At 37.5% G+C, this 72,089-nt stretch overlaps 2 protein-coding genes across 2 annotated transcripts; one reads left to right on the top strand and one right to left on the bottom strand.

Annotated features, from left to right (window-relative positions):
• The first annotated feature begins 24,022 nt into the window (after positions 1-24,022).
• Positions 24,023-47,614, top strand: LOC132543176 (uncharacterized). The gene is made up of 10 exons (XM_060206646.1): positions 24,023-24,074; positions 27,623-27,799; positions 31,240-31,346; positions 35,806-35,917; positions 36,136-36,276; positions 36,544-36,714; positions 38,844-38,933; positions 39,472-39,591; positions 43,572-43,590; positions 46,150-47,614. Exons 1-10 carry the CDS (start codon positions 24,023-24,025, stop codon positions 46,799-46,801), a joined length of 1,641 nt encoding a protein of 546 aa, XP_060062629.1. The 3' UTR covers positions 46,802-47,614.
• A 2,293-nt stretch (positions 47,615-49,907) lies between these two features.
• LOC132543144 (ankyrin-1-like) lies at positions 49,908-53,859 on the bottom strand. The gene is made up of 2 exons (XM_060206611.1): positions 53,773-53,859; positions 49,908-51,950 (listed from the first exon to the last, which is right to left on the bottom strand). Exons 1-2 carry the CDS (start codon positions 53,803-53,805, stop codon positions 50,481-50,483), a joined length of 1,503 nt encoding a protein of 500 aa, XP_060062594.1. The 5' UTR covers positions 53,806-53,859; the 3' UTR covers positions 49,908-50,480.
• Between the last annotated feature and the right edge of the window lie 18,230 nt (positions 53,860-72,089).

Genomic DNA, 72,089 nt, shown 5'->3' with positions numbered 1-72,089 from the left:
CCTGGTTTTATTTTTTTATTATCATTGTTTTTTAACTGCTTTGGTTTCTTTGTTTTTGTTTTGTTCTTTTTTACATATAACCATATGGTATCAGTGTAATACTAGTCAAAAATACCAGACAGAAAACTTCTAACATAACGCTACCCAAATTTATACCTTTTACGGAAAAAATTGTCCGTCAACCCTTGCGAATGCTACATGCAGAAATTCACACTGCATATGTTAAAATAACAACATCTTAAGTATTTATTCAATACTGATTTTATTGCACAAAGCATCTAAGTTTCTCTGCAAGGCACTTTCGAAATGGGCAAAAATGTCATAAATATTCCTATCACAAATAATACAGTCGTGCGACGGGTATTTTTCCATTCCATCTGGGCATTTTTAAACATGACCAACATAATTCACTAAAAAATCCCAAACATTCACTGGTTGAACGTTTAAATGTGTAGATGTATGCAGGTACCTTCTTCTAGGCAAGACGCTGACCAGAATAAAGATACTGTGTTTTAGCGTGTAACGCATATCAGATTCTCTGACAGCTTAGACTATTCGCCAGTATATGTGGAATACACGTAAATGTCGAAATATTGTGGGAATATGTCATGAACATTACATAACATAATCACGATTGGTTGATAAACTAGACTTAACCAAGCAAGACTTGTCAATACGTCAGACAATGATAAAACTGGGTCATGTAACAAACCCGAATTACAGCTGTCAAGTATAAACAGTCTACAGTTGGTAAATAAATTCAGATACAACTTGAACGTGCCCGGAAGCACATGGTCCGTTCACCTAACCGCTACGAGCATAAATACGATGTGGAGTAACTTATTTTCTAAGAAAATACGACAAATATACATACACTGGGATCTTATCGGAACATTCGTACAGAATTTACCTTGTTATGAGAGTTGCCGACAGTTGCTTTTATTTTTTTCCAATGACGACGGACGACTGGCAAGAACTCTTCTGTGCGTGAAAACAGATATGGGCGGCACGTGCGTTGCCGCGATACAAGTACAAATTAAGATTGTCTCCCTTCATTCAGCTTTCCCATATTTGAGCTTAAGCCCGTGATTAGAATCCTGCATGAACTATCATGGTACTGAAATGGTACTGAAATATGAAACGAATCTTATTTCCAAATCTGGTAACAAGTCAACTCATGGTTGCTATATGCATTACAAAATAACCAAATGAAGTGGCTGGAACTAATCAGTAATGGTAACACAGGTGAACCGGTATCGGGTACCAATAGAACCAGTATTGGTTCTATAAACATAAATTGAAACTCTTTGTAGTAACAATGGTGTTTAACCCAATGACCAAAAATACTCAATTTATTGCATTGTGGAAACTAATTTACAAAGTAAATTACATTTTTAAATATTAATAATTTTGGAAACCGGTATCGGTTACTGACAGCACCGGTGTTAGATACCAGCTGAACCGGTATCGGTAACCGGAAAACTAAAGGGAACAAAGTTACAATTTTATATGGTTCTAAACCCAATAACTTGCACCATAGTGGTGATAATCTGTTTCAGAAATAAATTCAGCTGGAGTTTCCAAGAAAACAGCAACCATGGTCTGATTTTTACCATGATTTGAAATCTTATAGAAGAGAGATTCTATGTTGCAATTGTAGCAGACAATGAAAGTCTTCAATAACTAATTAATAATTGAAACTTTATTAGGTTACTGGAAAACCATTGCTGGATTCATCATTGTTATAATATATTTGGAATGATAAATAATTTTGAAAGAAATATATGAAGCCTGGTTTTGCTTTTCGTCAAAACGCTTAGTTTGGGGCGAACCTTATGTCTTTTTCACAACCATCATTGATATTAAAAAATCAAGTGAACTTTAGAACACACACTTAGGAATAGAAATACGTTACATGAGCTATAGGCATACCGCGGCGTCCGTCGTCTGTCTACTTTCACAACACATTGCAACTATTCTTGAACGACAGAGTGGATTTTAATCAAATTTGGCATGAAGCATCCATAAAGAAAGGGGAAGCAATTTTGAGTAAATGGTGGATCTGTCCTATCCTCGGGTCTCTGCTCCCTGGGGCCCAATAGGGAAAAATCTTCTCTTTTTTTCCAATTCTATCTTGCTCCCCAGGAGAAATCTAACCCCTAAGTAGATTAAGTTCATTTTCATATCATTGCTGTACACCATCAACAATTCATTTGGATCTTTGGTTTTTTGAAAAAGTTATTATCTCCACTGAATACATATAGCATTGCTGAGCATCAGGAGATAAACGCAATCATAACTTATAATTTGTCCCAGGGCCTGGTCCCACCCCAGGACAGATTATATCTTTGAAATCATTTAGATTATCATCTTATAACTTGAAAGCATTGCTGGACATGAAGAGATTAACAATTGATCTCTGTCCCCGCCCCTAGGGAATTTGAAGCAGAATCTGTTGGGCGAGGCTCATCAGGGGAAATGTTTCCCTTCTAAAGAAATGTAGTTTTGCATTATTTGCTTAAATAGGTGAGCGATACAAATGCTCTGGGCCTCTTGTTTTTATTGGCAGCAGAGATGAAGTCATTTTAAGAAAACAAAAGAAAATATTGTTTTGTTGTATATAAAGAACATGACTCATAAGTCCTGAAGAGCTATTAGGTATTAAAACATTTCCATGTAGTTATTAACTACAGTGAAATCATGTGCTATTAATCATCAGATAAAAATAGGCCGACAAATAAAAGCTTTGCAGGATTAAGATTAAAGGTTGCTTCATATTCTGTTGATTTTGGATTATTGTTTATTTCCATGTGAAACATTTTTTTTTTGAATTTTTGAAATGGATACTTCAATGGAATAATGTACATACGTGTATATTTAAGCGGTACCTATATATAGCTTGATGTCAGCTTAACAAAATTTAGTGAATGTTTCAAGTTTTGATACACAATGGTAGGCGCCCATGAACTTTGACATTGACTAGTAACAGAAAACTCAAAACAAACATATTTACATTATTCATATTCTATCATATTTCTATTTTATTTCAAATTGAATGTGCAATTCGGTCATTTGAATCCAAACAGCAGTTTGCAGAAAACAAGTCTATTAAACGACAAACTAAAAAAAAAAAATAAAAAATAAAAACTTTAAATGAAAATGCGCTGAACCATATGATTGCTGATTTTCATCTTAAAGTAAATCCAGTCACATTGTAACCAGCTGAGGATGAGCTCCATACTTCGATACACGTGTCACATTCATATTGTAGCCAGCTGAGGATGAGCTCCATACTTAGATACACGTGTCAAAGTCACATTGTAACAAGCTGAGGATGAGCTCCATACTTAGATACACGTGTCACAGTCACATTGTAGCCACCTGAGGATGAGCTCCATACTTAGATACATGTGTCACAGTCACATTGTAACCAGCTGAGGATGAGCTCCATACTTAGATACACGTGTCCACATTGCACAGTGTAACCAGCTGAGGATGAGCTCCTTACATAGATACACGTGTCACAGTCACAGTGTAACCAGCTGAGGATGAGCTCCATACTTAGATACACATGTCACAGTCACAGTGTAACCAGCTGAGGATGATCTCCATACTTAAATACACGTGTCACAGTCACATTGTAACCAGCTGAGGATGAGCCCCATACTTAGATACACGTGTCCACAGTGCACAGTGTAACCAGCTGAGGATGAGCTCCTTACATAGATACACGTGTCACAGTCACAGTGTAACCAGCTGAGGATGAGCTCCATACTTAGATACACGTGTCACAGTGTAACCAGCTGAAGATGAGCTGCATACTTAGATACACGTATTACAGTCAGGAGACATCTCTACTCTGAAGATGGCCAAAGTAAAAATAAATTCTCGAAGGAGGTAGAATTAGTGCCATTGATAAAAGCCAGCCATCCAATAAATTCTTGAATGTTTTGAAATGCCATCCAAGATGGATAAAGAGAAATTCATAAACACTTGTTTGTATGTCCAATGAAACAAATCTGAAAGAAACAATGCGATTTCTTGGTAAGACAATGTAGTTATTAACTTTCATCTTTAAATCATATTGATACATGTATTAGTAATTTAAAAACTTTTTCAATGTAAGTCATTCTTTCATATTACAGATTATAGCCATACCAGATGTTGACGCTAACTGATTATCTCCCTTTTATCGTCTTCTCTCCACTTCGTGCCCGAAAAGAAAACTCAAACCCGCAAATACTCATTTGCCGTACTAGCCCGTCACGAATTAGTGCAGTAGGCGTTTAATAATACATGGTGTAGAAAATACATTGTACGTACGAATCTCACTCCGACAGACGTGACGCAAACGTCCCTGACGCACACACTCCTCACCCACGAGAGCGTCCTAGACACTCCATACTCACCTCCCATCACAGAATGTATCGCGCGCCCAGGAAAAACCGGAGATAATCCCCGGAAACCTGTGTCCAACGGGGCTGGAATCGATTACCTCCAATTGCAATACGTTCTCCGGGCCGACACAAGGACCGGTGTCGAAAAAAAAAAAATAATAAAAACAATCGTTCTACCGGAGCGCCACTAACACAATATCAGCCAATCACACTCCCACTAAGCATACCCAGACTTCCAGATTTCCTCGCCAGGAATGCAAGCATAAAATAGCAAGACTAGAAAACGGAGCAAACCAACTACATATAATAATACTGATAGGCACACTAACTAACTAAATTAACTGGACTGCACTGCTAGACGGAGAGCTAGAGAATGACTATTCACCCGCGCACCCACCCTTACCTGGGCATACGCACGTGCTCTACGTGCCTGAGAAGACGAACTATTCCCGCTATACTACCGAAACGCGGGAATATTTAAGTCTTCTCTCCACTTCGTGCCCGAAAAGAAAACTCAAACCCGCAAATACTCATTTGCCGTACTAGCCCGTCACGAATTAGAGAATTAACAAAGAAAGGGCAAGGGGGTTGTGGTTGGGGAATACCTAACCGCCTTTGAATAATTGATCAAATAACCATATTAATTACAAACCTAACTTCTGTGTTACCAGTAAACGAGACTCCAAAGAGTCAGCGACATAACCATCCTTGCTAGATTCGCCTTTCCAGCGGCCATGCCTCCTGAAACATCGATCGTTCACTCCGTTGTTGGCGGCCACTGTGGCGCCCCCTGCTCTGAGCGAGTGTAAACCAAAATTTGTATCATTGGAAACTAGTTTCAACCTTTTCATGACAGCTTGCCTAGCCCCTGTGTAACTAAGTGGCTTATTTTTGTTAATAAGCTTACAACCCTGACCGGAACGATAAACTTGCTTAAACAAAAAATGATCCGAACTTAAGTCAATTTTTGATAACTCAACATACCTTGATAACATGGTGTACGGACAAGCTACAGTCGAACCTTTACTGATGACCACTTGACTACCAAAGCGATATTTGTCTGTTTTACTTTTCCTGATATTGAGCGTTAAATGCCCCTCGAAAAACTGAACATCAGAGCAACGCAAACTACTGAGCTCGTTAAAACGTAAAAAACCGGAAAACCCTAACAAAATCATGGCAAGATCTCTCACTACCAACAAGTCATTCTCATTCAAAAACATTCCACACAAATTGATCAAAATGTCAGTCGTGACCGGTTCCTTTTTGCAAACAGGATTTTTAGCCTCTCGTTTGGAAAATTCAATTAAGTTCTGTACGAATGAGTTTGTTGTAGGGTCGATGTGTCCGTTAAGATTGTGCACCCATTTGATAGCATATACTGCAGACGACACCACTGCGTAAGTCCCTCCCTTTTCCAATAAAGAATTTAAATATAATGCCACGTGTATGGGATTTGCCGGGATAGACGAAAAACCATGTCCGGAAATGAAATGTTCCCATTTCGCGAAAGCTCCATAGTACTTGGTGCCTGTGTTGACACTCCTGCTTAGTAAAAGTCTGCCAGCCATACCCTCGGTCAGAGCGTGCAGATCGGAACCCTCCGTTACCCCAGAAGCTTTGACGGCATCGCTGATCGACTTCCTCAGTCCTATGCCTGTAACAATAAACACAGTAAAACAATGCTCAGTATGGTATGAACATGTGTAAGTTTTCAATGTCTAAAGTCTAACCGGAGGGCCAACATGTCGAAACCCAAAATACTGGCTCCGAAACATCCATTGTTCCCCCTCCCCCTCAGTGTGACTTTTCTACTGGGCAGTATACGATAATCTACTATGAAAGAATCGAAAGCCCCATCCTTAGGACACAATAAGTGCCAGTATGCCGCGCTCCTCCAATGGGGGACAATTATGGTCCCATAAGCTCCTTCGTCCCTCATTTTGCTAACCACACCGCAAACGAGTCTAGGGGGAGGTACTAACCAGTTGTTGACTCCCTGCCATCTTACCGTGAAAGCATCGACTGCCTCTGTACCCGGGCACCACCACTTGGAATTAAAACGCACACATTTGCTGTTATAATCTGTCGCGAACCGGTCGATTTGATGTGGACCCCATAATAACTGACACTCCTCAAAAACCCATGACTGCACCGACCAATCGTCACAGTCTTTACATCTACTCAAGTAATCGGCGGTACTGTTACTAATCCTTGGTAGCCACTGTGTACTAACGCCCGTGTTATTATAATCCAACACCTCGTTAATCTCACGTGCGACCCTCTGTAGGTCTGGCTTCCTGCTACCAGTTTTCACTATGGAACAAACGTTTCTGTTATCTGTTAACAGTTTTACCTGCTTACCTTTGACCATATCGACCTTAGCCAACAACACCCTTTTGACTGCTTCTAACTCTCTCCAAGTTGAGCTATACCTTTTCTCCCGTTCATCCCATGTTCCCAACGCGACATGTTTATCCATGTGGTAAAGATCCCTTACTGTAGGAAGAGAGCGATCCAAAACGCTTACCTCGCTGCCCTGCAGACCAATCACGTCACTCACTGGGCCACCTACTAGTCCTCCCGTGGGACTAATACTGCTACCGTAGCAAAACCCGGGTCTCGGAGACCCCCTAACACCCTGGGTGCTGTTGCATTGACCAAGAAACTCGAACGTTTGACCCCATTTTGTTCCATCATGATCATGGCCTAAATATATCCGGGGTCGGACCTCACAAGCCCCCTGGGGGTGTTGAAAAACATCAGTACCATGTACCGTTACAAAGTCCCCCTGGGGGATTACACCTTGGTAACATTTGCTTGCACCTGTCTCGATACTGTTTGTATCGTGTATGTATGTGCACCCGTTGACACCTTGCGTCACTCCAACATGCTCACACCTGCCTGATGTGTCCACATATTGAACATAACCCCCGTATCCCTCACCGGATGCATCAGTACAAAGTATGGCGTCACAGACTAGGTGTTGCTTTAACTGTGAACCCTTATCGTTCAGTGCCTTTACGTTAGACAACCAAAATTGGATCTCGTCTAGAGCTCCCGACGTGAGCAAAACACGCGCATTCCAACTGGCTCTAGCCAATACACACCTGTACAACTCCCGTGTACGTAGTCTAGCCACGTGACCGACAACACCTTGCATTGATATGACCTGACCTACTATGCCCGCTATGTACCTGGCCGAGAGCAAAGGCAGGTCTTTCTGTTTGACATGTGTCATCGTATTGGTCAGCCAATACAAAAGCCGCTCGACACGACCCGACGTGACCCTGACCACGCCTTCTCCCATCGACCACGTGTAACCTAACCACGTGACATGCTGGGAAGCTACCCAATTAGACTTCTCCTCGGCTATGAGAAAACCGTAATCGATCAATGCCTGTCTGACATACCTACTGGACTCGTTAGCCCCGCCCTCTGTCTCGTGACCTCCAATACCGTCGTCCAAATACATGACCAATTTGTGACCTAATAAACGGATAGATTTGACCACCTCCCTTAGAACCTTGGTAAACACGTAACCAGCAGTAGAGATACCAAACGGTAACACATTGAAAACAAACTGGCGTGTTTTGCCTTCCACTTCAAACTCAAAACCGAGAAATTGCCTGTGCTCTTCAAAAATTTCGATATGGTGGTAAGCAGACTTCAAATCAAAAGTGAACAAAAAATCTCCTGGCTGGAAAACATCCCGTGCTACCCTTGCATCGTCGTATTTAAACTTGAATTTATGCAAAAAAGGGTTTATGTGCCTGCAATCCAAAACTAGGCGGGGCTTACCTGATTGATTGAAAGCTACAGTGAGCGGATTTATGACCGCGGGCTCTGACGAAACTTCCGACACACAACCTAACCGTAAAAGCTTAGTTATCTCCCCCACAACAAAATCGGGGTTATCTTTTGCGGTTTTGTTATTTGACAAAGACACCCTTGGTGGAATTTCGTGAAAAGGAATTTTATAACCTCTCTCGATGATAGATTGTACTACTTCAATGGTACCTTGGTCTGCCCAATACTGGCTCTTACCCTTCAAGCGCCCCACTGGCGAAGTATCACATGTGACACGTGGAGCGTCCTGTGTCGCCCCTACCTTACCTGCGTCCTGCTTCGCCGATACTTTTTCATGCATATCAAATAAAGAACCACTTATCTTATATCCGGATACAGCCGAGGCGACTCCTTTGATTTCCGGACACTCTTGTCGCCAATGTCCGGCCTTTCCACACCCAAAGCATGTACCGGGCTTGGTCCCGCCCCGTGGGAAAGGACCTGTTCTGTCGGTCGTAGTAGCGGCGTTTGTCTGGCTCCTGGACACAAAAGTCTCTCTTTGATAAGGGTTGAAACGCTGTCTTCCCCTGCTGGACTTTAACTTTTCCGCCTTTGCCTTTTTAACTGCCTTGGAGCTGGCCCTGTCGATTTTCCTTTCATCGTCGGAGTCCGACGCTATAGGATTTGCTACATACTCATCGACGGTTCTCCAGCCTGCTTCAGAACTGTCCGCCAACTTAATTAGCTTGTTGCGATAGTCTATAAGCGACATACCCTCCTGTATCTTAAGCCTGGCGGTGTCCATGTCCGTACTGACGGCCTGCGCGGCGTCCAATAATTTCCCGCGCACTTTGGTATTGAACTTGTACTGTTCCTCGCAACTTCTCTTTTTGAATTTGTAGGTATCCGTACACTGAATTGTTTCTTGTATCTTGTTTAAAGATGCCTCAGAATTTTCACACATTTTTCTCTCAAACGAGCTCAACTTTTGTGAAATTAATGTATCCAAATGCCCGAGTATTTCGTTTTGTGACTTTCCAACCGCAGCCTGTATCTGGTCCGACAGTGTGCATAATGAATCGTTCTGCATGGTAGAAACTATGATACTATATATATGATAGAGACATTAACTGGACTGCACTGCTAGACGGAGAGCTAGAGAATGACTATTCACCCGCGCACCCACCCTTACCTGGGCATACGCACGTGCTCTACGTGCCTGAGAAGACGAACTATTCCCGCTATACTACCGAAACGCGGGAATATTTAATTCCATTCTACATGTACCAGGTAATAGGATACATGATATATGGAAGTAGACTTTCTACCTCTATATCTAAAATATCATATCTAAATTATCTTATACACATTACAGTACATGTTTATTATGAATTTAATCCATATGATATGTTGTATATGCCAATATAGGACGAAATATCTGGTACAAACTATGCCTAGGTCTATGAGGTTGGCACATTGATATCCATGTACATTAACAGATATCAAAATGAAATTGTAAAAGGGTCATCTTATTCAATTATGTATAAAAGTTAAATATATGTACAAGAAGCTTTGGTGTAGAGGTACAATATCAGTATCAGGTTACTCATCCCTCTGAGACTGATTAATTGATATTTACAACATATCTATGATTTACTAATAACGTTCGATGATTGGATATAAACAAACTGCTGATAAATGAATGGTTTTAAGTTGCTTTCAATTTTACTTTGATGGATTTTCAAAGAACATAGACAATGCCAATGCCGCATTCGCACTAAAGATGTCGAAAAGCATACTCTATATTTCAGATAATTATAAAACACAAGGATGTTTTGTTGTACATGTGTACATTTACGCTTACATGCCGTGAACAATATGTGACGTAACGTCGATCGATGTACAACTATTACGGTGCACGGCGGCACCTAACTTCGTTTCCATATTTACACTAAAACTATAAGTTAATCAATTTGATATTGTTCAAAATATATACTTACATCTCATTTGTGCTGGAAAATCGCGACTTTCGACAGAATAAGCTGTTGTGGGGTCTGTTACATTCCATTTTCCCACAGGGTATCAGTTCGGGTACACGTTTGATACCGGAAGTGACGACATCTCATATTCGCCGTTCTATTAAAACACACGCGCCCTTAAAGCCCAACCAACACATGGAGAGGAAGTTCTTGATTACTCTTTGTCAAAACAAACAGTTGGAAATATAGCCATGGCAAACGAAATATGAAGGTAGGCCATTAAAAATTGGTATCATTTTGGGTGGCGTCATGTTGGGATATTTTGTCATTAAAGATATCACGTGATCCAAATGTGACTTACTTCATGTATTCACCATCAACAGGTTAGAACTACAGTACAATGAGCTTATACCTACACAACAAGTCTATATATTTAATATAGTAACATAAGCAGTCAACATATTGTAATATTAACAGTCAATTAACTTAGCAACATAAACAGTCAGCAAATAGTAACATAAATAGTCTGCAAATAGTAACACCAACAGTCTGCAAATAGTATCATTAACAGTCTGCAAATAGTAACATAAACAGTCAGCAAATATTATCATAAACAGTCAGCAAATAGTAACATAAACAGTCAGCAAATAGTAACATAAAAAATCAGCAAATAGTATCATAAACAGTCAATATATAGTAACATAAACAGTCTGCAAACAGTATCAGAAACATTCAATATATACTAACATAAAAAGTCTGCAAATAGTATCATAAACAGTCAATATATAGTAACATAAACAGTGTGCAAATAGTATCATAAACAGTCAATATATAGTAACATAAACAGTCTGCAAATAGTATCATAAAGGGTCAGTATATAGTAACATAAACAGTCTGCAAATAGAAGCATTAACAGTCAATATATAGTAACATAAACAGCCTGCAAATAGTATCATAAACAGTCAATATATAGTATCATAAACAGTCTGCAAATAGAAGCATTAACAGTCAATATATAGTAACATAACAGTCTGCAAATAGTATCATAAACAGTCTGCAAATAGTATCATAAACAGTCAATATATAGTAACATAACAGTCTGCAAATAGTATCATTAACAGTCAATATATAGTAACATAAACAGTCTGCAAATAGTATCATTAACAGTCAATATATAGTAACATAACAGTCTGCAAATAGTATCATAAACAGTCTGCAAATAGTATCATAAACAGTCAATATATAGTAACATAACAGTCTGCAAATAGTATCATAAACAGTCTGCAAATAGTATCATAAACAGTCAATATATAGTAACATAACAGTCTGCAAATAGTATCATTAACAGTCAATATATAGTAACATAAACAGTCTGCAAATAGTATCATTAACAGTCTGCAAATAGTAACATAAACAGTCAGCAAATATTATCATAAACAGTCAGCAAATAGTAACATAAACAGTCAGCAAATAGTAACATAAAAAATCAGCAAATAGTATCATAAACAGTCAATATATAGTAACATAAACAGTCTGCAAACAGTATCAGAAACATTCAATATATACTAACATAAAAAGTCTGCAAATAGTATCATAAACAGTCAATATATAGTAACATAAACAGTGTGCAAATAGTATCATAAACAGTCAATATATAGTAACATAAACAGTCTGCAAATAGTATCATAAACAGTCAATATATAGTAACATAAACAGTGTGCAAATAGTATCATAAAGGGTCAGTATATAGTAACATAAACAGTCTGCAAATAGAAGCATTAACAGTCAATATATAGTAACATAAACAGTGTGCAAATAGTATCATAAAGGGTCAGTATATAGTAACATAAACAGTCTGCAAATAGAAGCATTAACAGTCAATATATAGTAACATAAACAGTCTGCAAATAGTATCATAAAGGGTCAGTATATAGTAACATAAACAGTCTGCAAATAGAAGCATTAACAGTCAATATATAGTAACATAAACAGTCTGCAAATAGTATCATAAACAGTCAATATATAGTATCATAAACAGTCTGCAAATAGAAGCATTAACAGTCAATATATAGTAACATAACAGTCTGCAAATAGTATCATAAACAGTCTGCAAATAGTATCATAAACAGTCAATATATAGTAACATAACAGTCTGCAAATAGTATCATTAACAGTCAATATATAGTAACATAAACAGTCTGCAAATAGTATCATTAACAGTCTGCAAATAGTATCATAAACAGTCTGCAAATAGTATCATAAACAGTCAATATATAGTAACATAAACAGTCAATATATAGTAACATAAATAGTCTGCAAATAGTATCATAAACAGGCAATATATAGTATCATAAACAGTCTGCAAATAGTATCATTAACAGTCAATATATAGTAACATAAACAGTCTGCAAATAGAAGCATTAACAGTCAATATATAGTAACATAAACAGTGTGCAAATAGTATCATAAACAGTCAATATATAGTAACATAAACAGTCTGCAAATAGTAACATAACAGTCTGCAAATAGTATCATAAACAGTCAACATATAGTAACATAAACAGTCTGCAAATAGTATCATAAACAGTCTGCAAATAGTATCATAAACAGTCAATATATAGTAACATAACAGTCTGCAAATAGTATCATTAACAGTCAATATATAGTAACATAAACAGTCTGCAAATAGTATCATTAACAGTCTGCAAATAGTATCATAAACAGTCTGCAAATAGTATCATAAACAGTCAATATATAGTAACATAAACAGTCAATATATAGTAACATAAACAGTCTGCAAATAGTATCATAAACAGTCAATATATAGTATCATAAACAGTCTGCAAATAGTATCATTAACAGTCAATATATAGTAACATAAACAGTCTGCAAATAGAAGCATTAACAGTCAATATATAGTAACATAAACAGTGTGCAAATAGTATCATAAACAGTCAATATATAGTAACATAAACAGTCTGCAAATAGTAACATAACAGTCTGCAAATAGTATCATAAACAGTCAACATATAGTAACATAAACAGTCTGCAAATAGTATCATAAACAGTCAACATATAGTAACATAAACAGTCTGCAAATAGTATCATAAACAGTCAATATATAGTAACATAAACAGTGTTCAAATAGTATCATAAACAGTCAATATATAGTAACATAAACAGTCTGCAAATAGTATCATAAACAGTCAACATATAGTAACATAAACAGTCTGCAAATAGTATCATAAACAGTCAATATATAGTAACATAAACAGTGTGCAAATAGTATCATAAACAGTCAATATATAGTAACATAAACAGTCTGCAAATAGTATCATAAACAGTCAATAAATGTAACGAGTACGACTAGCATCGCTGATATAAGAATGGAACAAACACCAAATATACAATATCTACAAGACTTATTACACTATGTATACCCGTCTATGTATATATTAACACATACCCCAGGTACACATCACTCACCATACCTCTCCCATAACCAAGCACACTCTTACCATATTATTATTTACATTCACCTATGTAATTTGCTTAATCACTGAGAAGTCAATTAAACAATGTGCAACACAGAAATGTCCACGGATGTTCTAAAGTCTTGCCATTGATGATGGCTGCTACGATCACAACACTTCATCATAAAGAAATGTTGTAATCTGCTCACAAACTGACAGTATACAGTTGCCCAAATAGGGTCATCTATGTAACGGCTAGCTTACAACGGACATCCATTACATCTATTATCCCTCAGGACAATCAAAAGAACATCTGTCCACACAGGACATCTGGAGCTACATGGTTGCCCTCTCCAGATTATAAAAAATACAGTTGTCCACATACAGCAGTAGAACTGCTCACACAGGACTGCGTTCAATAACTACCTAGCTCACACAGGACTGTATAAATGGCCATCTTGCCCAAAAAAGGGACCCGATATATAAATTTGGTTTAATTGTCCGCACAGGACTACATATATGGTACATCTATGGTACTACTGCCCTCACGCTATCATAGGCTGGAACTGAACGACACAAATATGTCTATAACTAACCATTGTGTCCTGTTAAATCACATATTTGTACATACAGCTAAATGACAGTGCTAGTACATATTAGCCGTTTGCATAATAATAACTACTTCTAAATATAAACATACTGTACTAATTACATAGCTAAGATTATTTATGTATTAGCAAAATGTATATTATGTTCTCTGGTATGGACTGTCTAGACTTTATATGTATGTACATTAACATATATATATATATAAAGATTTTGGGCATATAAATCAATGCTGGTACATTTAGAACCTTATTAAACTTACCGCAAACTGTATATTACGTTGGTGTACCTCATTTCAACATAAACAAGCTCAAGCAAACATTCCATCGCTACGCTTGAGTAACTCGTTATATGATTCCGGAACCTGTGCATCCGTATTGATATTATAATAAGTTAAGGTAAGAAAACATCGGAATTATGAAATAAAATAGGTGTAGTTAGTCACCATGACAATATATACTGGTCTGTTTCTATATATATGTATAAATGGTTAGGACTGTGGCAACAAATAGTAACATTTACCGACAACAAAGAGTTATACAAACAATGAACGAATAATTACATACACAGTCAATATATCATACTAGGAACAGTCAGCATATATTAACATTAACAGACAACACATAGTAACATTAACAGGCAACAAATAGTAATATTTACAGACAACAGATAGTTACATTAACAGACAACAAATAGTTATATAAACAGACAACAAATAGTAATATTTACAGACAACAAATAGTTACATTAACAGGCAACAAATAGTAATATAAACAGACAACAAATAGTAAAATTAACAGACAACAAATAGTAATATCAACAGACAACAAATAGTAACATTAACAGACAGCAAATAGTAATATCAACATACAACAAATAGTAATATTTACAGTCATCAAATAGTTACATTAACAGACAACAAACAGTAATATTTACAGTCAGCAAATAGTAACATTAACAGACAACAAACAGTAACATTTACAGACAACAAACAGTAACATTAACAGACAACAAATAGTAACATTAACAGACAACAAACAGTAACATTGACAGACAACAAAAAGTAACATTAACAGACAACAAACAGTAACATTAACAGACAACAAACAGTAACATTAACAGACAACAAACAGTAACATTAACAGACAACAAAAAGTAACCGAGGACGAAAAGCTATATGATCACGACTGGGTATTAACGGGATTTCCGGCTGGCCGCTGCCCTCTCTGGACTGTGCGCATACGTGGTGTGTGAGTTGCCGGAGGTGAACCGGAACGCGTGACGCCCCCATCCCTCCCCCCTATTACAAAGGAAAGATCACCATTGGTTTAAAGAAAACTGACTTTGGTGGTGAAATATGAGTTTCCATTTAAATCAATACATCGATACAATTCGTGTTAACTCTAATATGCCTATTCGGAATACATTTGGTGTAATCCTTTGACATACTTATGGTGTAATCCCATACCTATTCGGAATACATTCGATGTAAGCCTTTGACTTACCTGTTCGGAACACAATTGCTTTCATCAACACTGTTTTATCTAGACTCGATATACGCATATACCTCGGAAATAATAATGATGATAATAATAAGATTAACTGTAATAGTTTTATACACATTTCAAAATATTTTGTCAAGTTTTCCATCGCTTGTACCAACCGAATGGTCTGAACTTTGGATGATAATTCAGAGATGCTATCTTGTTTGTTTACACAGCTGTTTTGGCTGAATTATATTTATATTTTACTACTTAAGATATCTCACTGAGTTCGTCAAAATCATTTTAAACGGGAACTTTGCCCATTCCATGTCAGATTTCTTGTGGATGTGTCGGGGTGATTGTTTACATTTTTGTGGTATCGGTACAGAGACACCTTATCTATATAGTGTGACGAGGTAAGACCATTTGGAAGCGGTTGACTCTATTTGCCTGAGAAGCACACGTCAACGTGTGTTGGGCAGATATTATTTTTTGCTTAATTTGCCAGTAAGGTGAATTATATGTCTATTGGTCTTGCTTCACGGGGTGTATTTAAGAGGGAGGCTGTTGGTGAAATTATCGACTTATTGTAAAGTAAATCGAACTCACCTTCGATCAATGCAAAATACTTCGGTTGCTATAAAATTATTTCAATAAATACAAATGTATTGTAAAATCATGTATGGTCAAAAGTCTGATTTTGGTCAATTCTAAAGATTAACTTACCTTTTGAGGTTGGCTATCCTGTATATGTGTCCGAACTACGTGCTGGTTCAAGTATGCGTATAGTTTTAAACAAACCTAGGATATCGTTATCTCCTTCTACCCGACTCCATTCGACCGGCGTTACCACCGTCACGTTATCTGTTCCTTAATCTCAAGTATGAGTAGGGCGTGAAACCTTGATCAGATTTTAATCATGACATATGCCATGTCCACTATTATATCGGGTGTTGGTAGAAATAAACAGCCACGCTTACCATATTCTAGTTTATCAATTTATTTTCCAGTAAATTTATCATAATTTCAAAGTTTAAGCAATTGTGGCGGTCATGTTTGTTATTCGATGAGAAGGAAAAAAATCATTGTACCACTGTACTAGACAACATATATTTCCATCAAAATTGGACAACAGTTGTCAAATACCGGGAATATTCACGTGGTCAGGCAGGTGACCCCCATATACCTTTTCACGTTCGTACCGGGAATCGAACCCCGGACGGCCAGGTGAAAGGCGAGTGCGTTAACACTGAGCCAACCGACCATCCAATTAAGATATATTTAAGGTGCAAATTGCGTTTATGGTAAGTCTATTGAACACCAAATCCCAATACTTTTATAACAGGGAATGATTCACTTATATTCCTTTAAAAATGTCGTCAGTCAGTAAAACAGCAACCGACAATGAAGTAAATTTCGACGAAAGAAGCGGATAGATCAAACGGAAAAACTGTGAGAAAGACACTAAAGAAAAATCCAGTTCTAAAATCAAACAATGTGAGGAAGAAAAATCAGACAGAGGAAATCGGAATTGTACATCTTGTAAGTTTTGTCGATTCTAACGATAAGGTGATGGCCTGAAAAAAGTGCAGGGATCACTTCTTCGTAATATTTCTAAATAAATCAGAAAGTTATGATTGATAGAATTAAAGGGCCATCTAGTGTCGGAACTTGTGTAACAGAAAACATGGAAGCTCTCGAAAATCTCGATGAATATGAAGAAAGCGTTGCAAGGAGGAAGAACATAATTATCTTTTAAGTTCCAGATTCAGTCTGATAATCTCGATAGGAGAGATGATGAAACCAAAATTGTAGGGGAGTTATGTGAAGTTATGGACACAAATTTCACATCAGTTCAAAATGTCACAAGACTCGGGAAAAGATCACATGACTAAACAAACCCCGAATTGTGAAGGTCATTTTTAAGGGTGGTAAATCAAATGGAAATTTCATGTAAAACTTGAGAAACTTAAGGCTAGCCGGACAAACTTAAGGCTAGCCGTACAAACTCAAGGCTAGCCGGTCACACTTAAGGCTAGTCGTACAAACTTAAGGCTAGCCGGACACACTTAAGGCTAGCCGTACAAACTCAAGGCTAGCCGGACACACTTAAGGCTAGCCTTACAAACTCAAGGCTAGCCGGTCACACTTAAGGCTAGTCGTACAAACTTAAGGCTAGCCGGATAAACTTAAGGCTAGTCGTACAAACTTAAGGCTAGCCGGACACACTTAAGGCTAGCCGGACAAACTTAAGGCTAGCCGGACACACTTAAGGCTAGCCGTACAAACTCAAGGCTAGCCGGATAAACTTAAGGCTAGCCGTACAAACTTAAGGCTAGCCGGACACACTTAAGACTAGCCGTACAAACTTAAGGCTAGCCGTACAAAATAAAGGCTAGTCGTACAAACTTAAGGCTAGCCGGACACACTTAAGGCTAGCCGTACAAACTTAAGGCTAGCCGGACACACTTAATGCTAGCCGGACAAACTTAAGGCTAGCCGGACACACTTAAGACTAGTCGTAAAAACTTTATGCTAGCCGGACACACTTAAGGCTAGCCGGACACACTTAAGGCTAGCCGGACAAGCTTAAGGCTAGCCGGACACACTCAAGGCTAGCCGGATAAACATAAGGCTAGCCGGACACACTCAAGGCTAGCCGGATAAACTTAAGGCTAGTCGGACACACTTAAGGCTAGCCGGACACATTCAAGGCTAGCCGGATAAACTTAAGGCTAGCCGTACACACTTAAGGCTAGTCGTAAAAACTTTATGCTAGCCGGACACACTTAAGGCTAGCCGGACACACTTAAGGCTAGCCGGATAAACTTAAGGCTAGTCGTACAAACTTAAGGCTAGCCGGACACACTTAAGGCTAGCCGGACACACTTAAGGCTAGCCGTACAAACTCAAGGCTAGCCGGACAAACTTAAGGCTAGCCGGACACACTTTAGGCTAGCCGTACAAACTTAAGGCTAGTCGTACAAACTTAAGGCTAGCCGGACACACTTAAGGCTAGCCGGACAAACTTAAGGCTAGCCGGACACACTTAAGGCTAGTAGTAAAAACTTAAGGCTAGCCGGACACACTTAAGGCTAGCCGGATAAACTTAAGGCTAGCCGTACAAACTCAAGGCTAGCCGGACACACTTAAGGCTAGCCGGACAAGCTTAAGGCTAGCCGGACACACTCAAGGCTAGCCGGATAAACTTAAGGCTAGCCGGACACACTCAAGGCTAGCCGGATAAACTTAAGGCTAGTCGGACACACTTAAGGCTAGCCGGACACATTCAAGGCTAGCCGGATAAACTTAAGGCTAGTCTTACAAACTTAAGGCTAGCCGGACAAACTAAAGGCTAGCCGGACACACTTAAGGCTAGCCGGACAAACTTAAGGCTAGCCGGACACACTTTAGGCTAGCCGTACAAACTTAAGGCTAGTCGTACAAACTTAAGGCTAGCCGGACACACTTAAGGCTAGCCGGATAAACTTAAGGCTAGCCGTACAAACTCAAGGCTAGCCGGACACACTTAAGGCTAGCCGGACAAGCTTAAGGCTAGCCGGACACACTCAAGGCTAGCCGGATAAACTTAAGGCTAGTCGGACACACTTAAGGCTAGCCGGACACATTCAAGGCTAGCCGGATAAACTTAAGGCTAGCCGTACAAAATAAAGGCTAGTCGTACAAACTTAAGGCTAGCCGGACACACTTAAGGCTAGCCGTACAAAATAAAGGCTAGTCGTACAAACTTAAGGCTAGCCGGACACACTTAAGGCTAGCCGTACAAACTTAAGGCTAGCCGGACACACTTAAGGCTAGCCGGACAAACGTAAGGCTAGCCGGACACACTGTAGGCTAGTCGTACAAACTCAAGGCTAGCCGGACACACTTAAGGCTAGCCGGACAAGCTTAAGGCTAGCCGGACACACTCAAGGCTAGCCGGACAAGCTTAAGGCTAGCCGGACACACTCAAGGCTAGCCGGATAAACTTAAGGCTAGCCGGACACACTCAAGGCTAGCCGGATAAACTTAAGGCTAGTCGGACACACTTAAGGCTAGCCGGACACATTCAAGGCTAGCCGGATAAACTTAAGGCTAGCTGTGCAATCTTAAGGCTAGTCTTACAAACTTAAGGCTAGCCGGACAAACTTAAGGCTAGCCGGATAAACTTAAGGCTAGCCGGACACACTCAATGTTAGCCGGATAAACTAAAGGCTAGTCGGACACACTTAAGGCTAGCCGGACACATTCAAGGCTATCCGGACACACTTAAGGCTAGCCGGATACACTTAAGGCTAGCCGGACACACTGTAGGCTAACCGGACACACTGAAGGCTGGCCGGAGAACCTCTCCATAATCTTAGAATTATACACGACAAGACACAAAAAGAGAGGCAGATAAATTAAGAGAAATGGGAAGAAACCAAGGCAAAAAACATGGAGTAAGCCCTGGGGGAATTCAAATTCATGGTGAGGGGTCCACTCTGGGACAGAAAGGTCATGAAAGTGAATAAAGATTAAAAACAAAAAGGCAAAACTTTTAATTTTGATTTTAATTAAGCAAACAGCTTGCCTAATGAAATGAATTAGCTAAAATCTAGAACCCAGAATGTAGTAAAAGCATCAGACATATCAGGCATTACTGAGGTTCACCTCAATATCTGTAGATATAAGCCACAAAAATCAGATCTCGATTTAGATGGCCCTCAGCTATTGGTGAAAGACCGAGTTAGCAACATCACAGGAAAAAAGTTATTCATCGGAAGATTTTGACTTTTCACAAGAGTAGATCCAAATACCGGATTATTTGTAGGTTACCTGATTTTGTACTGTAAGTAGAGCAAACGGTTGATAGATTAACAAGGAACTTAGTTATGACTGAATGTTCGAAGCACAGCTGGAACACTTAATTAATTATTTTTATTTTGTTTCATCTAATATTTTTTTTCGATAAAACTAGTGAATACTAAACATTTCCAAAAACAGTTTCCCAGCGCACGTTTTCCCCCGACTTCTGCATCACGTGTAACCCGATCCCTAGGCAAATATCAGAATACATATAATTTCTTCGACACCGCTGCATTTTGAATCGTTAATGTTTACATATTATCAGTTGTTAAGTTGTAATAATAACAAAAATAATCACAATAATGTGAAGAAGAAACGGAGTAAAAACGATACGTCCTTTACTTCGTTTGGGGCACTTTTATCTTAAACAATTACTGATCTGCTTACATCTTGACTAAATAATATGATCTAACAACATTGAGACATTGTACAAGGTTTACTAGACCATACGCTATCAAATTCTTATCCAAGTTGTCTGGAGTTACCTCCCTTTAACCGTAATGACTACAACAAAATATTTATGATGAACTAAGTTTGATCATATTCAAAATTACCGGAATATTCTATAAATAAATAAAAGTTGACAAAAATTAGAAATGAATAAGTTAATTACATGTAATAACCTGAACATTTGTCAAGTGTTAACAATAGTGGACTTCAAATTATGCCTCTGCCACCCATGTTGTCTTAATACTATGGACTCAGTTCAAGACGGCAGACTTAGATCCAGTCACTGTTACTTCCACTAGATGTATCCCGTCACTGTTACTTCCACAAGATGTATCCCGTCACTGTTACTTCCACTAGATGTATCCAGTCACTGTTACTTCCACTAGATGTATCCCGTCACTGTTACTTCCACTAGATGTATCCCGTCACTGTTACTTCCACTAGATGTATCCAGTCACTGTTACTTCCACTAGATGTATCCCGTCACTGTTACTTCCACTAGATGTATCCCGTCACTGTTACTTCCACTAGATGTATCCAGTCACTGTATCCCGTCACTGTTACTTCCACAAGATGTATCCCGTCACTGTTACTTCCACTAGATGTATCCAGTCACTGTTACTTCCACTAGATGTATCCCGTCACTGTTACTTCCACTAGATGTATCCCGTCACTGTTACTTCCACTAGATGTATCCAGTCACTGTTACTTCCACTAGATGTATCCCGTCACTGTTACTTCCACTAGATGTATCCCGTCACTGTTACTTCCACTAGATGTATCCAGTCACTGTTACTTCCACTAGATGTATCCCGTCACTGTTACTTCCACTAGATGTATCCCGTCACTGTTACTTCCACTAAATGTATCCAGTCACTGTATCCCGTCACTGTTACTTCCACTAGATGTATCCCGTCACTGTTACTTCCACTAGATGTATCCAGTCACTGTTACTTCCACTAGATGTATCCCGTCACTGTTAATTCCACTAGATGTATCCCGTCACTGTTACTTCCACTAGATGTATCCAGTCACTGTATCCCGTCACTGTTACTTCCACTAGATGTATCCCGTCACTGTTACTTCCACTAGATGTATCCCGTCACTGTTACTTCCACTAGATGTATCCAGTCACTGTTACTTCCACTAGATGTATCCCGTCACTGTTACTTCCACTAGATGTATCCCGTCACTGTTACTTCCACTAGATGTATCCCGTCACTGTTACTTCCACTAGATGTATCCCGTCACTGTTACTTCCACTAGATGTATCCAGTCACTGTTACTTCCACTAGATGTATCCAATCACTGTTACTTCCACTAGATGTATCCAGTCACTGTTACTTTCACTAGATGTATCCAGTCACTGTATCCCGTCACTGTTACTTCCACAAGATGTATCCCGTCACTGTTACTTCCACTAGATGTATCCAGTCACTGTTACTTTCACTAGATGTATCCCGTCACTGTTACTTCCACTAGATGTATCCCGTCACTGTTACTTCCACTAGATGTATCCCGTCACCGTTACTTCCACTAGATGTATCCCGTCACCGTTACTTCCACTAGATGTATCCCGTCACCGTTACTTCCACTAGATGTATCCCGTCACTGTTACTTCCACTAGATGTATCCAGTCACTGTTACTTCCACTAGATGTATCCAGTCACTGTATCCCGTCACTGTTACTTCCACAAGATGTATCCCGTCACTGTTACTTCCACAAGATGTATCCAGTCACTGTTACTGCCACTAGATGTATCCCGTCACTGTTACTTCCACTAGATGTATCCCGTCACTGTTACTTCCACTAGATGTATCCAGTCACTGTTACTTCCACTAGATGTATCCCGTCACTGTTACTTCCACTAGATGTATCCAGTCACTGTTACTTCCACTAGATGTATCCAGTCACTGTTACTTCCACTAGACGTATCCAGTCACTGTTACTTCCACTAGATGTATCCCGTCACTGTTACTTCCACTAGACGTATCCCGTCACTGTTACTTCCACTAGATGTATCCCGTCACTGTTACTGCCACTAGATGTATCCCGTCACTGTTACTTCCACTAGATGTATCCCGTCACTGTTACTTCCACTAGATGTATCCAGTCACTGTTACTTCCACTAGATGTATCCAGTCTGACAGCTTGTCAAGGTACGGTCAGGTTAAAGTCTTCGATAAATGTATTAGTTTTAATACAAAAAATGGATTCATAAATCTACCATATACACTTGCATTATTGCGCTAATTTGTCAAAAAGTGCCAAAGCACCGAAATTCCATCGCGCCAAAACAGTACGTTTCCAAAAAAATATCTGATCTAGTTGAACATGAACTATAATTTGGTGTTTTTTGTATTAGAAGAAATTACGGTCTTCTAGTATTAATAATTACTTATGTGAATATGTACAATTTTAAGCATGAAATTCTGAGATAGGAAGTATGCCAAATTGTATAGTACGCCTTGTATCATCAATGAATGAAAAGAGGATAATCAAATTGTGCCTGCAATACATTAGACTTTCTCAGCTCTATTGATCATCGATGTTCTCCACAAACCACAGTGCTATATATATTCTATGTTGAAATGGACAATTTAGCACAGTATGTCGGAGAAAATTCACGAATAAAAAAAAACAAAAAAAAAACGACATTATGAAGCGAAAGCGCTAGGTTTTCTCTCGTATATAACTTTCAGTAAATAACAGAACAACGCTTTTACTAACTAATTTTCATCAGATGGATGTCCTCCCATAATTTTTTATGTAAAATACTTTGTTTATAGCATGACATATCTAGTGAGATTTCATCCTTTGCATGTCAATATTTCCGTGTATTTGAAGTGATTTTGTATTTGTCATTTCCCGTTTTCATGGGGTTAAAACTACGATGAACTATGTTGCTCTTTTATATGATTAAATGGTTTTAGAACAGACATGTGCATATATAGATGTCTTGTATGTGTTGTATGGTATCATTAATACTTTGGGCATGAACGTGCCTTATATAATCGTACCGGCCTTATACCTCGTCTTCCTCTTTGGTAAGTTATATACCTTGTCTTACAAGTAATAGTGTTTTTGTTTTATTCTATTTTACTTTTATTCCTTGTCTTTTTATTTTCCTACGCATTATTTTGTGAATTGAACATAGTATACTATAGCCTGTCTCAATTGTCCTATGTCCTGTCTTCATTGTCCTATGTCCTGTCGATGTCCTGTCTTCATTGTCAGATGTCCTGTCGATGTCCTGTCTTCATTGTCAGATGTCCTGTCTTCATTGTCCTATGTCCTGTCTTCATTGTCCGATGTCCTGTCTTCATTGGCCGATGTCCTGTAAATGTCCTGTCTTCATTGTCCTATGTCCTGTCGATGTCCTGTCTTCATTGTCCGATGTCCTGTCTTCATTGTCCGATGTCCTGTCGATGTCCTGTCTTCATTGTCCGATGTCCTGTCTTCATTGTCCTATGTCCTGTCTTCATTGTCCTATGTCCTGTCGATGTCCTGTCTTCATTGTCCTATGTCCTGTAAATGTCCTGTCTTCATTGTCCTATGTCCTGTAAATGTCCTGTCTTCATTGTCCTATGTCCTGTAAATGTCCTGTCTTCATTGTCCGATGTCCTGTCTTCATTGTCCGATGTCCTGTCGCTGTACGTTACTCTGTTTGTTATGTACTTTGATTTGATTGTTATTATTTTGCTTTCTTTTTGTCATGAAGTGTTGACACGAGCTACAATGTTGTGCCAAATCCAAATCATTTAATGTTGACTCTTTAAATTGTTGTTCTTCCTGTATAAAAGCGATTGTAATTCATTCTCATTATTGTACATTACTAACGTTGTGTTAATGATTAGAACTATTATTTACTCGCGCGTTGATGCTGTGGAATAATTACACAATATTACATATTGGCTGTAGAATATTACACTAAACACTTGACAAAAATATCCTTGTTCGCCAGAGAACACGCGCAAAACCGGAAGTACACACTACAATCGTTTGTCAAGCCTTAGATTTACTGTTTGCGTCCTTCGGTAATTTATAAGTCAATGTAAACAATTTGCACATTTTTGAAAGTGTTAATCTGTTAATCTGTTGATTTGTTGATTTGTTGTACTGTATATTGTTACTTTCTTTTCCAAATGACATGAGTGAAGTATTTAAAAACCGAAATGAAGCGATGGTTAAAAAAGAGTCGAAAAGTATTTCTGATATTTCGTAACATCTCAGGGTGGTAATGTCAATAGAATAAAAAAATGTCATATAACACAACCAGTTGAAAACTTGATGCGCGAGAGTCTGTGGCCCCCTTCATCCGTGTTAAGTACCGGCCGTCCACTGTAGAGTATCCAAATTGCCTCCTTGACCAGCCGCCTGACGTCATGTACATAGTGTGCTATAACCTGCCATCCTTGTACGATGTCCTGTCTCCATTGTATGATGTCCTGTCTTCATTGTATGATGTGCTGTCTTCATTGTAAGATGTCCTGTTTTCATTGTCCGATGTCCTGTATTCAGTGTCCGATGTCCTGTATTCAGTGTTCGATGTCCTGTCTTCATTGTACGATGTCCTGTCTTCCTTGTTGTACGATGTTCTGTCGCTGTTTGGTACCCTTTTTGTTGAAGGTTTTACGGTCAATCTGATCTTTCTCCCAATATTTAAGGCCCTTAGCAATACACGCCAAACCAGTCAAATCAATCAGTGAGTACAGAACAAGTCAATCAATGGGTACAGAATAAGTCAATCTGTGGGCACAGAACAAGTCAATCTGTGGGCACAGAACAAGTCAATCTGTGGGTACAGAACAAGTCAATCTGTGTGTACAGAACAAGTCAATCTGTGTGTACAGAACAAGTCAATCTGTGGGTACAGAACAAGTCAAGCTGTGGGTACAGAACAAGTCAATCTGTGTGTACAGAACAAGTCAATCTGTGGGCACAGAACAAGTCAATCTGTGGGCACAGAACAAGTCAATCAGTGGGCACAGAACAAGTCAATCTGTGGGCACAGAACAAGTCAATCTGTGGGTACAGAACAAGTCAATCTGTGGGTACAGAACAAGTCAATCAGTGGGTACAGAACAAGTCAATCAGTGGGTACAGAACAAGTCAATCAGTGGGTACAGAACAAGTCAATCAGTGGGTACAGAACAAGTCAATCAGTGGGTACAGAACAAGTCAATCAGTGGGTACAGAACAAGTCAATCTGTGGGTACAGAACAAGTCAATCTGTGTGTACAGAACAAGTCAAGCTGTGGGCACAGAACAAGTCAATCTGTGGGCACAGAACAAGTCAATCTGTGGGTACAGAACAAGTCAATCTGTGTGTACAGAACAAGTCAATCTGTGGGTACAGAACAAGTCAATCTGTGTGTACAGAACAAGTCAATCTGTGGGCACAGAACAAGTCAATCAGTGGGTACAGAACAAGTCAATCAATGGGTACAGAACAAGTCAATCAATGGGTACAGAACAAGTCAATCAATGGGTACAGAACAAGTCAATCAGTGGGTACAGAACAAGTCAATCAATGGGCACAGAACAAGTCAATCTGTGGGCACAGAACAAGTCAATCTGTGGGTACAGAACAAGTCAATCAATGGGTACAGAACAAGTCAATCAGTGGGTATGTTTCAAACATAACTAAAGTCAATCTTACGGGAAATTATTTACACGAGTGAAGGAAACATGATTTAAACAACTACACGTTTTGTAACCTTTAGTTAATTAATTTGACTTAACTGTATAAAATTATAAATTTGCAACAAAGAGGATGTTCATTGTGTATAATGTGTAAACTCATTTGAAATCGAAGGAGTAGACACTGCTGTTGGTTACAGGTCCCCGAGGTTTGCCAAAATAATCATTTATTAGTTTGTAAGTTCAAGTTAAGTATACCATACCAAGATTTTCCACAATAATATATGTGGATATTTGATTCCGATAGGGTACACGTGCAAGGTTTGCCTTCTCACAAGTTTGTCTCGGTATCGGAAATCAGAGTGTAACAATAGAGTGGTCAATGTTTTTATCGTTGTTACATGTAAAACAGCAATGTGTCAAGCAGGCTTCATTCTGGACTTGGTCTGGAGATGAAGACTTATATATTTCCCTTACCTTGTCAGTGTGACGGTGTATAAACAAATTTCACACGTGGCACTAACACGTCTTAAGCATATCTTAACCTCCAGAAGTCAATTAAAGGGTATCAATATTGTCCTATCGTCTACGCGAAGTCAATATGATTCAAACATCGTTATTAAACACCATGCTGAAAAGGTGTACAATCCAAATCAAATATGGCCAGGTTTACTCCGATGCTTTAGTGGGGGTATATATGGTACTGTATCATTTAGGTTTGACATTTGTATAGTCCACAAGTGGTCATGTCAATAGTTTGGAGAGTTTAGTCACCATATACTCCTAGATGGCAGAAATTTTGTTTCTATAAATTAGCTTTTCAAAAAGATTTTGTTCATTAAAAATGAAACAACATTGTTATCATTTTGTATGAGTGCAACTGCATTTGTTAAAATTCGAAAATACATCCATAGAGAGTGTTTTACAAACGTATTATTACTGTTGATCCTAGACTGTGTTATTACCAATGACACGTACAGGAAGACCTGGAATGAAGCTGTGGATTATTGCAAAACTAAACATGATGGAACACTGTCGACTATCTCTGAGATCAAACAGTCTACTTTCGATATTTGGAACAACGTTTGGATTCGGTCTATCCAAATCACGAAGTGGCTTTCATATGAAGGTAAGGGAACTATTGTATATTTGCAGAGTGAAAAAGATAGAGGACTGAACACAAAATATGCCAACTTTTGTGTCTTAGAAACCACACCACTTTTGTGTCCTATAAACCACACCACTATTATGTCCTATAAACCACACCACTATTGTGTCCTAGAAACCACAACACTATTGTGTCCTATAAACCACACCACTATTGTGTCTTAGAAACCACACCACTCTTGTGTCTTAGAAACCATACCACTATCGTGTCTTAGAAACCACACCACTCTTGTGTCTTAGAAACCACACCACTATTGTGTCCTATAAACCACACCACTATTGTGTCCTATAAACCACACCACTATTGTGTCTTAGAAACCACACCACTTTTGTGTCTTAGAAACCACACAACTCTTGTGTCTTAGAAACCACACCATTTTTGTGTCCTATTAACCACACCATTATTGTGTCCTATAAACCACACCACTTTTGTGTCTTAGAAACCACACAACTCTTGTGTCTTAGAAACCATCCCACTATTGTGTCTTAGAAACCACGCCACTCTTGTGTCCTATAAACCACACCACTATTGTGTCCTATAAACCACACCACTATTGTGTCTTAAAAAACACACCACTCTTGTGTCTTAGAAACCATCCCACTATTGTGTCTTAGAAACCACAGCACTATTGTGTCTTAAAAACCACACCACTATTGTGTCCTATAAACCACCCCACTATTGTGTCTTAGAAACCACACCATTATTGTGTCCTATAAACCACACCACTATTGTGTCCTATAAACCACACAAATATTGTGTCCTATAAACCACACCACTATTGTGTCTTAGAAACCACACCACTATTGTGTCTTAGAAACCACGCCACTCTTGTGTTTTAGAAACCACACCACTCTTGTGTCTTATAAATAAGACCACTATTGTGTCTTAGAAACCACAGCACTATTGTGTCTTAGAAACCACCCACTCTTGTGTCTTATAAACCACAGCACTCTTGTGTCTTAGAAACCACCCACCCTTGTGTCTTATAAACCACACCACTATTGTGTCTTAGAAACCACAACACTCTTGTGTCTTAGAAACCACACCACTCTTGTGTCCTAGAAACCACACCACTCTTGTGTCTTAGAAACCACACCACTCATTTGACTTAGAAACCACACTTCTCTTGTGTCTTAGAAACCACACAACCCTTGTGTCTTTGAAACCACACCACTCTTGTGTCTTAGAAACCAAACAACCCTTGTGTCTTAGAAACCACCCCACTCTTGTGTCCTAGAAACCACACCGCTCTTTTGTCCTAGAAACCACACAATCCCGGTGTCTTAGAAACCACACCAATCTTGTTTCTAAGGAACCACACCACTCTTGTGTCTTAGAAAACAAACAACCCTTGTGTCTTAGAAACCACACCACTCTTGTGTCTTAGAACCACACCACTCGTGTGTCTTAGAAACAACGGCACTCTTATGTCTTAGAAACCACCGACTCTTGTGTCTTAGAAACCACACCACTCTTGTGCATTATAAGCAACACCACTATTGTGTCTTAGAAACCACAGCACTCTTTTGTCTTAGAAACCACCCACTCTTGTGTCTTATAAACCACACCACTATTGTGTCCTAGAAACCACACCAATCTTGTGTCCAATAAAAACCACACCACTCTTGTGTCTTAGAAACCACAACACTCTTGTGTCTTAGAAACCATACCACTCTTGTGTCCTAGAAACCACACCAATCTTGTGTCCAATAAAAACCACACCACTCTTGTGTCTTAGAAACCATACCACTCTTGTGTCTTAGAAACCACACCACTATTGTGTCCTAGAAACCACACCAATCTTGTGTCCAATAAAAACCACACCACTCTTGTGTCTTAGAAACCACACCAATCTTGTGTCCAATAAAAACCACACCACTCTTGTGTCTAAGGAACCACACCACTCTTGTGTCCAAGAAATCACATCACTCTTGTGTCTTAGAAACCACACCACTCTTGTGTCCAAGAAACCACACCACTCTTGTGTCCTAGAAACCATACCTCTCTTGTGTCAAGGAACCATACCAATTTTATGTCTTAGAACCATACCACTATTGTGTCCTAGAACCATAGCACTCCTGTGTCTTAGAAACCAAACAATCCTTGTGTCTTAGAAACGACACCACTCTTGTGTCCAAGAAACCACACCACTCTTGTGTCTTAGAAACCACACCACTCTTGTGTCCTAGAAACCATACCACTCTTGTGTCATGGAACCATACCACTTTTATGTCTTAGAACCATACCACTATTGTGTCCTAGAACCATAGCACTCCTGTGTCTTAGAAACCAAACAATCCTTGTGTCTTAGAAACGACACCACTCTTGTGTCCAAGAAACCACACCACTCTTGTGTCTTAGAAACCACACCATTCTTGTGTCCTAGAAACCATACCATTCTTGTGTCATAAAACCATACCACTTTTATGTCTTAGAATCATACCACTATTGTGTCTTAGAACCATTGCACTCTTGTGTCTTAGAAACCACACCAATCTTGTGTCTTAGAATCCACACCACTTTTGTGTCTTTATAACTACACCACTTTTGTATCCTAGAAACCACACCACTCTTGTGTCTTCGAAACCACACCATTCTTGTGTCCTAGAAGCCACACCACTATTGTGTCTTCGAAACCACACCACTATTGTGTCGTAGAAACCACACCACTCTTGTGTCTTCGAAACTACACTACTCTTATGTCTTTGAAACCATATCACTCTTGTGTCTTAGAAACTACACCACTATTCTGTCTTAGAAACCACACAACTATTGTGTCTTAGAAACAACACCACTCCTGTGTCTTATAACATTACCACCCTTGTGTCTTCATAATTACTCCACCCTTGTGTCTTTATAACCACACCACTCTTGTGTTTGTATAACTACTCCACCCTTGTTTCTTTATAACTACATTACTCCTGGGTCTTTATAACTACATCACTCTTGTGTCTTTATAACCACATCACTCTTGTGTCTTTATAACCATACCACTCTTATGTCTTTTTAACCACATCACTCTTGTGTCTTTATAACCATATCACTCTTGTGTCTTTATAACCATACCACTCTTGTGTCTTTATAACCATACCACTCTTGTGTCTTTGTAACCACACCACTCTTGTAATACAAGAGTAACACGTAGCATCCCACACAGCCACGAGGTTGTTCCGAAGATTTGAATTGCCTGTCGTAATTGTACCCGAGTTTGACATTTGTTATTTTCACAATTTTCCTCCGTGTATATCACATAATAGGCGCATGTCACTTCGATCATTTCGATAATTTCTAACTCTCCATCACTTCTTTTTTGCCGTGCTGCTGTGATGATAAGGCAGTTCTACAAATACTTGGCAAAGCGATTTCGATGTTTGTGACACGTGTGTGTTTTGTTATCCTAGGATGTTACAGTATCGACATCATGGAAACAAGCATAACCTTTGATCAAGATTTCGATGGTAGAAAGCGATGCAGTGAAAGCTGCAATACAGAAAGAATCGCCATACAAGTATGTAACTTTTAATGTCATTCTAATACTTTACTGCAATGCTACCCCTTTACGCTAAATTCGAGAATTAAAACAGCAATGAGCAATAGAGACCTTGAATAAAGGGTCTACAGAGAAAAGTAATAGTGCCACAATAGCTTACGTGATAGATAAATTTTCTTTGATTCAAACATTTTTTAACCAACGGAATTTTGCGCTATTGAAAATATTGTTCTATTGGTTAAACTGAACACAAGACAAACTGTCATCTTATTACATATGCGGACATGTTGAAGAACGTTATTTAGGTAAAATGAGGGCGTTTGGTCAGTATCATGTTTCCTCTTCACTGGTGCTCATAGTATTTTATGTTTTAAGAATGTTTTAAGATTAAAGCGGGAAAAATGTTTTACAATTTGTTTTTACATAATTACTCCGTTTGTTAGGTTCTGCCAGTATGGTTGAAAACGTGATAATTACCTCACAAGGACTTGATTTTACTTTAGATATTACGAAGTCAGAAAATAAAAATCAACGTAGATGGAGAGAAATGACCACAGCATGCATTTTTTTTTCTGTATTTCTGTCGGTTAAGTTAATGGTCTCCAAAGGTACTCGTCAGGGATGGTGAATTTAAGAAAAGACGAAAAATTTGTACACTTTTATTTAATCCTCGGAGGGCGAAATGAGCATAGGGCGAATTCGTGTATTGAAATTCGACGTAAGTTATATGCACTTTTGTTTGTCTGCTCTGGTTTATCGTCTCTGCCGACACAGAAACTTCAATATCGCGGGTATTGGGCAATAGTCATACCGGTAACTTTATCACTAATAATTATGCGCTTTGATATTGTAAATATCTGTATTTAGATTGTATTTGTATTGCTACGCACGAAGATGGGATATGTTCCGGTTTTATGGGAATCCATTTAATAAGTAACAATAAGTAAAATTAGTGTTTTTCATTTATGTTACAAAATACACGAAACAATATAAAAGCCATACCCAAACATTTTGATCAACGACAAAACCAATATCATTTTGTAAAATTCAATTATTGCCCCAGAATATTTTCACAAAATTTCTACTAATTTGTCACATTTGGGTGTTTTGTTTTGCTCATTAAAACACCAAAGTGTGACAAAATCTACCCTTTAGTTATGACATTTCTTGGTGTATGCACGATAGGCAAACTAGGCGAAGTAAGCTATCCCACATTATTGCGCTATCGTGATTGATATAAATTTAGAAATGATTCGTGTGGGATAGGAGTTATTCGTTTTCCAAATACGCCGTATGTAATAGTACAACAAAGTACATGTATATTTGCTAACTAAGTCATCAATATAAAGTTTGGACCACGGACTCAGAATCCGTGGTTGGACATATGTGGATCCATCAAATACAGACTGAACAGTTATATATACAAAGTGCCTCACGTGATCAGCCTTTTTGTACGGACAATCATTACATAAACATTAACACATAAATGGCGTCTCTTTTTGTCTCGGCAATGTATCATCTAAAAACTCATCCTTTCGGTAGGGAAATTTCATTTTCATTAATTCTGTATAACTCTCATTTTTATACTATTTAGTAAACAATATTTAATATATATATATATTTCTCCTGCAACTGGCAGCGCTGTTGTCAGAATACAACTGCCCAGATTGTTTTGCTGTATTCGGTAGTGACGGAAAACAGCTGAATTTTAGCACGTACGATAATTCGAAAAAATACTCTCTGGATTTACTTAAATATTACTTTTAGAATTATAAACAGTTTTTGAAATAAGCGATTTTACATGTTGTAATGAAAAAGTTGATAAGAAATTCATAAAAGCGCTGTTATATCGGATGAAATTGGGAACTATGTTTCCGCGCGGAGCAATCATTTTGGCATCCGCATCAGGTAAAATTCAGCGCAACGTCAATATCAGGTAAACAAAGATTAGACACCAAAACTATTTAAGTTTCAATAGTTTACATGTAATTATCAATCATTGGTGCAGGATAGATAGAATACATTGTCAGTGTCTTAATATATAAACTGCATTTTGGCTCGGGACAGAAGGACAAAAGCTGCTCGCCAAAGGCTCGCCACTTTTGTCTTTCTTCACCCTCACCAAAATACAGCTTATATTTTAAAGACACCGACCATGCATTATTTCTCTCTATATATATGTTATGTGTTGTATGTATTGCGCGAGCATTGTTTGTTGTCTGAGCTACACCACTCGTCACTCTTTAGGGTGTGAAACTATACGATAAGATAGATTGATCCAGTGTTATTTCGGAAACCGTCAAATTGAAAATGACTTTGATAAACACAGATCGAATTTTCCGTTTAATTTTCAACATAAGCCAACTTTCTTTACAAAATTGCACAAAATGTGTGATCCTATCGCACAATTGTGCGCGCGATGTATGCATGATGTGCACACGAAGTTGTCCGTGCGTTTTGCAATACCACACCTGTACACGTAGGTTTGAAAGGTGATTTCTCTATTTTATTATCCAATAGGATAAACAACACAAAATACTAAAATGTATTTCACGGCGACAGAGGCATCGCGACTGATTTATTAAGCAAACATGTAAATCATACACTAATCTGTTACAAATACACAATATACAATGTATGTATATATATGTCACTCGTTTCATTAATAACTATTACATTTTACCGCAACGGAAACCCCACACAGATGAACTTTTATTACATTTTACCGCAAAAAAAAATAAAAAAACAAATCTCCACCTCCGTGCGTCCCTACCTGTGCCACCTGAATGACACGTACAGGTAACACGCTACAGTACGGCCCTAGTCTTGATTTGCACGTGCAAATCATACACATAGCGCCCCCTATTGGCGACTCATACCACAGAGAAAATACTTTCATCCTTATTCCAACTCGTCAAACGGTTGAAATTATATGAACTGCCAGTCATGTCTCGATATGTAACAAACCCGAAATGTGTAACATATACACACGGATTCAAATCAACATATATGACTGACTATTTAGTTACCATCACACTTTTGTTATATTGTATATTACAAAAACTCCTCTAAGTTTACAACAATTGCGATACAAGTTTTCTAACATAATCAAACACTCACACAGACGGTTCCGTCCATCTGAGTGGGGTGCATGTTGCCTTCTCACATCGCTAGAACACTGACGGAGACGGAAAACCTGCGACCAACCAACCAAACAAATGTCACGCAATATCCATTGTAGTACGCCCAGTGGTAACAAAGGGAACTTGACGCGCAATGGCCTGTATGTTCCCATGATGTGTTCTTTAGTACACAAAAGTTAATTCAATACATTCCAAGAATGTTTGTCTTCCACGAGTTAAACCTATTGCTACTGATATACAGACCGGCGAACGGACAAACCAAGTATAATGTTTCCGGACTTTTGCGAAAGCAGGTAATCAAGGTGTAGAAACTGAGATATAACGATCAATCTGTTATAAATATTGTTCATAGGAACCAGCGGAGTATCGTTTCGGAAACCATTGTTCCACATTTGAACTAAAGTGGCCCCACAACATCTCTCGGCCAATCACAGGATATGTTATTGTAGCAAACTGACGCGCTGTAACAAACTGGCACGCTATATCCCGTCAAATACATTCTAATTTGTTGCAAATGTTATTATAACAACTTAACACGCTGCAACAAGCTGACACATTACAGTCACTACTTTTATCATGGAGCCGACAGTGAAAATAGGGAATTACGCTTTTGTAAACTGTTTACAACGTGTAAGTGTGTTTCAACGCGACATACATCTGGCCTTTACATAAGGACTGCGCTTTCGGAAGTAGTTTATTATAAGTTATCACACTTACACACACACACACACACACACACACACACACACACACACACACACACACACACACACACACACACACACACACACACACACACACACACACACACACACACACACACACACACACACACACACACACACACAGATACATCGGCACATTTTCAATAAAATTTCTATCCTGAGTAATTGCCAGGAAAAAAGGGGGGAAAAGACAAAAAACAACTCCCCAATCTTTTGTGTGTTTGTATCTTAGACTCAACACACACAGATACATCGGCACATTTTCAATAATATTTTAATCCTGAGTAATTGCCAGAGATTTCATACATTAATCAAAATGTGCATATTATTGCTGAAAATTTTATATTTCTAAAATGTGCATATTATTGCTGAAAATTTTATATTTCTAAAATGTGCATATTATTGCTGAAAATTTTATATTTCTAAAAAGTGCATATTATTGCTGAAAATTTTATATTTCTAAAATGTATCAGTGGTGAGGCCCGTATTTGTGAAGTTGTGTGAATTATGCTGCTTTCCATTGAAATTGTTGGTCCCTTTCAGTATGTTAGATATAGCCACAGGAGATTGGACAGTATTTCCATTACATTGTGAATTCATCTTTTGAAGGAGAACAGACGGTGTGTTTGTTTATCTGCGGATGCTTCACATAAGGTCGAATGGAGGCACTGTGATACATTTGGAAATGAATCAAATTTTGTTGTTTACAGAAAATATCGCAGTAAGTTCTTCCCTATATTTATACTGTAACAACGTTTTTACTCGTACAACGTCTTTAAATTCGATATAAAACTACCAATGTCACATCCTGATGGAGTTGTACGTTATACATTTTAACTTGTTGAAATATGATACGTATTGCTGGTGGTTTTGAAGATCGTATTTTACGTATGATTCTAGTGTATGTAATATATGAGAGATAAAATCGGTTTGCTACAGACGAAGATGTGTTGAAGAAAAGTCCATCACGTGGGAAAAATGCCCGTTCATCAGATTCGGAAAGGAACTGTGTCGCTTTTAATTGTAAGAAGAAAACTTCTCATTTGAAGGCTTGCAAACAAAAAATCAGAATTTTATGTTGTAAGTACTATCAAACTTATTCAAAACTTTCTAGCAAAACTGGGGCTATGATATAGCTTAATTCTCTTAACCTGCTTTCAAATAACTTCTATCAATCCTATTCTTTTCCTTCCAATTATTACAGGGTCATTTGATAACGTACAACTTATCGACTACATGATTTAAACGACCAGTTTGATATCTACTTGTAAAAGCATGAATTCTACGATAAAAGACGCGAAATATATGTAATAACAGTTATGTGACTAAATCCAAACTTCATTGCAGCTGATTCAAAAAGATCAAATGAAAAGCTGAATTGGAAAGAAGGAGTACAATACTGTTCAAACAAGGGATTTTTACCTCAGTCTTTCGAGAAGAATTGCCAGAATGACGACGGTACGTTTAGGACTGACAACGGACTATTATGGATCGGAATGTATCGTCCAGTGGCTCTTGGTAGGATATCATATGATAATTCAGATAAATAGCATTCAAAACTTTATGATCTTTCAATCAGTGAAACCATCCTTCCTCTGTCAACTAAAAATTGGGAATAAAGCACACAGGTAATCTGTTAACGATCCTCAACACATTATGTATATAGCGAAATATATTGGAAATTCAAGACGTACTTTATCAACGATTAGATAGCCTGTTATGCATTTCGATCTTAAAAACTGTACAAAAACCATGCTATCGACTAGTGCTTTAGTACAGCCCAGTCACGAAATCGCATCAGTGGGCTGTTTCATTTTTTCCAATATTCGCCAGCGATGATGAGAGCCTGGATTTTTATAGCCAGGAGGCGATAGAGGAAAATAAAAAAAATAATGGACAGAATCATCAAAAACTCTACGGGAAAGCCATGTTATTCAATGAATGTAGTCATTTTCATATTTCGAATGATTTCATCAAAGTCTCAACATCATATATTCTCAACAAAAAAAAGAAACGCACAAACTTCCCCCTTGCAGCACACCTTAGCTGTAAGGAAAAAATGGGATATTTGGTCAGGTATTACAATAAGATTGATCTCCCTTCTCGACAATCGACGATGTCATTGTCTGACTTTGTGAATATCATTAGTCCAAATCACGCGCCGTGATCAAGCCATGCCGGATGTTTTCAAACGAATATATATTTCAACGGATACTCTCAATTGAGCCACATTAATTTTACACATTGGAATTTTGATTTCGCTGGTTTCAATGCGAGTGGGTTAGTTTCTGATCGTCCCAGGATCAGGCGTCCGCGAGTAACGACCGCACGACATATTTAAGACTGCGTTGCATACCTTAGGTATTCATGGAAGACCCATTAGAGCTCAAACTTGCGTGCCGAGAGAAGCATTGCGCGCTGACCTTATCCCAGGCCACAGAGGCGGTAAATGTTTAAACAGGTTTGGGATGCGTCGGTGGAGTCGTGTGATGTTCACCTACAAGTCAAGATTCTGTCTGTATCGCTCAGACGGAAGAAAAAGGGTATATCGCAGTGAGGGTTTCGCCGACGCATACATGGTTGAACGCGATAGACTCGGTGAAGCTTCTGTAATGGTTTGGGGAGACATTTCCCATGGAGTGAGATCGTCCATATTGGTCCTGAATCCAAACTTCAATGCTTTTCTATATAGAGACCAGATCCTCCAACCACATGTCTTTCTCGACCGCATGTTGCCAGGATCATCAAAGTTCAGCCTCTGAAATAGCCCTCATATAGTCATGACGTGTCTCCCATTGACTATCTGTTGGATGAGCTGGTCAGGCGTAATACGAAACGTCAAAACTTCCAACTGACCGCACCCTGTTGATCGCAGCATTAACACAAGGATGGAACAGCATTCCTTTAAGGCGAAGTAATGTTCTCATGAATTCAATGCATAAGAGAATCCTTACAGGGATTCCTGCAAAAGTTGCCCACACAAAGTACTGAAGTGTCTTTTTGTTTTTCGCGGTATCCCAATTTGAGTAACGACTGACGACACAAGGGACGTCACACAGAATTTTCCTCTACAGTATTGTAAAGAGTAGACTTGTCCCTTGATATTGATATGAAATTTTGTACAAATTTCCCAAAATATCATAGACTATTGATCGCATCGCGTTTCTTTTTTTGTTGAGTATTTATGTATATTATCAACATACCACAATGCCACACCGGTGACGAAAAGCGTCAGGAATTAAAAGTCCAGCAGCAGTGGTCACCACCTGGATACCTAGGATATCGTACATGAGACACACAAGTCTAGAGCACCTATTAATTTGACTTTAGAGTTACGTACAATAAAGCCATTTAATGAAGTTACTGTATCATAGAGCAGTTTAGTCCTTTTAGGACTCCTCAGTGATAATAGGGGCCTAAATTTGATATAAAACTATTACGGGTATCCCAAATAATTAATACATAAGGCTTGAAAAAATAAAGCGGATATTTTCAAAACCTCATATTCTATTATTTTAGATAATAACACATTTTTCTTAAAAACACATGTATGTTTCATCATCATTTCCAAACCGTATATACGTAGCTGTATGTCTTGTTTGTTAAAAATAGTCTATCAAATCTTGAGTCCTACGTTTCTTTTTCAGACAAAACACTCTTTGAAGAATGCACTTACACGAACACATCGTTTAAAAAGGGCATAAACTGCACGAAAAGGCTGCCCTTCTTTTGTACTGGTAAGTATACTTTAGAGATCAAAAAATTAGTATTGAATGTAAAGTCGCAAGTTACCAAAATGTCATCACAGCAAAATTGTACAGTTAGTACTTCTTAATGTATTCTGATATAATGGGTCAATAGAAGTTGTGGTCACAATTGAGGATAAAACTTTGTGTAATTGTTGGTCATACTAAGGCGATGTGCATTGTACCAAATTCAGAGACTGCAACCCCTTAATTACAGAGTTATTGCCCTTTATTAAAACTTCTTGTCCAGAGCATAACTTTGCTTTCAATCAAACTTGGATAATGAAACTTGGTGTATATATCAGTCATACAGTAACCAAATTCAGGGCCCAAAACCCGTTCATTACATAATTATTGCCCTTTGTTCAACTTTGTCCCTATAAAATCATTTTCGGAAAGCATGCATTAGTTTCCCTTATACTCCTCTTTTTGTTGGTTTTTGTCGGGAATAATTAAAACGCTAAGGTTACCATTTTATATTGACATGCAAAAAATGAGCATTTTTGCCTATCTTATCGATTGATCAAAGGACCCGATGGGCTTGTCCATTCATCATCACAAAGACGTCAGAATCCATCATCAACTGGAATACCTCCCAACCTCACCGAAAATCCAATGACAAGTCCAAAGAAAACGTCTTCTCTTAACGGTGAATTTCTTAGCTACTTCTCAATTTCATGGTATCGTCGACATAACATTGATTCACTTCTTTTGATTTTTTCAGATCTTACTGGGAGGGGAGGTCTTATATATCATATCTTACTTTTACTGGGAGGGGAGGTCTTATATATCATATCTTACTTCTTATATATCATATCTTACTTTTACTGGGAGGGGAAGTCTTATATATCATATCTTACTGGGAGGGGAGGTCTTATATATCATATCTTACTGGGAGGGAAGGTCTTATATATCATATCTTACTTTTACTGGGAGGGGAAGTCTTATATATCATATCTTACTTTTACTGGGAGGGGAAGTCTTATATATCATATCTTACTGGGAGGGGAGGTCTTATATATCATATCTTACTTTTACTGGGAGGGGAAGTCTTATATATCATATCTTACTTTTACTGGGAGGGGAGGTCTTATATATCATATCTTACTTTTACTGGGAGGGGAGGTCTTATATATCATATCTTACTGGGAGGGAGGGGAGGTCTTATATATCATATCTTACTGGGAGGGGAAGTCTTATATATCATATCTTACTGGGAGGGGAGGTCTTATATATCATATCTTACTGGGAGGGGAGGTCTTATATATCATATCTTACTGGGAGGGGAGGTCTTATATATCATATCTTACTGGGAGGGGAGGTCTTATATATCATATCTTACTGGGAGGGGAGGTCTTATATATCATATCTTACTGGGAGGGGAGGTCTTATATATCATATCTTACTGGGAGGGGAGGTCTTATATATCATATCTTACTGGGAGGGGAGGTCTTATATATCATATCTTACTGGGAGGGGAGGTCTTATATATCATATCTTACTTTTACTGGGAGGGGAGGTCTTATATATCATATCTTACTTTTACTGGGAGGGGAGGTCTTATATATCATATCTTACTGGGAGGGGAGGTCTTATATATCATATCTTACTGGGAGGGGAGGTCTTATATATCATATCTTACTGGGAGGGGAGGTCTTATATATCATATCTTACTTTTACTGGGAGGGGAGGTCTTATATATCATATCTTACTGGGAGGGGAGGTCTTATATATCATATCTTACTGGGAGGGGAGGTCTTATATATCATATCTAACTGGGAGGGGAGGTCATATATCATATCTTACTGTTACTGGGAGGGGAAGTCTTATATATCATATCTTACTGGGAGGGGAGGTCTTATATATCATATCTTACTGGGAGGGGAGGTCTTATATATCATATCTTACTTTTACTGGGAGGGGAGGTCTTATATATCATATCTTACTGGGAGGGGAGGTCTTATATATATATCTTACTGGGATTTACTGGGAGGGGAGGTCTTATATATCATATCTTACTATATTACTTTTACTGGAGGGGAGGTCTTATATATCATATCTTACTTTTACTGGGAGGGGAGGTCTTATATATCATATCGTACTGGGAGGGGAGGTCTTATATATCATATCTTACTTTGACTGGGAGGGGAGGTCTTATATATCATATCTTACTGGGAGGGGAGGTCTTCTATATTATATCTTACTGGGAGGGGAGGTCTTATATATTATATCTTACTGGGAGGGGAGGTCTTATATATCATATCTTACTGGGAGGGGAGGTCTTATATATCATATCTTACTCTTATATATCATATCTTACTTTTACTGGGAGGGGAGGTCTTATATATCATATCTTACTTTTACTGGGAGGGGAGGTCTTATATATATATCTTACTATTATATATCTACTTTCTTACTGGGAGGGGAGGTCTTATATATCATATCTTACTGGGAGGGGAGGTCTTATATATCATATCTTACTGGGAGGGGAGGTCTTATATATCATATCTTACTGGGAGGGGAAGTCTTATATATCATATCTTACTGGGAGGGGAGGTCTTATATATCATATCATACTGGGAGGGGAGGTCTTATATATCATATCTTACTGGGAGGGGAGGTCTTATATATCATATCTTACTTTGACTGGAAGGGGAGGTCTTATATATATCTGACGTTTACTGGGAGGGGAGGTCTTATATATCACATCTTCTTCTTATATATCATATCTTACTGGGAGGGGAGGTCTTATATATCATATCTTACTTTTACTGGGAGGGGAGGTCTTATATATCATATCTTACTGGGAGGGGAGGTCTTATATATCATATCTTACTGGGAGGGGAGGTCTTATATATCATATCTTACTGGGAGGGGAGGTCTTATATATCATATCTTACTGGGAGGGGAGGTCTTATATCATATCTTACTGGGAGGGGAGGTCTTATATATCATATCTTAATGGGAGGGGAGGTCTTATATATCATATCTTACTTTTACTGGGAGGTGAGGTCTTATATATCATATCTTACTGGGAGGGGAGGTCTTATATATCATATCTTACTTTTACTGGGAGGGGAGGTCTTATATATCATATCTTACTTTTACTGGGAGGGGAGGTCTTATATATCATATCTTACTTTTACTGGGAGGGGAGGTCTTATATATCATATCTTACTTTTACTGGGAGGGGAGGTCTTATATATCATATCTTACTTTTACTGGGAGGGGAGGTCTTATATATCATATCTTACTGGGAGGGGAGGTCTTATATATCATATCTTACTAGGGGAGGTCTTATATATCATTCTTACTGGGAGGGGAGGTCTTATATATCTTATATTTTACTGGGAGGGGAGGTCTTATATATCTTTTCTTACTTTGACTGGGAGGGGAGGTCTTATATATCATATCTTACTTTTACTGGGAGGGGAGGTCTTATATATCATATCTTACTGGGAGGGGAGGTCTTATATATCATATCTTACTGGGAGGGGAGGTCTTATATATTATATCTTACTGGGAGGGGAGGTCTTATATATCATATCTTACTGGGAGGGGAGGTCTTATATATCATATCTTACTGGGAGGGGAGGTCTTATATATTATATCTTACTATCTTACTGGGAGGGGAGGGGATCATCTTATATAGGTCTATATCATTATCTTACTGGGAGGGGAGGTCTTATATATCATATCTTACTTTTACTGGGAGTGGAGGTCTTATATATTATATCTTACTGGGAGGGGAGGTCTTATATATCATATCTTACTGGGAGGGGAGGTCTTATATATCATATCTTACTTTTACTAGGGAGGGGATATCACTCTTATATCTAGATGTCTATATATATCATCATTATAGACTTTCCTACTGTTAGGAGGGGAGGTCTTATATATAGATGTTAGGTCTAGTTCATCATTATAGGTCTACATCCTAGATGTTAGGTCTAGTCCATCATTATAGACTACATCCTAGATGTTAGGTCTAGTCCATCATTATAGACTACATCCTAGATGTTAGGTCTAGTCCATCATTATAGGTCTACATCCTAGATGTTAGGTCTAGTCCATCATTATAGGTCTACATCCTAGATGTTAGGTCTAGTCCATCATTATAGACTACATCCTAGATGTTAGGTCTAGTCCATCATTATAGACTATAGATGTTAGGTCTAGTCTATCATTATATCCTAGATGTTAGGTCTAGTCCATCATTATAGACTACATCCTAGATGTTAGGTCTAGTCCATCATTATAGACTACATCCTAGATGTTAGGTCTAGTCCATCATTATAGACTACATCCTAGATGTTAGGTCTAGTCCATCATTATAGGTCTACATCCTAGATGTTAGGTCTAGTCCATCATTATAGTCCATCTACATCCTAGCTTAGGTCTAGTCCATGTTAGGTCTAGTCCATCATTATAGACTACATCCTAGATGTTAGGTCTAGTCCATCATTATAGGTCTACATCCTAGATGTTAGGTCTAGTCCATCATTATAGACTACATCCTAGATGTTAGGTCTAGTCCATCATTATAGACTACATCCTAGATGTTAGGTCTAGTCCATCATTATCCTAGATGTTAGGTCTACATCCTAGATGTTAGGTCTATCATTATAGGTCTCATTATAGATGTTAGGTCTACTACATCCTAGATGTTAGGTCTAGTTCATCATTATAGACTACATCCTAGATGTTAGGTCTAGTCCATCATTATAGTCTACATCCTAGATGTTAGGTCTAGTCCATCATTATAGGTCTACATCCTAGATGTTAGGTCTAGTCCATCATTATAGATCTACATCCTAGATGTTAGGTCTAGTCCATCATTATAGGTCAACATCCTAGATGTTAGGTCTAGTCCATCATTATAGACTACATCCTAGATGTTAGGTCTAGTCCATCATTATAGGTCAACATCCTAGATGTTAGGTCTAGTCCATCATTATAGACTACATCCTAGATGTTAGGTCTAGTCCATCATTATAGACTACATCCTAGATGTTAGGTCTAGTCCATCATTATAGACTACATCCTAGATGTTAGGTCTAGTCCATCATTATAGGTCTACATCCTAGATGTTAGGTCTAGTCCATCATTATAGACTACATCCTAGATGTTAGGTCTAGTCCATCATTATAGACTACATCCTAGATGTTAGGTCTAGTCCATCATTATAGACTACATCCTAGATGTTAGGTCTAGTCCATCATTATAGACTACATCCTAGATGTTAGGTCTAGTCCATCATTATAGACTACATCCTAGATGTTAGGTCTAGTCCATCATTATAGACTACATCCTAGATGTTAGGTCTAGTCCATTATAGACATTATGTTAGGTCTAGTCCATCATTATAGACATCCTAGATGTTAGGTCTAGTCCATCATTATAGACTACATCCTAGATGTTAGGTCTAGTCCATCATTATAGACTACATCCTAGATGTTAGGTCTAGTCCATCATTATAGACTACATCCTAGATGTTAGGTCTAGTCCATCATTATAGACTACATCCTAGATGTTAGGTCTAGTCCATCATTATGTTAGGTCTACATCCTAGATGTTACATCCTAGATGTTAGGTCTAGTCCATCATTATAGACTCCTAGATGTTAGGTCTAGTCCATCATTATAGGTCTACATCCTAGATGTTAGGTCTAGTCCATCATTATAGGTCTACATCCTAGATGTTAGGTCTAGTCCATCATTATAGGTCTACATCCTAGATGTTAGGTCTAGTCCATCCTAGATGTTAGGTCTAGTCCATCATTATAGACTACATCCTAGATGTTAGGTCTAGTCCATCATTATAGGACTACATCCTAGATGTTAGGTCTAGTCCATCATTATAGGACTACATCCTAGATGTTAGGACTACATCCTAGATGTTAGGTCTAGTCCATCATTATAGGTCTACATCCTAGATGTTAGGTCTAGTCCATCATTATAGGTCTACATCCTAGATGTTAGGTCTAGTCCATCATTATAGACTACATCCTAGATGTTAGGTCTAGTCCATCATTATAGACTACATCCTAGATGTTAGGTCTAGTCCATCATTATAGTGTTAGGTCCCATCATTATAGACTACATCCTAGATGTTAGGTCTAGTCCATCATTATAGACTACATCCTAGATGTTATCATTATAGGTCTACATCCTAGTGTTAGGTCCATCATTATAGGTCTACATCCTAGATGTTAGGTCTAGTCCATCATTATAGGTCTACATCCTAGATGTTAGGTCTAGTCCATCATTATAGGTCTAGATGTTAGGTCTAGTCCATCATTATAGACTAGATGTTAGGTCTAGTCCATCATTATAGACTACATCCTAGATGTTAGGTCTAGTCCATCATTATAGGTCTACATCCTAGATGTTAGGTCTAGTCCATCATTATAGACTACATCCTAGATGTTAGGTCTAGTCCATCATTATAGACTACATCCTAGATGTTAGGTCTAGTCCATCATTATAGACTACATCCTAGATGTTAGGTCTAGTCCATCATTATAGGTCTACATCCTAGATGTTAGGTCTAGTCCATCATTATAGACTACATCCTAGATGTTAGGTCTAGTCCATCATTATAGACTACATCCTAGATGTTAGGTCTAGTCCATCATTATAGGTCTACATCCTAGATGTTAGGTCTAGTCCATCATTATAGGTCTACATCCTAGATGTTAGGTCTAGTCCATCATTATAGACTACATCCTAGATGTTAGGTCTAGTCCATCATTATAGGTCTACATCCTAGATGTTAGGTCTAGTCCATCATTATAGTCTACATCCTAGATGTTAGGTCTAGTCCATCATTATAGGTCTACATCCTAGATGTTCGGTCTAGTCCATCATTATAGGTCTACATCCTAGATGTTAAGTCTAGTCCATCATAGATGTTAGGTCTAGTCCATCATTATAGGACTACATCCTAGATGTTAGGTCTAGTCCATCATTATAGGTCAACATCCTAGATGTTAGGTCTAGTCCATCATTATAGACTACATCCTAGATGTTCGGTCTAGTCCAACATTCTTTGAGAACCTGACAATTTGAAGTGTGTATCGAGTTATACTGTTATATTCAAACGGTTTGAGATTTTCAGATATACATAATTATACGTTATTACTATTGATAGAATGAAAAAGAAGACTTCTTTCCTGATATCTTACCTCATTTATATGTTTTTGTAGAACAAAGAGAAATGAGAAACATATACTGTTACAAAAGGGAATACTCGTACCAGAACATAAGACACCATCTGAGTCCAAGGTGAATATACCACCAAATGATCGAGAAAAACACGATGAAAACATTTATGAATTTGAAGAAATTGAAGATGAAGAGGACAGCCAGATGGTGTCGTGTCGAAATCTGACTGTAGAATGTCCCCTGCCGTGTAAAGACCCCGGTGCAGCCAGAATTTTATCAAGTTGTCTCTCCAGTGTTCCAATTGACCTACCTTCGTGTAGCAGTGTAGATCAGGAGAGGGACAATACTTTGGAAACTAGTAACGATACCGAAACAGGAGGTCAAAGAAATCATATCAAAGACTCGGGCTCATCAGTAGGAAACGAATATGATTCGTTCAGCATTCTAAAGGCAGGAAAAAACGTCGAACCGGACTTATACGACCACGCGAAAGTCGTCCCTGAACATAGAAGAAAAGACAAGACGCATCACGAAGAAAGATCAGTATTGAAACCTGACAACCAAAGTGAAAAGAACAACACAGACTTTACTTATGATATGGCGAGAGGTATTGAACATGAGTATGATGAATTCTGGAAACCAAATAAATGTGTTGTTATTTCAGACTCACGTGATAGCGTTGCCTCTTTCTAAATAAAAAAGGCACTAACACGCGACAGGGATAACTTATAAGGTAGTTTATCGAGCCGCAGACCTAAATATTTTTTGAATGCGATAGTGGATGCTACTCTGGTACTCCGTTCAAATTTTTTGAAAGTGGTGTTTTATCGTGCATTTGAAATGCATTGTGTTTGACGAACTGAAGAGGACAACATCAGCAAGTTTAAAAGATATTTTTCGATACGAATGATTGATCTTGTTTTTTTCACATACAATCATGTTTATCAAAATGACCACACTAGCAGAATTTGTAGTGAACATGATAAGTATACCGTGTGTATTTTGTGTCCGTCATCAATACAACATTCTAATAATTGTTTTTTTCACATACAATCATGTTTATCAAAATGACCACACTAGCAGAATTTGTAGTGAACATGATAAGTATACCGTGTGTATTTTGTGTCCGTCATCAATACAACATTCTAATAATTGTTTTTTTCACATACAATCATGTTTATCAAAATGACCACACTAGCAGAATTTGTAGTGAACATGATAAGTATACCGTGTGTATTTTGTGTCCGTCATCAATACAACATTCTAATAATTGTTTTTTTCACATACAATCATGTTTATCAAAATGACCGCACTAGCAGAATTTGTAGTGAACATGATAAGTATACCGTGTGTATTTTGTGTCCGTCATCAATACAACATTCTAATAATTGTTTTTTTCACATACAATCATGTTTATCAAAATGACCACACTAGCAGAATTTGTAGTGAACATGATAAGTATACCGTGTGTATTTTGTGTCCGTCATCAATACAACATTCTAATAATTGTTTGTTGATTAATTTTGTATAGTATAAACCTATTATTTAGATATTGTTCGATATATGGAAGAAATATGCTGAGACAGACTCTCTTTGGTTTCAATTAATATACAAAAACCATGTGAAAAGCGCGATAACATATTTAAACTTGAAAATTTTAATTCTATTCTTATTTAATTTTTATTTAGTAACCTTCACCTTTATTAACATTCCTATGCATTCAGCCGTCAGTATTGTCTCTCATCTGAACATGTAATTTTCGATTTTAACCAGGTTCTTACCTACAGCGTTTAGACTTGATCAGGTCTTATATAGGGAAACCCAGAAACAAACAAGTCCTAAGGTTCTCTTAGATTAAACAGACGTAGCAATATATTTGTTATTATTATTGACACAGTGATAATCTGTATGACGAGGGAGAAAGGTATTTAATAAACGATTGTATCACACATGATTAAATTACAGTAATGTATACTGATGAAAAAATTTGTAAAATATAATAATGTCTTAGTACTATATACTCTGGTCGATATGGATGTATTTTGTTTTGAGTGAACAATATGTTCTTGCACATGTGCATGCAATAATATTTAATGGTACATGTGTACAGTATGATACAGTACATGTGTATAGTATGATATATGTGTATAGTATGATACAGGATGGTACATGTGTATAGTATGATACAGGATGGTATATGTGTATAGTATGATACAGTACATGTGTATAGTATGATACAGGATGGTACATGTGTATAGTATGGTACAGGATGGTACATGTGTATAGTATGATACAGTACATGTGTATAGTATGATACAGGATGATACATGTGTATAGTATGATACAGTACATGTGTATAGTATGATACAGGATGATACATGTGTATAGTATGATACAGGATGGTACATGTGTGTAGTGTGATACAATACATGTGTATAGTATGATACAGTACATGTGTATAGTATGATACAGTACATGTGTATAGTATGATACAGTACATGTGTATAGTATGATACAGGATGGTACATGTGTATAGTATGATACAGGATGGTATATGTGTATAGTATGATACAGTACATGTGTATAGTATGATACATGATGGTACATGTGTATAGTATGATACAGGATGGTACATGTGTATAGTATCATACAGTACATGTGTATAGTATGATACAGGATGGTACATGTGTATAGTATGATACAGTACATGTGTATAGTATGATACAGGATGGTACATGTGTATAGTATGATACAGTACATGTGTATAGTATGATACAGGATGGTACATGTGTATAGTATGCTACAGCACATTTGTATAGTATGATACAGGATGGTACATGTGTACAGTATGATACAGGATGGTACATGTGTATAGTATGATACAGGATGATACATGTGTATAGTATGATACAGTACATGTGTATAGTATGATACAGTACCTGTGTATAGTATGATACAGTACATGTGTATAGTATGATACAGTACATGTGTATAGTATGATACAGGATGGTATATGTGTATAGTATGAAACAGTACATGTGTATAGTATGATACAGGATTGTATATGTGTATAGTCTGATACGGTACATGTGTATAGTATGATAAAGTACATGTGTATAGTATGATACAGGTTGGCACATGTGTATAGTATGATACAGTACATGTGTATAGTATGATACAGGATGGTACATGTGTATAGTATGATACAGTACATGTGTATAGTATGATACAGTACCTGTGTATAGTATGATACAGTACATGTGTATAGTATATATACAGTACATGTGTATAGTATGATACAGGATGGTACATGTGTATAGTATGATACAGGATGGTACATGTGTATAGTATGATACAGGATGGTACATGTGTATAGTATGATACAGGATGGTACATGTGTATAGTATCATACTGCACATGTTCTACTACAACCGCTCGATTTTACACAACAATGTATAATAAGTACGTTGTCTTCAATTTTGTTATTTTTCCATTTCAAGATAGTTAAAAGCCTGCTTTCCGCATCGATGCAGTTGAAGGGTTTGGAAAATCTTTTTCGCAGTCATTTCACAAGGTTTTACCAGGTTTCGCGTGATGCCGGTTGATTCAGACATGGATATATATACTGCGTGCAAATAGTACCCTTAATCAATGTTATAGTTACATACTCCTTGAGTTGGAATAACGAATATGGTTTATATCGTTATACTCTGGATATTTTCCCACCATCCACCGAGATGCCATGGAAATCATGGTTATGAAAGTAGATTTCGATAAAAAAAAAAAGAGTAAAAAATACTATTGTTGTAAGATAAAATAAATTTTAATATTGGAAACAAATCAATTAAGTTCTGACGTCACGTCCAGCAGAAATCCAGGTGCGATGTTTCCGCGACTATAGATTCATCAGACAAATGACCAGTGTGAAACATATTAGCACTAACGAATACAGTGTGTGAGATGGTTACTGAAGAACATAATGTCTGATACTGTATCATTGGCCTATGTACACTAAAATTAGACACTGTCGTTATAAATTTGATAAAGGTAAAGCTGTAAGGTTGGACACTAGCAACTCATCTGATGAAGCCGGTATCAGTTAAGTCACCGAAACGTCACACATAAATATTTCTAACTTATTGTTATATAAGATCATCCAATTTTTTAAAAGCCGACATTTATAATTGTTTTGTTAAATATTTATGTTGTACACACGTAACAGAGCCACATCGAGATAAGAAACGACGAAATTTGCAGTTATTGAAAACTTTCAGGAGACTAATCCGACTTTATACAATTTGAAAACGGCATCGTTTTCTTTCTAAACGTTTGACTTGGCGAACGGTTTCATTGGTTAAAAGCTGAGGAACATTTACACGTCAAAAAGCAAATAGGATTTGATGAGCTTTGGCAGGGGAAGTTTCTGAACCTTTTCTGGTAGGTGAGAAGAAAAATGTTCTCTTATAAGCAGACGGACTAGATGCTTCAGTTCTCTTGGTTTTCTCGCCGTCTTCTTCAGTAGTTTTTTGTCGGAGGAAAGTAACATGTCCGCACTTGTTATATCCGACAGGTCGTACGCCGATGCTGCTTCAATCAGAAGCATGAAAATGTCCTTTTCAGCTTCCACATTCATAACGTGGTTGAGAATACCGAAAGGATCTTTTAGTCTGAACACCGTCATATCACCCTGGAAACTTACTCGTCCGCCATACTTAATCAACAAATGGATGATGTCATATTCTATATCATACCTATTGTTCTTGATGTATTCTGTAAGGGGAGATAAGCACGGATCCGTATAACTAACATACGGAGAATGAGCATTGACACATGCTCCATGTTTTAACAATACCTCAATGATGGCTTTTCGTTCCTTTAAGCCGGGAGTGGCACACGCCAACATTAAAGGCGTACCACTGTCGTCTGATCTGACGTCAACTTCCGCCCGCCATTCCAATAACAGTTCGCATACCTCCTTCCTGTCAGATATCACTGCCATGTGCAGTGGTGCGTATTTGAAATCCTCTATTTTTGACAGACTGGCACCATGTTCCAGGAGATACTGTATCACAGCTATGTTTCCTCCCTGAACTGCATAATAAATGGGGGTTTTGTGATCGAACCGAGCTGGACTGGCAATATGTATATCAGCTCCATATCTAATAAGTAAATCCGTAGCTTCGTATCTACCTTCTGTACATGCTTTCATAAGAGGAGTTAAACCAACCCGACTGAATGCATTCGGGTCACCTCCATACTTTAATAAAAGTTCGAGGCACTCCAAGTTGTCGAGAGACACCAAATTCACTTCATAACCCATGAAATATTTGTTATTTGGTTTCGCGCCTTTTTCGAGCATCAGACGTACGCATTCCACATGACTACTTTCAATAGCCATATTAAGTGGCTCGAGAGTGAAGTAGCCAAGATTCTTGGACGAGTCATCGACCTCACATTCTTCGTCAGAATCACAGAAATTGAGGACAGCTCCATGATCGATGAGAACTCTTAAAGTATTGACGAATCCTCTACGTGCACACAGATGTAGAGGCGTGTATCCGATATCGTCTGTCACATTCACAACTGCACCCTTCTCAATAAGAAATTCAACACAGTCTACATAATCAACGAAGGCTGCATAATGTAGAGGTCGGAGTCCCTTCTTCACTTTACCGTTCACATTTGCACCACAGCGTAAAATCACATTGATATCTGTCAACGAAGATTTATAAGTGATGGCGTCCGCTAGAAGGCGCTGTAAGGACTCAGCAGTCCATTCTGTTTTTCTTTTCTCGCCACCATCCTCATCTTGGTCACTGTCTCCTTCTATTTCTTTAGTTCTCTGAAAAGAACGGATAGTTAATTTTTTATCGATATTTCAACTTTAAGTATGAACGTAGGTCCAGAAAAGGATACAATTTGTCAACTACGCCCTTATCCATTCATATTTTAATTGTTTCCCCTTTAAAAGGACGATTTGCAGAAGTCGAGATATTTCTCGTCTTCTTTCGATATATCCTTTAAAATAAGCGAGTGTAATTGCCCGATTCACAGGGGATCGGCATGTTCCCAGTACTCTGAATGAGAACCTAAACCCCAGGACCGATCCCAGATTACTTAATAGGGGCTGGACACTGGGGTTGAATTTTTATTCTGGGTGATAGGAACAACTCCCTGTGGTCTGATCAACTCACCACTATGTCAGCTGTGGAATGGTGGATAATCTACACTAGGTTAGTGACATATCATATTAAGGCGAAAACACTCTTTGCTTTTTGGGATTCGATCTCGCACGTTCGTGTAGGCGGCAAGAGAGAGGCCTGCTGTTGTCACGCGCCATAGACCAATTCAGGGAAACATACCATTTGGTACATTTAGGATACAGGAAAAAATACCCAGTTTCTAGGGCCAATTTCATCTTTTAACTTGATGAAGATAGTGTTCATTTTTCATTCATTCCTGTACATGACTTATCAGAGAGGAAGTGTTTTAATTTATCAAACCGGTTTTTTTTTTAATCTCAAATTTTGTCTCGACACTTGCTCGTCAGAAACTTCCTGAAGAGATATTTCCAAGAGCTCAAGGTACAACTTTTCACCTAATACACAGGAAACCACTTGAAACTTCCTTACGTGAATAGAAACAGCCCAAAGACTCTTAAAATTACCATTCTTTTAACGATATAGATGTCATGGAAAACTTAATCTAACTACAGAGATGGCTTGGATTTTAGTTCTATCATTTACTTTAAATGTTCCATGCGCATAATTTTACGTAGTAACCGAATACAAGGGAATGCAGTATTGAAATCGGCCTGGGTTAAATGCACTGTAAATTTATATCACAATATATGCATAAAGGTTACCTAGAATCTCCACGCCAAATAAGTAATTCCAGTTTTAAATAACACGTTGTATTGATTAGGAAAAAAGAGAGAAAACATCAGTAAGGTATAATTATATTTTGATATTCTTACTTCATTATAATACATTTCTTGTTATCGACCTCAAATCATATCCGTGTTTTCCGAGAAATGATTAAAAACTGGGTAGAAGTAACATGTAAAATTATAAACAATTCGTTAAAAAATTGCATTTATTTTCAATTAACATCGAAAAGAATGTTGACTTGTCAGTAGTCAGCACTTCTCGTATCTTTGTATCTATATATATATATATATACATGTGGTCGTTAAGAACTAAGGACTGTGTAAGTGTAGAAGTACATTCAGTGTAGGTTGTGTATACTGTAAGACAACTGTACAGTATCACCATGTTGATAGCTGGTTATCTCACCCGACAGGCTGCACACAAACACACATAACACTATAGACATATTTACCGTGTTCATCCCAGTTATAACGCTTCACCCTTTCAAATCGAATACATTTCTTACACAAATACGAGGAATATAGACACGTGTGCGAAAATAATGACGGGTTATAATCACTGTAGGTTAGAGGACGTCTCTATCGACGTAAAATGAGACAAAATGTAGAAGACGCGAGACATCGTTATAAGGTTTAGAACCTGAGCAAGTCTAGGACGAAATGAGAAGAGGAATGAAATGGTATGATAAACAGCGGGTAGATTATTCAGCCTAATTATAAACTATAAATAAAAAAGACGATAAAAAACTTTACACACACACCCTAACACACATACCTCTGTATCCCCCGTATCATCTGTGCTAGCCATTGGAAATCTTTATCCTTGAAAACGCAGCCTCTTCTTCTCATGCACGCGCCTGGAAGGGGGTCTAATAGGTTCAAAACTTACCAAATATATTTCCGCGGCCAATCATATCTAAATGTTTACGTGATTAGACAATAGCATTTCATTATTTGTACTTTATAGTGATATATATATAAATATGTAAATCTTATACTTGTTTTATTTCTATTTCTAAACACTCTATTTTGCCCTACATGTGCCCCAGAAGTGTCCGTTTCACCAGCAATATGTATACGCGCTTTTACGTGTGTATAAATTGAGAGTAGACTTGCTACAGTTTCCGCTCTGTAGATTTTGTTGCTTTTGTAATAATGTTCATTATATGTTCTGTTTAGATTTTATTACGGATGAAAAAGACGAAAATATTTTTTTTGCATTGTTTTTAATAGACAATTGAAAATGTCGGGAAGATAAAGGTTTGAATTCCGATGATAACCAGAACACCAATGTCACGTATATAGCCTACATTTGTAAATATTCTGTATTTAGGTAGCTCTGGTAATATGTTCGTTTGATTTACATTCTATTTTGAGTTAAAGCAGGTAATCAAACATCCATTCTGACCACTTTAACTCCGCGGTATCCATGGGTATAATTATGACGTGTGACGCGAGTAAGGATACAGTGATTGGCATCTGTTCTGTAAGATAGACAGGTATGTACAAACATTATTCTATATTGAAAACGCACGAGACCTAAAACTATACAAAGTACAACTTTTGGGATACATCGAATCTAATATCAAACTTCCATGAAAAGCTTATAACTGGCGGGAAAAACTAGTCTACATTTATTGTAGTTTGTAAATTTCTGAAAGCTGAGGAATATAAGGTTTGAAAGTCTTATTCGGTCCAATCGCAATTGCACCCGATGACCCATTGTATATTTCAGCAATATTGGCTAACGTCCCAATTTTTTATGAATGGACACATCGGAAGAAGAGTTTACGACTGAAAATGAACCGAACACATGATTTATGTTAAGTCAGCAATGGAATGTAAGCTTCGAGTGTTTACCCAGTCAGAGATATCTAGTAAATTTATCTGATTGTAAATCCCTTTCGTGGATTTGAGTTATGAATTGGCAGTAACGATTTGAAAAGGTAATAGTGTTTGACGTCAGCAGGTGTCGTGGCTACTGTTGATGATCACATTATCAGAAATGACTGCTTAAACGGTACACACCTGTACTTGACATTCTTTTCAAATCATTCGATGGTAAATTAACAGATCCATCATCTGATGAAAAGTAAATAGATAAACTAGAGCGTTTGCCTTCATAACTTCAACTTAAGATCCGAAGTGCTTGGTGTAACGCTCACAACTCGTCGCAATTTGTGTTTCATAGGACGCTGAGGAGCTGACATGATTGTGTCCATGGGCAAGACATCCTAGTTGTTTTGAATGCCATACTACGGGCTTCCCGCATGTTGTTCAGTGAGGTAGCCACCAGCTACCTCAAAGACATCCTCAAAGTGTACCTTTCTGCTCACGAGGCGATACACCAGCAAGCAAGTGTTTTAGTAACCTGTATGACGTACATCAGAAGTAAATCTATGTATTGCATCTTTTCTAAATCCCTTATCGTGGACAAAGTGGGGCCATGAAACTTTTAAGGGGTATCGATACTGAAAAACATCTTTTATCTGTAAATAACCCTTACATCACGACACCTTGAATGGACAGGTCTAAAAGGGGACATGTCTGCTTGTTTATTGATAAAACACGGTAACGCTAGTTCTTAAAATAACTTCTATTTATTACAGTCGACATGTTACACAAACAAATTTACAACCTACATGAAAAGTTTCTTATCTTCAGAGGTCGAGGTGTATAGTCACACACAAGGAAATACAAAAACAGATCTCTGACAAAATCAAACAAGAATGGAAAAATCTATCCCCTTAGCACTGCTTATCAATAATCCTTGGCTCCTTCATATACACACACAACTTCCTCATATAGCAATTTGAAGAAAAAATCTGACTTAAACATGGTTAGTTACATACTATTAAAGTGAATTTAGATTTTGCGTTTAAATTCATTTTCGAAAAGTTTCCACGAATTCTTTATCGCTTCCGCCATTTCAATACACAAACAAAGAAGAAATACACACGGATACCCAGCTGAACTGTATTCACGTACATGTGAACCAAATACTTTATAAAGCCGTGGAAACAAACACCTTTCTTCTTTCTCTCCTATTCGACTGACTCTTTGATGATGATGCAAAAACACACAATACCCTTATAAGGAATGTTTCATTACAATGAACCAGGACTGTATTTTTCTCACGCTAATTCTAAACTTGAGCGGTAAAAAACGTGACCACACCGTGGGATCATACTATACACATATTTATAAAACCAGGGGTGTGTATAAGACAGGGCCATTCATAAAGAAAACGTACTGAGATGACCTAAATAGTACAAGATACACTTTGAATCGTAATATTACCCTCTAATTTATGTATCAAAGAACAAAATACATATAAAGTAATAACAACCCTAAAAACATTCACTGAAATTATTTTTTTTGTTTAGAGTAAAAGATAATCTGAGGGAGTAGTCAATCATTATACATCATTGTATATGCAAATTTGAAATGCATGAGAAATGAAACCCACTTGTTAAAACTCCGATTTTTTCATCGCTGATACTTCATGTGAGGATAGACACCTGTCTAATAAAGCTCTGGGTCGAAGGTTAATCGGTTAGTAAAATAGGTTGATTAAAACCAGTTGCGCATTGAAACAAGCATTAAGTGTAATTACATTGAAATTATCAGAGAAACAAGGCCTGATGCAAACTGGACGTTCGGGAGGAGATTGTTGTCATGTCCCTTCAAGGCATGGTCTTTTCAAGATGGCGGACGTAGAATTTTTAGCTTGAAATGAGCAGCTACATTTTTTGACCGTCTTGAAAAGACCATTCCTTAACGGGTACACGACAGTGGGTTTTCCTAGGGCACTCCAGCTTGCCTCCACAGTAAAACACCTCAAGTTCTTCTATCCTAGCCATAACGATTGATGAAATGGAATAACCTGTTTTCCTGTTGTTGTTAATAAAAACTTAACGCCTTACCAGGATGGCAAGTCAAGAGAAAAATTCTGATGTAAAATAGGCCTACATGTACCTGGTAAAACTGCTCTCTGAAGTTACATCTTCATTGAAAGTACGGGGGATTAGTAAGGCGTGCTTTCACAGGTAGGTTGTTCCAAAAACGACCTTCTGGTTTGGAAAAATGCATTACGTAATTTGATATTTAATAGCGTTATTAGAGGCAGCTCTTGTACATGGTGTTGTTTCAAGGAAAAACATTGAAACTTTTTACAGAGCTATTAAGGCACTTGGTCATTTACACATTTATACACTATGACACTCCTTAAGAGATCTATCTTAATAATGACCCTAAAATAGCCATACATGATAAATAAAGTTGTCACGAGTTCCATTAATCACACATTAAAAATGGAAAAAAGATTAAGATCCTTCGAATCACGTGACTTCTTTTTTTCAAGCAGATATATGATAGAAAATTGACAATTCTACATCCTTTATAGCTATGGTTTCCATTTCTACGTCACAATGCCATGTGTGAATATGTGACGTCATTTGATTGTATTAAGTGACGCCACAACAATCTATACTTCATATTTGTAATATGCAAAAATATAGCATGAATATATTAATCGAAAAAGGCAATCGTTTAATAAGCGGATTTATGAAACTAGTCTAAAAATCAGTTTAGCGAGCCTGTGGCGAGTTTCCTAAATCAAATCTAATGTTAATCATTTTAGCTCTTTATCTATGATCTCCATTGTTACGTCACAATGCCAACTGTGAGTGTGTGACGTCACTTTATTAACTAACATGACTTCACAATAAGCTATACTACACTTGTGTTATAAGTAAAATATGATATTGTATGTTCACTAAATAACAAGGCAATCGATTGATGAATAAGTAAAGTTTCTTAAAAAAGATATTTTCTCTTATAGCACAGCATGTTGGTGATCCACTAGAAATGTAAAAAAAATAAGAAAATAAGATAGATATTTTTTTGTTTTGGACTACGTCAACTTACGAAGACAAATAGAGAACAGCGAAAAGAATTCCTGATAATGAAGTATTCCTATGTACATCCGAATCATCTTGTCTTATGTAACAAATACAATGTATATCTACGTCTTTCAAGCATCAGTTCAACACTGTGTTAATCCATACCCTCCAATTCAAGAGAAAAACTCATTTGTAAATTGGTTAAAGACTTAATAACTGAAATGCTTAAAAATTGATATAAAAATCCAATTTTCTGTGCCGGAATATTTTTCCATTATATATGGAGATATTCACTATTGTAGATTTATGATGCAATACTACTAATGATTATGACGTAGAGAATATATATTAACACCTATCCTGAAATGGCCTCTTAATCACTAGTATTATTTATCTGTATTATCCTACTCCGTGTTACACCTGATCAAGCCACACAATAGAAACATGTACACGTGATCAAATCTATTCAATATACATTATACTTTATCCTCAACAAAATTTTCTCGGGTCGAAAGGCTTATTATTTCCAATTTGTCATGAAGTTAACAAATGCCTGGTACGTACAGTTTATACTAGATATGATGTCAAACACCATTTTAAGTACATGTGACGAGGCAGGCGTTATGTATTTTGCGGGTAAATTACCAAGACATTTTTATTTCACAACTTTATGAAATGTAACGTCTATGGCACCAAGCTCTCTTAGTCTAATCTCAGAGTCATGTCAGTAACGCACATCTTTCCTAAATTATCTCCTACTATATTTCTTTCATACATTCAAAGCTATTGATTTTTTTCTGAAATCATATGAGAAATAGACATGAAATTTAATAAGCAATATCCTTTCTTTTTTCCAACACCTGTATTAATTGTAATTATCTTATTCGCAACAGAACTACGACCTCTCATATCTACTTTATTTCAAAGCCTATTGCTTTCAAAATACATTAGTTTACTTCTTGTTGCAAAATTTGTCGCTTATTTTACTTTTAATAAAATTTGATATCATTTCATATTTAAACGTGTGCCGATTATTCCTTGTTGACGGAGTTAAAATATATATAGCTTTCCAGTGACTCAATCAGTGCTGACTTATTCATTCGTTATGGAACACTAAGTAGTAGAGAAGTGTTATCATGATTAACCTGTTACTATTGACTGTATAGATACGTATCCGTGTTCATCACCTAATAACCAAGAGGAATGACGTCATACAAATATACAATGCTTTGTATACAGATAAGTAACTTGATGACTAACCTGAAAAAAATCGATTTTAGATAAATATGTTGTTAAGTTTTAATGTTGTGTACCTGTACAATATCGACCAATACAAGCTGTTTTTAGTGTTCATTTATCTCGTTATCTATATCCGTATTCTTACATCCACACTATACTTAAATAAACAGCTAAGCTTTTTTGACGTAATTTACAGACATATGATATCCCTAAATGTTATGGATTTCCCAGAACTTACACCGAGTAATGCTGATGCAGTTGAGTAACCCACTCATGTCGATAGCTAAATCGATGACGTCACGATATTTACGAAGCAGGAGTTTTCGTGACAGAGGAACACAATTTCTTCTAAAATATGATTTTTTTGTTAATATGGTATGAAATATTTAATTAACAAGGGCTGTTTGAGAACAAAACAGCTCGCTTAATAATTATATAATTTAAACCAAATGTAACTAAAACCAGTAAACACATATCCCTTTTAATAACACAACAATAAAGTCTAACTTCCTTCTAATATTGGTCAGTCGCCTCATACATAACACGGAATAGAAGAGAGTATATGCACATGTATCTTTATTTATTTATCCTACAACTGCCACCGCCATTTTCGGAATACACCTGCCACATATATTTTTGCTGTATTCGGCAGTGACGGAAGATGACTGTAGGAAATTAGCACGTGCGTTCATTCGACAAAATTACTTTCTGAAATTGCTTAAAAACACGTTAAATAATAAAAATAACTGTTGAAATAAGCAGTTTTATATGTTGTAATGAACAATGTTATTTAAGAAAATTAAAAAAAATCAGTCATGTTCATTGAAGTTTGGAACTATATTTCTACGCGGAATAATTATTTTGGGGTACGTCATCAGGCAAAATTCAGCGAAACGTCGACGTCAGGTAAACAAAAAAAAATTGAACAACAAAACTACTGAAGTTTTGAATATCTGATTTTCAATCAATGTTGCTGGATAAATAAAACACATGGTCAGTGTCTTAAAATATAAGCTGAATTTTGGCGTGGGTGAAGAAAGACAAAAGTGGCGAGGCTCCGGCAGGCCAATTTTCTCTATATATTTAAGACATTTATTCTTTATATGCCAACAAAATAACATTTACGTCATCAAAGGGTATTTGACAGAACGAAATATATTTCTAAAAATATCTTAAAGTCAAGTCCAGGTCAACAGGTTTACACAGCCATCGGCTATTGTCAAAACACATTTAATGATAAATGCGAAGAAACATATATGTAGTTCACTTCACAAAATGTTACCTTTATTTCAATATATGAATTACTACATCCATCTAGATAGACAGTTGACAACCTTCCCAAAAAGACGATCTAATGGAAAAGGGAAATTGATAAATTGGAAGATATCGTGCTTATGAATGAGTTTAAACCAGGATGTTTCACACTGATAATAAACATTGTCCGTATCATCGTACTATATCGTGACCTCTGATTATACAGGTAACAGATTCACTCAGGTACACACACGCAATCGTTTGTGACTGCCATACGCATATACATTTTACTTTTTAAAAAAGTTCAAATGAGTACATACTGAAAAATCATCGCCCATTAAATTATTAGCTTTTTAACTGTATTACAAATAGTTCCCTTGTGTACACGTAAATTTAAAAGCCAGCATTCAAGTAACATACTGAGAGCGAAAATGACAAAAGTCAATGATTTGTTTAGTATAGATGATCAATAGGCTCGAAAAAATCACAAAAAAATGTAAAAAAATGTGATCAAGCGTATAGAGTATCTAAAGACTAGCAAAGTCGAATTATAGAAAAAAAAAAAAAAAAAAAAAAACTGAACTTTTTTATGCTTAACATGATTCCCACTAAAACACTTACGGTGAATAACGTACAATAACCTTACCACTTACTCTAGGTCATGTTCTATTGTTACTGATCCGCTAATCTCAAAGTGTCCAACGTTTGAGGGTCTCTTATATCCTGTCGATCATTTAAACGTCTTAGCACCTGTTATTTTATCATTAAACAATCCCATACACTACCAATTTATCATAACTTTAAATATTAAATAACGTTAACGTTAATTTTTTTAATAACGTTAAACTCACGTGAAACGAGCACGTACATTAAAAAGCGTTAAAATTTAACGTTAGGTAACTTTTATTTGACGTTAAAATAGTATTATAAAAACGTTGAATATCTTAACGTTATTCTGATGTTAAATTTCAACGTTAAAAATGTTAATTGACGTTGAAAAAATAACGTTATATAAACATTGGAATGAGTTTAGGAAATATTGGCTTTGTGGTTTAAACCTTCTAATAACGTTGGTGATCGAGGCGACATTTTAGGCTTTCCGTGTCCACCTACTTCAGTGTCTTACGGTTCCTACCACGTCCGTGTCCACCTACTTCAGTGTCTTACGGTTCCTACTGGCCACGTCCGTGTCCACCTACTTTCGTGTCTTACGGTTCCTACTGGCCACGTCCGTGTCCACCTACTTCAGTGTCTTACGGTTCCTACTGGCCACGTCCGTGTCCACCTACTTCAGTGTCTTACGGTTCCTACTGGCCACGTCCGTGTCCACTTACTCTAGTGTCTTACTGTTCCTACTGGCCACATCCGTGTCCACTTACTTCAGTGTCCTACGGTTCCTACTGGCCACGTCCGTGTCCACCTACTTTCGTGTCTTACGGTTCCTACTGGCCACGTCCGTGTCCACCTACTTCAGTGTCTTACGGTTCCTACTGGCCACGTCCGTGTCCACCTACTATAATGTCTTACGGTTCCTACTGGCCACGTCCGTGTCCACCTACTCTAGTGTCTTACTGTTCCTACTGGCCACATCCGTGTCCACTTACTTCAGTGTCCTACGGTTCCTACTGGCCACGTCCGTGTCCACCTACTTTCGTGTCTTACGGTTCCTACTGGCCACGTCCGTGTCCACCTACTTCAGTGTCTTACGGTTCCTACTGGCCACGTCCGTGTCCACCTACTCTAGTGTCTTACGGCTCCTACTGACCACGTCCGTGTCCACCTACTTCAGTGTCTAACGGCTCCTACTGACCACGTCCGTGTCCACCTACTTCAGTGTCTTACGGCTCCTACTGACCACGTCCGTGTCCACCTACTTCAGTGTCTTACGGTTCCTACCACGTCCGTGTCCACCTACTTCAGTGTCTTACGGTTCCTACCACGTCCGTGTCCACCTACTTCAGTGTCCTACGGTTCCTACCACGTCCGTGTCCACCTACTTCAGTGTCTTACGGTTCCTACCACGTCCGTGTCCACCTACTTCAGTGTCTTACGGTTCCTACCACGTCCGTGTCCACCTACTTCAGTGTCTTACGGCTCCTACTGACCACGTCCGTGTCCACCTACTTCAGTGTCTTACGGCTCCTACTGACCACGTCCGTGTCCACCTACTTCAGTGTCTTACGGTTCCTACCACGTCCGTGTCCACCTACTCTAGTGTCTTACGGTTCCTACTGGCCACGTCCGTGTCCACCTACTTTAGTGTCTTACGGTTCCTACCACGTCCGTGTCCACCTACTTCAGTGTCTTACGGTTCCTACTGGCCACGTCCGTGTCCACCTACTTCAGTGTCTTACGGTTCCTACTGGCCACGTCCGTGTCCACCTACTTCAGTGTCTTACGGCTCCTACTGGCCACGTCCGTGTCCACCTACTTCGGTGTCTTACGGTTCCTACTGGCCACGTCCGTGTCCACCTACTTCGGTGTCTTACGGTTCCTACTGGCCACATCCATGTCCACCTACTTCGGTATCTTACGGTTCCTACTGGCCACGTCCGTGTCCACCTACTTCAGTGCCTTACGGTTCCTACTGGCGACGTCCACATGAAGTTACTTAACTTTTCTACATAGGTAACGTTACTAATATATGATGCCCTGTTTAACCCAACACCTCTAATCGTCACGTGATAGAAAGTACGATTATTACCTTCATGAATTAATCTGACACCATCTTAGTAACTTAGCCGAAATAATGTCCTTAGTTATACACAGAATAGTAAACCTCTATTTGATTCCGTAATAATCGGTTTAGTTATGCAAAGCATTTTGATATCTGTTTACCAAATCAAATAAACACAGACACACATAGTTAACCCAAGAACTGTCATAGCCATATTAAAATTATACCTACTTTAAATACTGTCTTTCAACTATGGTCTCATTTCATATTAGTCAGGCGAGAGAAATTTACTAAAGGTGTGAGGAACGTCCATGATACTCTTTGTAATGCGTATACACGACCGCTGTACGTTCTAGAAACCAGTTTTGGGCCTTCATTGATTTATATATAAGGTGCACATGATAAATTGACAACAGTTTATCAATCTTATAACAGAAATAATTATATGTCCTTATGAGATAATCCTTAATCAGATAATGGTTTGTCATTACTATAACGTGTATGAAGTATTTAAATAATTCCAGAACTAATTTGAATCTCGGCTGAAGGATTGATAAAAAGAACAATGGGTTATTGTTATTAACGATGTTACTAAGTGTTGATAGGATTGGTCCAGGTGTATTATTATTCCCTAATTTTAAGGCTTCTAATAGCTCGTCACTTTGTTTTTGAATAAATCAGTGTACGTGATTCAGATGAAGCCAAACCTATTTATACTTCATCATACACCGTTAGAGTGCATAAAAAACCGTTTTGTTTAATGTGGCATTTACATCTATATAAAACGTTACGGTTCATGTCTATTTTCATGTATATTACATGCCTTATATCTTCTACTATAAATGACTTACGATGTAATGATTTTAAAATTTAATGCTAGTTAAGAGATGTATAGATATAATTAAACATGATCCCGAGATCTATAGTAATTCCAGAGACAAGTCGCTTCAAAGACTGCGAATCCCCCCACCCTCCCCCCAAAACAAACCATATTGAATATGTTCCTTCACGCCAACAGAACGTTAAAGTGAAAACTGACCACGATAGGCGTATTCTACAGTACACTGATATTTCGATATCTCATCTCCGTTCATCACTTTATGAACTTCAAGAACAGAAATGGTTGCATATGGGATTGACAATATATTTGGGATGGCTATTAACCTTCATCAGGATAAATACAGGAAACCTGGAATATACGATTGTAAAATAACTATTATGCCAGTCTTATTTCATCACTGATACACATAAAAATATGTTCTTGATGCTTTGATATTACGTTTGTATATGTACGCAACTTAAGAACAAAACTTGACAATATTTTGCGAGATGTACAATTTGTATTTACAACAAACGGCATGGTAGTGATTGTTTTCCAAATAGATTGATTAGTCGAGTATAATATTCAACAACCCAAGCCAGACAAGCTGGACAGTATATCTAAGATATCAGTAATTGGAACGTTTTCTTCGTGTCGGACTATAGAATAAAATTTCTTATAACACAACCAGTAGGAGATCAGAGTGTGACGTTTCGATGACTACATATCACCTTTATCAGACAAATGACCAGTGACGAGCGCACTAGCACTGACAAACATAGCGTGCGAGATGGTCGGGAATCAAGGTGGCAAGGAATCGACCAAATTTTTCGGCTATACTATAATCCTATGAACACTTAGGTCGAAAATAGTGTGACGAGATGGTAAGGAATCAACCGGTTGTTTCGGCTGTACTATAATCCTATGAATACTAAGGTCGAAAATAGTGTGACGAGATGGTAAGAAATCAACCGGTTGTTTCGACTGTACTATAATCCTATGAACACTTAGGTCGAAAATAGTGTGACGAGATGGTAAGGAATCAACCGGTTGTTTCGGCTGTACTATAATAATCCTATGAACACTAGGGTCGAAAATAGTGTGACGAGATGGTAAGGAATCAGCCGGTTGTTTCGACTGTACTATAATCCTATGGACACGAAGGTCGAAAATAGTGTGACGAGATGGTAAGGAATCAACAGGTTGTTTCGGCTGTACTATAATAATCCTATGAACACTAGGGTCGAAAATAGTGTGACGAGATGGTAAACAAAGTCGTGGCTATGCTCAAAGAGAGCAAAACATATGAACAATAACAAGAACAACCCTTCCCTTAAGTTAAAGAAAGCGCCTGGTAGCTATCTTTTCAAATATAAAGCAAGAAAATAATATCACTGAAAAGCATTATAGACACATGTACTCCACTGCAGAGAACACACCTAGAATGTACTGCACATTATTCACAATATAGTCACCTATATACCACTGCAGAGAACACACCTAGAATGTACTGCACATTATTCACAATATAGTCACCTATATACCACTGCAGAGATCACACCTAGAATGTACTGCACATTAATCACAATATAGTCACCTATATACCACTGCAGAGAACACACCTAGAATGTACTGCACATTATTCACAATATAGTCACCTATATACCACTGTAGAGAACACACCTCACCTATATACCACTGCAGAGAACACACCTAGAATGTACTGCACATTAATCACAATATAGTCACCTATATCCCACTGCAGAGATCACACCTAGAATGTACTGCACATTAATCACAATATAGTCACCTATATCCCACTGCAGAGAACACACCTAGAATGTACTGCACATTATTCACAATATAGTCACCTATATACCACTGTAGAGAACACACCTAGAATGTACTGCACATTATTCACAATATAGTCACCTATATACCACTGCAGAGAACACACCTAGAATGTACTGCACATTATTCACAATATAGTCACCTATATCCCACTGCAGAGAACACACCTAGAATGTACTGCACATTAATCACAATATAGTCACCTATATCCCACTGCAGAGAACACACCTAGAATGTACTGCACACCCAAGATCCACAAAGAAAAGTGAACCTTTTGAGGCCTAAAGTGGACTATGCTGGTTCCATTGGTTACAATGTCACAAGGCCACTAGCAGTTATTCTGAAACCCCTGGTGAGAAAATCAGAACATGTCAAAAACCCGAAAGACCTTACAGAAAGTATAACCTCTGTACTTATCCAAAAAGATCAGGAATTCATTCCACACGATTTTCACCAACACAACCATTGACAAAGCACCTGTTATCATCCGGAGCCGTCTAGAGCAAGGCTGGTAATGGCGAAATAATACCAATCTCCATATCCAAGACTTCATGGATATACTACAATTTGTGCTAACAACAACCTACTTTGCCTTCCGAGATACCATCTATCAGCAACAGTTTGGCACAGCCATTCGCACCCCAGCGTCTCCGATTGTGGCCAACTTATTCATGGAACACTTGGAGAAAGAGCCTATAGTTACGACCCCCGTAGAATGCAAGCCCAGTCTGTGGCAGCGGTATGTTGATCACATATTAGAAATAGTAAAAAGAGAGTCGCAGAAACTTTTGAGTGGACATATCAATACCATAGAAACCACCAACAGTATCAAAATTCACCCTTGAGGAAGAAATCAATGGCGCTATGCCATTCCTTGATACCCTCCCAGTGAAGAAAGTTGACGGTACGATCAAAGTATAGGTCTATAGGAAATAGACACACATGAACCAATACGTCAACATTAGACCGCGCCACCCCTTACACCAGAAGGCGTTGTATGAATCTTGTTCAACAGATGAGAAACGATTGTCACAGAAGAACAAGACAAGAAACGAGAACAAATCACACCCATAGCGCCATGGAAACATGTGGATACCCCAACTGGGCAATTCAGAAAGTTAACGACAAATTAATAAAAGGATAAAGACTATGAGATGAAACAACAAAGAAAAAGAATATAACGAAATGACAAATAATCATTCCTTACATCAAAGGCCTGTCAGAAACCATTCAGAGGATTAATTGCGGGCATGCAATAGCCATGAAACCTTACAGAACTTTTCGAAATATTCTTGGCCATCCTCAGGATAAAACATTCAAAGAGAATATCGTTTAATAGGTTTACTAAATCGGATGCAAAGAACTGCGACGCATAATATATCGAGAAACAGGCATGCTTCCAATTACGATATATCGGAAATATTGTTTCACAGTTTAAAATAAAATATCGGTGGTGAAGTAGATAATACTGTTTTTGTATTCAAGGTACACAACATCTGACTGATGTAAGACATGATTTCCTTCTACGACCACGGTGTTATATTTGTTTTTTTGTTTTATATTGGTGACCAGCAGTTTCTGGTGTCAGGTTCCTGTGCCGACTTGGACACATATTAATGTGTCGCTGGTGTCCCGATAAATGTATATACTGTAATGTTTACGCCATAAACAACCAACTAAGATAAATATGTATGACATTTGTATTTTCATGAATATTTCATAGTTGTAACACTAACCTAACACTATAGTGGTAGTAATTACCCCAGTAAGAATCCCTTGACGTATATCTCATTGTCGTTTAATAAATCATCCTTCATAAAACTTAATGATAAACATATATGGTTGATAAGGACTCATTGTCTAATGATAAACATATATGGTTGATAAGGACTCATTGTCTAATATGAAATTGACAATAATGGTCAAAATTCGAAATTGGTTTTGACGTGTATTTATAGTCTAAAAAATTGCATTGAAAAATTTGATATTAAAAAAAAACAAAAAAACCAACATGTCACCATAACCATAATCCAAACTTAGATTCAATAAAACTACGACAAAATAGGAAAAAGCTGGACACGTCACAACCAATTTGGAATTTTGACCATTATTGTGCACAAAGAAATATTTTTCACGTACATCGGTATGTAATGGGTAAGAAATGGTTTTCGTCCTCTATATATATGTTCACTCTATCATTTTCTGTCATCTTTAGTCATTCATCGACCAAGTGAATGATAGGATCAGGTAAAGGCGCTCATTCACCAGCAGAAGAAACGAAGTAAATATCAAATTGACACAATTCAAGCGTTCAACGTAACTATAACATATGCCCATGAGGCATATGCATAACGGCAAGGTGCAGCCATTTTAAATTATGAGGTTATGTATACTTAATACAAAGAACAATGGATTTACTGTTGTTATTTATGATGTGAAGTTCATATGGTAGATTTAATACTATTTCGTATAAACCTTGTTAGGGTTTTTTTGGACAGATAAGGGATCAGTCGATCTGGATCCACACCTAGTATTCCACTCCTTACACATTACCCAAAATATTCAGAGAGAATAGTACGATACATTGTCTGAATTAGGTATGTATACATCCATATATAACATACCGAACACTTGGATATTACTCGTAATCTAAAAAAAAAAATCCATCATAAATGAAATCACAACGACCAGTAAGCGTTTTTACAACATCACTTCCGGCACTAAAATAAAAACTCGTTTAACGGGCTTTGAGCACGAATGGAAATTTTGAAGATATAAAAATGCAAAAAGCGAGGACCAACAAAAGTAGAATAAATGCTTAATGGTTAATCACGAAAAATGGAGATGGCGCGATTAGCCAGGCAAGCTCATACATCTGTCATAACAACTGTGACAATAAAAAAAAAACATTTTTTATTACTCAGACTTTTTCATGATCTTACACGTTGCTTTCCATAAACGCCAGGTACTCCTGCCGGGTTGTTACATACCATATAATGATTTTATGTTTTCATTAAGATTATTGTATATGTGATATCCAGCGGGTCCTGGCGCTGCCTGACAGTTTTTTTAGTGTCTGGTGGTTTCTGGTGACGTCTCCCCTTCTGTTCCAGGTGTCTCTGCTGGCCGATGTCGTCTCCGTGTTGACCTATTTTGTCAAACGTGTCTAGGTAAAGTATACTCCTTCAATACCGAGTAAAAGACAAAGTCGTAGTAACAGAAATAACAATTAAGTAAACATTAATTACTGTCACTTATTAATTATCTTTGTCCTATTAATTATCCTAATTTTACTACACGTCATGAAAATGAGATTTGGAATTGTTGTAGCTGCCCTCAAGTTCTTGTAATAATTATCGAATTACATTCATTTCATTTTAAACAATGCGAATTGATTCGGATTAGGTAATTACACATAATGAATTACGTGTAATTCTTATATCAATTGTAAACTTCAACAAATAAAGGAGGGTCTATTTGAACGTTAAAAGCAACAATTGACCGCATTATAATTGGAGTTGCTTATCCCTAACTCATTATTTCATATCGTTTCTTATTTTTATAAATTTGGGAGGTGACTGACATAAGCTCAAGCTTGTTGTAAAATCCCTATTCACGTCTGTTTATTTAGTGTTTCTTGTATTTCATGAATGACTTAGATATTTTCTCATCTAAATTCATGAGGATACTGTATTGCATTTACACATATTATGGAAAACAAAATTTGTATCGGCCACAAGTTTTAGTTCAATAAAGATGATAAATTCATTTACACAGCCATTTTGTTTATTCTTACTGTGTTGCAGCCTGAAGCGTCATGTAACAGTCTATCCTTATCAATTTGTTATGATGCTCTTAAAATAATGAATTTAAAACTATCATGACAGGGAAAAGACAAAGATGAAAATTCAAGCCTTTCCAAATATTTTACATCCAGAGAAGGGATGGAAAAGGGAAAGATCGGCCCCGCAATTTAACTCTTGCTTATTTCAAAATAGGTCTTTATAAATTTTAACTTAAAAAAAAGTATGTTTCATATGATGACATCGGTAATTGTCATGATTGTTATAATATTATTTAACAATTAACATAACCGACGGATTGTAAAGATCAAAATCAATGACTACAATTTCAAGCAAAATCACATTCTTCAAGTGAGAGCTGAGATACTGACAGTGAAAATATAGGATTAAATGAAGAGATTAAAAAAATCTTGCTTCATACAGCAAAATGTAAAATGGTTCCAATGATGACCATTAAACGTATCGGTGCTCTTCCATCACCTTTATCCCAGAAAAACCTCACAGTAAATGGCGTTCGAATGGAAAGGCAGGACAGTGAATAATTAGGAAACTCTTTGCTTGTGTGAGTTTTTTTATTTCTATCTTTTGTTTTAATTTTGCTATGGGTTTCTTCGAATTTCTTTGTTTTTTTATTCAACAGTTTAAGCTATTAGGACGAACACAATTGTGCATTATCTGGATATCTTGTATCATGTATAACTTTGAAGTAAAAGGTGATATTTAAGTCAAGATTTCCAATTTTGCTTTAGCGTGTTTATACAATGGTCAAGATAAAATGGTTCGAAACAGTATTTGAAATCTCATAAATCTATTCAGACTGTTGCTATACGTGGGTGTAGCAAGAGCCTGACCTACTCTCAAGAAAAATCCTGACATGTGTTATTCTAAATCATGAGTATAATGGTTGTTGTGTATCTATGTACTTTATTTGTCTAGCTGTAACATTCTCGTTCGTTACGTGTTTATGATAAGCCATTGGCTTACTACCAGATTTTAATTTAAATCTAAGTATGTGTACTGTATCAGTTTCCTAAAGTACTTTGTGTACCACAGTTGTTGTAACACCAATCAGTATATTTAGGACAAAATACACGAAAACGTGTTTAACTTTAAGAGTATAATGCATTGTATAATTTCATGTATCTAATATTCGTGTGGTAAAAAAAAGAAAAACCAAAAGCCATCCTGTCAATGAATTCAGGAATCAGTCTAAAAATCAACGAAACCAGAGCAAAATAAATGTGAAGACATGCTATATTGTATGGAAATCCTTGAAGAATATATATGAGATTTCGTGCTATATAAGGAGGAGAGTTGTTTTCTCCACTCACGAAACTAAACATGCAAATCAAAGTCAATGAAAAACGTGTCTATCGATAAAGTGCGGCTTCCTATCGCACAAGGAAGTTTTCATTTTTCCTGATGATATGAAAATGGGACAACAAAACTTCCTGATAACATACACCAGCCAGTATAACTGGAAATTCGATCTTTAACATGTCTCATGTATTTACGGAAATCCCTTGAATATCGAATTAATGCATCATGTAGCATCAAGTTTCAAAAACAGAGACACAGGTTTCAAAATAGAAATCGCTGTCTCATTCATAGGGAAACTGAAATCAATGCACTATATACTGCAAACTAGTGCAACCTAGTTGTTGCTTCACCATTTGAGCTAGAGAGATCGAGAGAAAAATGATCCATTCTTAGGAGGAAAGCATGGAAACACACATCATATATCTTATGTATGTGTATGTGTGAGTGTGGCAGTTTACAGACACAATAACTAACATTGATATAATGAGTTATAGTGTGGCAGTTTACAGACACATTAACTAACATTGATATAACGAGTTATAGTGTGGCAGTTTACAGACACATTAACTAACATTGATATAACGAGTTATAGTGTGGCAGTTTACAGACACATTAACTAACATTGATATAACGAGTTATAGTGTGGCAGTTTACAGACACATTAACTAACATTGATATAATGAGTTATAGTGTGGCAGTTTACAGACACATTAACTAACATTGATATAATGAGTTATAGTGTGGCAGTTTACAGACACATTAACTAACATTGATATAATGAGTTATAGTGTGGCAGTTTACAGACACATTAACTAACATTGATATAATGAGTTATAGTGTGGCAGTTTACAGACACATTAACTAACATTGATATAACGAGTTATAGTGTGGCAGTTTACAGACACATTAACTAACATTGATATAATGAGTTATAGTGTGGCAGTTTACAGACACATTAACTAACATTGATATAACGAGTTATAGTGTGGCAGTTTACAGACACATTAACTAACATTGATATAATGAGTTATAGTGTGGCAGTTTACAGACACATTAACTAACATTGATATAACGAGTTATAGTGTGGCAGTTTACAGACACATTAACTAACATTGATATAACGAGTTATAGTGTGGCAGTTTACAGACACATTAACTAACATTGATATAATGAGTTATAGTGTGGCAGTTTACAGACACATTAACTAACATTGATATAACGAGT

The sequence above is a fragment of the Ylistrum balloti genome, unplaced genomic scaffold (genome assembly GCF_031769215.1).
Source record: "Ylistrum balloti isolate Yb309-2 unplaced genomic scaffold, AGI_CSIRO_Ybal_v1 Utg369742, whole genome shotgun sequence".
NCBI classification, from domain to species: Eukaryota; Metazoa; Mollusca; class Bivalvia; order Pectinida; family Pectinidae; genus Ylistrum; species Ylistrum balloti.
The sequence above is the reverse complement of the archived record's forward strand: the minus strand, read 5'-3'. Positions and strand labels throughout refer to the sequence as shown.

What these genes read in the sequence shown, in the direction of transcription:
- LOC132543176 (XM_060206646.1), top strand. Translation starts at nt 24,023, where the DNA reads ATGAACGTGCCTTATATAATCGTACCGGCCTTATACCTCGTCTTCCTC. An exon ending in AAAAATCAGAATTTTATGTT is followed by an intron (nt 36,277 to 36,543) that starts GTAAGTACTATC and finishes ACTTCATTGCAG; the next exon opens with CTGATTCAAAAAGATCAAAT. An exon ending in GCTGCCCTTCTTTTGTACTG is followed by an intron (nt 38,934 to 39,471) that starts GTAAGTATACTT and finishes GATTGATCAAAG; the next exon opens with GACCCGATGGGCTTGTCCAT.
- LOC132543144 (XM_060206611.1), bottom strand. Translation starts at nt 53,805, where the DNA reads ATGGCTAGCACAGATGATACGGGGGATACAGAG. An exon ending in ATGATACGGGGGATACAGAG is followed by an intron (nt 51,951 to 53,772) that starts GTATGTGTGTTA and finishes CGTTCTTTTCAG; the next exon opens with AGAACTAAAGAAATAGAAGG.